The 57,840-nt window shown below is 34.8% G+C and overlaps 1 protein-coding gene across 1 annotated transcript; it reads right to left on the minus strand.

The window, feature by feature from the left end:
- Window positions 1-9,618: 9,618 nt before the first annotated feature.
- Window positions 9,619-51,298, minus strand: LOC142334716 (uncharacterized). Its single transcript, XM_075382966.1, has 9 exons — window positions 50,186-51,298; window positions 29,511-29,678; window positions 26,098-26,221; window positions 23,531-23,610; window positions 22,496-22,783; window positions 14,410-14,565; window positions 13,946-14,124; window positions 11,061-11,340; window positions 9,619-10,653 (listed from the first exon to the last, which is right to left on the minus strand). Exons 1-9 carry the CDS (start codon window positions 50,340-50,342, stop codon window positions 9,767-9,769), a joined length of 2,319 nt encoding a protein of 772 aa, XP_075239081.1. The 5' UTR covers window positions 50,343-51,298; the 3' UTR covers window positions 9,619-9,766.
- Between the last annotated feature and the right edge of the window lie 6,542 nt (window positions 51,299-57,840).

Here is a 57,840-nt window from a genome sequence, read left to right on the forward strand (position 1 = left end):
GAAATTTTGAGGAACAATGAATAATTTTAGGATATACAGATGGGCTAATCAATAGTTTTTAGTGACGACAATAATTTAGTGACGAGTTTTGATGTCTTCTCGTTAAAATTTATCGTTTTTTCAAGATGTGAAACTTTCAGTCCTCTTTCAATCTTTATGTTCCACTAAAGTTTTTTCTATGCTTGTGTTTGTGGGATTAAGGTTATTTTTGTAAACGAAATTTGATTTTAAGGACATTGGTTTGAGTACCTTTACCGAACTTTTTGCTATATTAGCTTTTATTGCAATCTTTTTGCTATTTACCAAGATTTTATTGATATTTTAAGTCATAGTATTAATTTGTACATGAAAAGGTCAAATGAAAATTGAAGCAATTGGCCCAAGAAAACTCTATTTTTACTGTTCTGCTTCCCAGGTTTTCAATTAGACCAATAGGCACCTTTTCCTTTAAACAATAGTTAGGCAATTGAGCGTTAAAGTTATTTCAAAGTGAGCTAAATCACGATTGATGACGAAAAATTATCATAATCTTATGTTCAAATTATGAAAAACAAGTCTTTAAGGGAGGTCTCCGAAAATCAGTCTCAAAATCCTTTTATCTTGTTATGTCTTCAACTGCTATAATTCAGTACTTAAAATAACCTCTAAATCTGACATAACAAGCAATTGATAAAGATTGTTATCTCTGTTTTGCCTTTTAAAAAATGAGTTTAATCATAGTTGTAGCCCTCTGATCATTGTTTGAACTTGTTTTTAAACATCCAAAGATATGTATTGTACCAGTTCGCGCTGTCCTTTTGGTTTTCATAAGTTTTTCTGATGACTCTTAGCGTTCAATGCAGATAAACAGGTGAAACATTGCCCAAATTAGGTTATAATAGACGCCCTCAATTGGATTCAGTAAACTTTGAGTTGCTTAATGTGTTGAAGCTAAGATAACCTCACTTTTCAAGTAAAAAAAAACTTTTGAATTGTCATACCACTAAGTTGTGATATCTTTTTTGATTTTGTCCAGTTTTTACGTTTTTGTAGAAAGAGTCTTCAAATGACATTGGTTGAAAATCGTACTCGTCTTGTGAAAGCTAGAAATTAATTTCACACCTCTTTTCTGAAAAATATTGTCTTACAAAAAATTGTACAGGCTTAGCCATTTTGAGCGCTTTCAAATGAAACTTTTTTTAGCACTTTCGGGTGAAATACTGGATAATTTAATCAACAACAAAAAAGTTTTGAATATACTAATATCAGCAATTGTAGCGGATTTCTATTCAAACATTTCTGTTTTTTTTCAGGTTTCCGTTAGAAATAATTTTAATACCTCTATTCTGAAAAATATTGTCTTACAACAGATTGTACTGGCTTAGCCAGTTTGAGCGCTTTCAACTGAACCTTTTTAGCGCTTTCGGGTGAAATACTGGATATTTTAAGCAACAACAAAAAAGTTTTGAATATACTAATATCAGCAATTGTAGCGGATTTCTATTCAAACATTTCTGTTTTTTTTCAGGTTTCCGTTAGAAATAATTTTATTACCTCTATTCTGAAAAAAATTGTCTTACAACAGATTGTACTGGCTTAGCCAGTTTGAGCGCTTTCAATTGAACCTTTTTAGCGCTTTCGGGTTTTAGCGCTTTTCAACTGAACCTTTTTAGCGCTTGAAGAGGTGTTATTGGATAAATTTTTAGCTACCAATAAATAGTTTTCTAGCATATCAGGATATTTAGCTAAATTTTAATTGATATTTGCTTCTTTTCAAATTTTCTAACTTTTGAAAAACTTTTTTTGGAACTTTTGGGTCAAGGAATTGTTCTTAGAACATTTAGGTGAGCTACTGGTTATTTTCAGCGACAAAGCATTTTCTTGAAGATAATATCAGGTGTGTTGGCAACTTTTAATTAAAAAATTCTGTAAAAGTTTTAACTTTAGAGGCCAATGAGGATTTTGCTGAGCTAATTTTACGTTTATATCATCAATTTGATTTTAAGGACCTTCGCTTCAATAACACGAGCAATATATTTTTTGTAACTTCGGCTTTAATAATTCTAAAATATTTCCGCTTTGCATCTATTTGTACCTCGCACGTACAAAAAAATTCTGCTGGCCTTCAAAATAGTTATTTTGTATACTCCAGCAAAAGAAAAATGATTCTGGTGACGTAAATATGAATAAGAGATAAGAGAGAACAAATAAGAGATAATTTTTTAAAGTTTTTCATGTTTTTGACTTTTTTGGTCAATTGCAAATTTCCTGAGCTCCAGTAGCGTTTTTTCTATTTTGATTCCGCCTTGTTTCGTAAATAGCAGTAGTAAGCAGTACAATTTTGATTTTAATGACATTGACATCAACAAGCTTCAGCGAATCTTTAAAATTTCCTGCTAGTTTCTTGTTTTTTATTTTCGGTTTTGCCTGCTTCTGCTTGTATATTATTATTATTGTCTGTAGATCGAGGAAGTTGTGTCTGCAACTCAAATTTCATACCTTACCTGCGATAAATGTTCATTGAAAATCATTACTTTCAACACATTTACTATGGAAGTGTTTAAACTTTGAAAGCCGTGATTGATTTCCTACGATATTGTGAAACTATGTTGGTCTTTTTGATCTGTAATAATCATTTGGCCTGCTTATCAGATAATAGATTTTTTTTGTTTTAATTCAGTTCTCTGGATTGTTTTCCAAGGATTAGTGAAAGTGGAAGTCGTTTTTGTTCACTTTTTCCGTCCTTTCTAGGTCATATACGTGCCGTGGACAACAAAAATAATCCAGATACATTGCAGGACAAGTCGTGAATTACAATTCGAATTGAATTGTCTAAGATTGCGTTTAAAAAAACAGTAATGCTTCTAACGTCCTTCAGAACATTTTTGCATTAAACTCAGTTTTAATATAAAATCTGATACTGCTACTTGGAATCATTCGGTTGGGGCCGTGTAGACCTTCTGATCATTCAGCCAGTGAAATGTGTTTCTATCATAATTTGTTGATAAATTATTGCTCCTTACATACTTGGAAACTGCTTTTTAGGGAAACTGAGAAAACTGGCATAATTCCTTGTGGATGGTGCTAGGAAAATTGGCCGATCGGGCGTTTAGCCGACAATGAAAAAATGAGAAATTTAGCCGACAGTTTTATCATAAATGGTAATGAAAGTCCATAATTGGTTCATAAATCAGTAGTTCGGTTGTGATAGATTCATATCAATTCCCACGGGCCGCTGAGGCATGGCCATGGCCCGCGAGTTATGGCCAGATGCGGTAAAATACGATCCAACCACGGATTAAAATGTCACTTTTTAAAATAAATTTATTTTCTGTGGTTAAAGTAATGAAACTTTAGTATGCACGAGTCACTCCGGTTTACTTCCGGAGTCCTACGGCTAATTTTTGTTAAGAACAAAAAATGAGTAACAGTTTCCGCTTGTTTTTATTTCATTCGAAAAAAATGGTTTTATTTGAAGGTTGACTTTTTTTACTAAAAAAAAATGCATTAATAATTAGGCTTGAAAAAATTTGCGTTTCGCAAGTAAATGATCTTGTTCAGGAGTGCCATTTTCAATAAAGTTTTTTTCGATGCGCTTATTTTGTCGCACTGAACTGGTTCTAGAGGCTGCAATTCAAGAGATCTACGGCTAAGAAGAAAAAGTATTTTTCTCAATTGAGAATTTGATATGTTTTGGGGCTCCGTTTTTTACGACTTGAAGAAGGCATTGGCTGAGCGTTTATTGGAAACAAAATGTTAATGTCCAGCTGCAGATCAAAAACAAAAATTACAGTGAATAATATTTGTTTCTGTGCATCTCTCGTTTCCGAAAGTTTCTTTTGTTGAGTTTCTTTTGTTGTGCAACTGGTTCCTTCCAGAGGCCTTCTAATACTTATATAATCTTTATTTTGGTTTGTAACTCTGATTTTGATGCGCTTTAAATCTTGACCTTTTTGTGAGACCAAAATAAATTGAGTGTCAAAAATTTTGATTTCTAATTGTATCCGCAGGGGTGGCCGCGTTATTGGCCTACCAGGCGTTTAGCCGACAACCAAAAAAATGAGAAATTTAACCGACAATTTAAGTAAAATGAGCAATAAAACTTATTCTGAAGCTGTGATTGGCCAATTTAAAACACTATTTCGTAAGCGGACAAATATACCGCAGTTTTTTCATCAACTAATGTAACGAAGATCTATCCGTGGTCGGACCGTATTTTACCGCATCTGGCCATGCCTCGCGGGCCATAACCATGCCTCAGCGGTCCGTGGGACTTGATATGAATCTATCACAACCAAAATACTGATTTATGGACCAATTATGGACTTTTATTAGCAACTCAAGTGAGAGAGTATAGAAGTATAGAGGTCATTTTCCTGAATTACGGACATCAACTAATCTTCATTGCTTTTAAGCGAAACGCTTGAACAAAAGAAACCTTGCTGGATATATAGGAGACATACACGGGAAAAAGTAAACAAACTGTTTAAAATTTTGAAAAAAATAGCAAAGTTTAGGGAAAATTCAGTTGACTCTATATGTAAGAAAAATGAAAAATGGCAAAAGAAAACTTTAACTTGGGAAAATTTCAAATTTTGAGAATTAATTGTACATTGTCCAAGTTAGCCTTGCCCATTCATATACCCCAAAACAGCAAAAAAATTTAACTATGACCAAAGTAAATTGAAGACCCGTATGAGTATTTTTGGCGAAACAAACGAAACATTGCACCATTCGTAGTTCAAAAACTTTGAAAGCAACCTTTTCAACTTTAATGTAGGCCACGCCAGCAACTCCAGCACAAAAAAAACATTTGAATGACTACTAGCATCAACTTAATATGTCTGTGTTTTAGCTATTTAATGCGAAGTTGAAAGTCGTCAAAATTAATGTGTTAATTATTCTTATAAAAATACAGTGCAAGAATACATGTAATAACTTTAGCAATGTAGAAAAATGACGGCAACAAAAGTGTTCGAGTTCTTTGGGTCTCTGGAAAAAATTGGGAAACAAAATCACCTATCAAATCACCAATCAGACTCAAAATCTTTTGTGGACTGATCCTAAAAAACACAGCTGTGAATTTACAAAACAAATCGATGTACAAAAGCTAAGCTTAAATGACATTGCTAACGACAAAATTTATCATCCGGTAAGAGTTGTTCCCAGTATATTTTTTTCTGAAATCCATCTTGATCATTCGTCTGAATTTCAGTACGCTAAAAATTTTTCGTTTGAATAAACAATCGTTAAAGGTTTTCGTATTTTTGCAAGCTTTTGAAGAAATTCGAATCTGCTGCAGGTTGTTTTTGGCCGAGAATAAAACAAAAGTTGAAATAAACATAGTTACCAAGTTCTACTACCGGATTCGGGTTTACAACGCACAAGTCAATCAATCTGCAAAAGAAGTGCAAAGGAACTACGAAGGCAACATGATTGAATAAGCCTGCAACTATTTGAAAAGAATCGAACCCTTCGCTCAATATTAATATTCTCGGCAAAACTACGGCAATAGCGGTGCTAATTTTGAATGATTCTTAAGAAAGTATTAAATATATGCCAAAAAACAGAGAAGGAAAAATTTTAAAGACAAGTCGAACAGATTCAATTATTTGGGTGTTTAAATCGGCCTTCAATTAATTTTTTTGCATCATAGACAGAAAGTTGTGATGAAATTATCAAAAAAAGCATCTCTTTTATTGCAACTTTGTCAATTGGCATAAAGAAACTTTCTGATTTGACATTATAACTTGTATGTGAAAACTATTAGTTCGTACGTTCTTCGAGTGTTCGGATGCACCTCAAAAACATAATGCCTGCTTTTAAATTTTCATATGCCAAAGAAGGTAATGAAAATCATCATTTTCAGTTTGAAAATTTTGCACACTAATGATTTAATTGGAGCAACCGGAACCTCAAATATATTTGAAATCTACATCACAGAATTACTGAAATTCTGTATACAATCTACTAGTAACGTTTCTCCAACAGCTAGTTTGACTTTGTTCTTTATTCTTTGTTCACTATTAAAGATACACCGTCAATGGGCACAAAAAGTTCATATTTGGGGCGCTTTGAGCTACCCTATGTTAAAACTATTATAACAAGACGCTCTGTACGGTGCCGTGGATCTAAAGTTTTATACTACCTTTTGCGTCTAAACCCGTCTCTCGTGTGCCCAAGTTTTCCTTCCAAACTGCAAGTAGACTCGAAGCATGTCAAAATATCAATTTAAAAGAAATTAAACTCGGTAATATTTGCTAGTAACTGTTTTTTTAACAAAACAAACAGTCCTGCTTCTAAAAAAGTTTAGGTTATAGTGATTTCACCTGTTCCCTCGTGAAAGAAAGGCCTTTACGTCGTGAGAGAGTCCCATATGATGCAAAGTGAGTTTTGTTCCGACCCCTCTTGAGGGGGGAGGAACTATATACTCAAATGGGTTTTTTTGTTCAGACAATATTCGTCGATCGATATATTAATCGTAGAGAGTTGAGACTGGTATCATTAGAAAGCTCGTCCAGCGTTGAATATGGAAGTAAAACGATTTTTTCAGTTTTCGTTTTTTAGAGGGAGTTACCGAGGTTTAAACTTCTGAGAAAAGTAGGGTGAATTCCGTTGCATTTATTCACACTTTCCGGAATTTTTGCCTAAAATTTCGCTAAATTTGAAAAAATTTGTAAACATTTTTTTGAATAGTGTTGATAATTTTGTTTTCAAAGACAAAAACATATTGTTGATTATTTTTGATTTAATTTTTTGTCAAAAATATGGGCTAAATATTTCAAAAATCAGCCTTTTTCATCAAAAACAGCACGTAATAAGCTTTTTAGTCCACTTTAATTAAATTTGCCGGAAGTGCACCACCGAATAACACTAATTCAATCTTTGTAAACTCATTCATGGGCTATTTCTACTTCAAATTCTGTTGAGAGCGCTCTGTAATTAGAACTTTGCCGTTTTTTCCTAACTTTACTCGTTGATTGTCAAAAACGCAGAGTTTATTTTTGAGTTTCTAACTAAAAAATTAACTATATCTATAACATTCACAAAACTAAGTGTTCCTAATGGACGATAAACATTAGCAGGGCTAGTATTGGACCAATCTTGGACTGTTACAATCCAAAAAGCATTCGGATTGTAATCAGTCCGTCTCTTTATTTTAAAAAAATGATTTTTTTATATTAAGTAAAGAACAGTTCGTATCAAATCAAATCTCAAAAGTGATAGGTCCAGTTAGCTTCCGCAGCAACTCCAAGTTAATGCATTTACTTGAAAGGCTATGGTTGTTTTGACTTTTAAGAATATCAGATTTTTTAAAAAAAAATAATGGCTTAATGAAATTTTGCTCGATTATTTTTCTTAATTTTGTCAACTAATAACTTTGTGTCAGCAAAAAAAAGAATGGCTACTGATTTAAAGTTTAATCATTATTGCGCTTTTTGAGCCTTGAGTTATTGTTTTCTGGCTTTGATTTTAATAGATTTTAGATTTTTTATAGTTTTAAGTTATTTGCCAGTTTTTCACGTTTTCCAGTTTTGTCACATTATTACATTATTGACAGTTCTCATATCACATTATTGGCGTTAAAAATAAAGCACGATTAAACATATTAATTTTAGATTGTGGTTTCATAGAACGGCTTCGACACTTCTTTCTCGAAGAGTAAAAAAGAAATTTTTAACTTTGTCTTCAGAGTCGTATGAAATTTCCTGTGAAATGAAAGTTTTCTTTGGCTTTCCAAGTGAGAATAGACGAGCCAATATTTTGGTATTAGTAAATAGCTCATGGCCTTCATGATTTTGAAAACAACTGTTCTCCAAGATTAAAAGAACTTTTTAACTTCGTCATTTTCTTCTTTTTAATTTGTTTTTGTTACCTAGTCTCGTTAACAAAAGGTCAAATTTTACAAAATTGGTGATAAAAGAAGGTGTCAAAATGGATTGCTGTCACAAATTCTAATGTTTTGAAAGAATTCGTTATTACATTACTGGCTTCGACACCAGTTTGTCACAAAAAAGTAATTTAATTTGATTTTTGTCATAATTGGCGTTCTTTTTGTAGACGCAAGACGTATTCTGGATAATTGCAGGTCTCAAGAGCTTCCTTTGGACAATTAAACGAATCTTTTTAGTTTTTTAATTTTGTAATTAAAGACTTTCATGACTTTGGAAATAATTTTGTTTCGAAAAAAATCAAAGGTATTACTTACTTTTGCCCTTTTTCTTTTTCGTACTTGTTACCTAGTCTCATTAATGAAAAGCCACATACTACATTATTGGTGTCCGAAGAAGTTGCAATCAAACATATTTTGAGGGCCAAAATATGGCTTTATGGCTTCGACAGCGTTTTCTCGCAAATTATAATTGAATTTTTGTTTGTGGTCTTCTTGTTGTTCTTTTTAGTCGCATTAAAAATTGAATAAGGACAGGTCTTAATGTCATTCTAAAAAGGCATTCGTAATTGTAAACCTGTGGTTTATTTTACTTGATTACTAATGTTTTTCATTACTCTGAAGTTGATTGTTTAAAAAGAATACGACAATTTTTTAACTTTACTGTTTTTATTGTTTTTCTCTAATTGTTACCAAACGTTTTTATAGACTGTCCCATATCTTTTCTGGCGATTTAAAGGTTTTTTTCGTTTAGTTGCAGTTTTATCTGACGGTATGTTGACTTTGTTTTTAAGTTTTGTTTTTTAAAAACGGACAAAGTTTTTGATGTAATTAATGTTTGTTGTTGTTTGATTTTGCTCTTCGTCTTCTCTCGCTTTCTTAATATTGGCATATCTCTTCAATCTAGTGCATCAGTTTTTACGCCGCTGCGTTATTTGATTTGGAGGCTATCTTTTCGTTCATACTATTTTTTTGAAAAATACTTGTGTTTTTTGGGGTGGGGGGGGGTTGGGATTCCCAAAAATAATTTTTGGTTTTTTCTATCTGTTCCTCATTTGGTAGACATTTATGCCGAAATTGTGGATGAGCGGGGTCGGAACCTTATGTGCAATCGCACATTACCGAGCCTCCTTGTTACTTTATCATCTTACTTGTATGAATTATCTCCATCAAAGAAATAGTTTCCTTCTTTCTTTATAGGAAAACATTGCTTGACTTTTTTCCAATCTTATTGTAAACGAAATTTTTTTTAACTTTTTACCTGAAAATCGCGTCCATCTGAATGCTAATGACTAATCTGGCTATTTTAGTTTCACGGTTCAGAAAAGGACTCTAAATGAACAGATTGAAACCAAAGATTATGAAACAACTCAAATTGTTTAAAATCTCTGCAAAAATACATACAAGAGGATTGGAAACCCCTCCCATCTCAGTATCTACAAATTTGTATTCATTTATCCTTCTCCAACGAAGAGTGCAACAACCAAACGTGCATCAATTCTTGAGAGAAATTAAGAATCATAATTGTCCTGGACTCTTTATTCTGTTGAGTCAAGATTTTCTCATTATATTGTGATAATTCCAGATACGGGCTTCATTACTTCATTTGTGAATTTTGGATTGCATGTGATTGCTGAAAACCCCAATAACCCAATTATGGTATTATGGTGATGATGCCAATTATGAGTTTTGCAGCATCAGGAAACCAGTTTTTTTTCATAAGCTCACTCTCGAGGAGGCAAAAGATATATAGAATAAGCTTAATTTTCAAAACAAAAAAACCAATGAGAGATTGTAGATAACAAAAAGTTTTTCTAATAATCTAGTGCTCTTTCTGAGCGATAGTTCAGTTTGCCCACAGAGTTCAAAACAATATCAAAAGTGAGGACCATTGTATCAAATGCGGATCTGCTCGTATTGATGCGTCTGCAGTTTCTGCTGCTGCTGTTCTCTCTGTTGCAATCTCAATTGCTCCTGTTGTTGTTTCCTCAAAAGTGCAAAAGCTCTTTGTGCTGTAGTCACCCTCTGATTGCTGCCTCCCCCATTGCTGCTGCCCCTTCCAGCACTCACTACGCTGCTTCCTCCATCGTCCGTCTCACTTTTGTAGCCCCGGCTCCCACCCATCACTGGACGTCCCCTGGTAGAGGCTAACGGGGCTCGATAGCTGTCGTTTTCTGAGTGGTAGCCCTGGCTGGAGCGGTAAGCAAAATTAGCGTGACCAGATCTTCCGTTCCTGCTGCGATAGTTGTTACCAGTTCTCAAATTTTGTGCTGACTGAAGTCTAACTTGATGTGGGATTCCGTGGGCTTCATTAATATCGAGGAAGTCTTGACTTCTGGATCTTCTGCTACTGTTACTTCCACCGCTATTTTGCTCCACAAAAGGATTCACGAGCTCCACGTAGTTTGGGTTCTGCATCACATTTTGGCATTGTCCTGGGTTGAAGTTTTGTTGACCTGGGATCTGACTGGGAACTTGACACATGCACGGTGCGTTAGATTGTGTGTTGGTAGTCATGGCTTGTTGGGTGTTAGGGTCGTACTGAATCTCCCATTCTCTCAAGGTTCCTGAGTTGGAATTGGTGTTTCGAGAAGGTCCTCGTTGTTGCTGTTGTTTGCTCTTGTTAGGACAATCCCGATGGTGTTTTCTGCGACATCCGTTCAGGTTGCTAGCCCCTCCCCGCTCACTGCCTGAGAAGACTGCTGAGTCGCTATCGTTTGAGTCGCTCATTGGACCACGATGGCTGTTCCTGGCATTGCTGCTGCCAGGTTGCTGTTGGTACCCTAAACAAGCACTCTGAGTTAAGACTAGTCAATATTAATCAGCGATAAGCTTAGCACGACATTCTAGAAGGAGAAAAAAGTACAACCAAAATTAAATTGTGAAAAAATATGCTTGGGATAGATCAGAATTGAAGCTGTGCTTGGTGTATGTAAGATTGGCTGAGGAATTACAGCTTTGAGGAACATAATGCGAATAGTGGTTACAAGAGATACCGACATCCGAAGCTTGCAAGTTCCGATTTCAGAACAGTCCACTTCGTATCACTTGCCCCTCTTTGGACTTCCCAAACACAACAAAGAAAAAAAAATGTTCCATGAGCTTATGAAATTCAACGTTTCTTATCTTTTAATTTGTCTTCCAGTACTGGCCTCACTTACCCACAATAAAGGAAGTGATTTGCACTCACCATTAGGAATCGGATGTCGTGAGGCAGGGGCAGATCTGCTGCTTTGGGGGGAGGATGAGGCCTTGGACGATGCCCCCGATTGTGACCTCCTGAAATTCCAGTTGGATGCCCCTCCCCCTCGTCCAGTATGGCTGCTGTGGCTGTGTGACATGCTGGTTGCCATCCCGGGTCCTGAGACAGAATGTGGTGCCAGGGGGTGGGCAGGATTGGGATTGCTGAAGTTACGAGACTGGGCCGAGATTTGGACAGCGGAGGTTGCGTCTATCATTACATCTGGCATCTAAATAAAGGCACAAGAACATTATAAACTCATCTTCGCCCCCCCCCCCTTTTAGGAAAAATGATTGTATGACTTAGTTATTCCAACTTTTAAAGTGCTCCATTACACTACAGAATTTAAAAAGCCCATTTCAAAGCGATTCCGCTGTGATCCTCTGTCTCAGATTAATTTTTTAAAAAATTTATTCTTTCCCTATTTTTAATCCTCTCCATAGAAAATTGCAGGGTATTTTTTCTCTTTCTCAAGACATCGCGTACGTTATCAAAAATTTTCTGGAGGTTTGAAGAGCATAAAAGCTCTTATTCATTCATTTTTACAAAGAACCGTTGTTCCTGAATGCCTATGCAAAAAAGATTCTGTGTCGTTCAGCAATTTTCTGAATCAAGTGAAGCATAATGCCTCGACGACTTTCCACGTTTAATAAATGAAAACAGATTTTGAATGCGGTCAAAAAATTTGGATTAAATAATTTAGGAACAGAAGTTCAGACACAAAAAAAACATTCAATTAAGGTTAAAAATCAGAATCAAAACCTTTAGTTTAGTTTTGAATTTTTCAAATTAAATCCTCTCCTACCAAAAAAGACAAAAACCAAAACCACCCAATAAGCTTGACAAGCAAAATTTTTAAATCATTTGCCGGCCTTGTCTGCCATATAAATGCGCAACAAATTTTGTTTGAACAAATTAGGAGGCAGTATCAAGTTCTTACCCCAATTATCAAGGTCTCTGGTTAAATTTGAATTGACGGTTTTAAAAGGGGAGACATTTCCTTTCATTTGAACAGAGAAAACAACTCCAGACCCAGAAAATTAAAGTTGATTGAAAATGTTCTCAACTTTAATCTTCAAAACTAGCAGCGTGTTTTTCCCAAAACGGGGTGTTCCATTTGCCCATTTCATGATTCACAGGTTATAAACAGCATTGGCAACTTCTGCTAATTACCCTTGGGGTGAATGGCCATATTTGAACTAGGAGTCAGTGCGCTAAAGTACGTGCACCGAATGTTGTGTTCATGCCACAAGCAGAACTTTTAGGCTGATAAATGACAAAGTTTTGTAAACAAGGCCTGTTCGGCCCGGGGATAATTGTTGTTGTTGTTATTTATTCCCCCGATTTCATTACCGGGTTCCAAACGCTAGTTTTGTGTTTTTTCACCAAACATTCAACTTCTCCAAATTACAGTTTAGATATTTCCTTAGTCTGATTGGAATTTATTCGAGTGTGTGATTGGTTTAATTCGGGGATTTAGTCAACACTGGTGATTCGAAAGGTGACAATTAAACCGGGAATATACTAACAAAACAGAGATTAAAAGTTGGGATTTCCAACAGAATTGATCAGCGTTCCTTTGAAATTCTTTCGTATTACAGTTTTACTATCAGATTATTTACAACATGCAAATGTTTCTTATTATCGATACTTATTTTTGTTGACATGTTATATGGTATTCATTTGGTCCAGTAAGCTTTCGATAGGCTATAGGAAACATAAATTTTGAATATAATATTAGGCGTCCAAAAGTTTTGCTAGTTTGATACAGAAAAATTGCAACTTAATTGCTGCAAATTGTTAGAGGAAATAAATGCTCAAAATCGAGATTATTGGAACAAATTTTAAAACTTTCTGAACATCTTGACAGCCATCAGATGATTTATTACAAAATCCTCGTTGCTGGTATAAATTTGAAAGAGTTGTGGTCGGTACGACCATATTTGATGCCCGTAAGACTAATATGAAATTGCTATAACCGAACATGAGATCAAATTAGCCGGGCATAATTTCTTTTTAAGTTCTTCAGCACAAAATGGTCAGATGAAACGTGCTTAGAAATTTTTGCCAAATCTAGATTCCAAATTAATTATATTTTTATACATAAATTATAAATGGGCTAAGCACAAAAATTAGCCTGTTAGGTATGATTAGTATGATGAACTACAATGTAATATCAACTGATATTTTACAATAGCTCTATTGAACCTAAAATCACAAAATCGATCATTTCCTTTTATCAGGCATTATTGCAGCGTGTATTTTGTCACCTTGAGTACTTTGGCTGTTTTCTTCTGTTTTCCTGTAAGATATTTAAAGAGCACACGATAAATTCATCGCTTTATCACTTCAAACTGATTTATCTTATCTACTTCGTACCATTAGCATTCAAAATTAGGGATATGTAGGGTTTGGAAAAGGATTTTTTGGTAAATGTTGGCGGTGTTAAACAATGCAGGTGTAAAACATAAATTGACTAACGTCGGATGAATTGATCTCGAACATAAGCGCGGGCAATTTTATTTAGAGGGGGTGTAGCTTAGAAATGTTTCATGGGTGCAAAAAACGACGGGTTCGAACCCCTGACCTCCATGTTGGCAGTCTGACATCTTGGTCTCACAATCGGTTTAACCAGCAAACATTATTTTAGAACGAGAGCTACTTAGAGCAATCAAAAATGAAGAACGATCAGTCAAGAAGTCAAAGAATGTTCTTCAACAAAACCGCAAAAACGGTCAAGAAAAAATTTTGCATAAAAAGACGAACACGTTTACAAATATCGGGTTAAAAAAGATTTTACGGATTCTTGTTTGAAAAGTATGAGAAGAGCTTACCCCGAAGTGAGTTGGGAACTTTTGCCCATTTGCATTGATCATGTCGTAAGGAGTGGCAGGTAGAAGAGAGTAGTCGGCGGGTGGCTTTGCCAGGTTGAGGGAGGACTGTGTGCCCATCTCTGAGTTGGGCACTGGAGGTAGTGGGTCATCGAAGTGTCTCTCCCGTTTCTGGATTGCTTCTAATCAAACCAAAACTGTCCCTTTGTTTTCAACTATTTTTAAACATTTTTAATACAATTGCTGGATATCGGCACTGTCAAAACTCAGGTAGGGAAATTAAAACTTGAACTAAATTAAAAAAACTGTCTCGCTCGATATCACTAAATATGTTTGTTAACAAAACGTAATTTGTGGACATGATTTAGGATATCTACTATTATTTGTATTCAAATTGGACTATTGATACGAAGGTAACAATTACCATGATTCAAAGATAGCAAGATTTCGAATTTGTTCATACATACCTATTCGTCGTTTGCGTCGTGAGCGGAGTATAGCCTGGTGTCTGATATAGTAGGACACTATGGCAAGACACGTCACTGTGAGAACTGCAGCCACAGACAACACTACATTCCAGTTCCTGCTCCAGAAAGTGCCCTCATCACCCACCACACCCACGCCTAAACAACGCAATGCGTTGATACATGACGTACAACTTATTGAAACGAGCCCGTAGGTAGAGTGTCGACAAAGTCCATAAAGTGTCGAAAATCAGTAGTCTGTGCATTTTTAAGCGGAAGTATTTTAAGTTGCCTTTTTAATAACTAATAACAAATGATAACTGATTAATAACTGTAACAAATAATATACACATGTCATAATTGACAGAGATAATCATGATCCCATTTTAAGGCATACAAAATTCAGGTATGCTTGCACATTGAAATCATTAAATTATAAATTGGAAACTTAAGCATTTTCCATGAAAAACTATGGGCTTAAAAAACGGTCCATAAACTATTGAATTATATCTGTTTTCCTACGTATATGGCAGCCATCTCAAATTTTCCGGTATGAAGAACTGCACAAAAAAGCGCTTCCTAAAATTACACCAGTATCTATCATTTCCCATATTGATATTATATTTTACTTCTTGCCAGCCTATGAAACTTGAAAAACGTTATAACTTCTCTCCTATACGAAAAATTTTGTTTTCTTTCTATTTATAATTGATAGGTTTAAAACCAGACCGCGAAAATCAGCAAATTCAGGGCTCAGTTTAACAATTGAACACTTGATTGGAGCTCTTCAGTGATAAAAGCAGTATCAATCACGAGCGCATTAGTGAACAAAAAAGGTGTGCTTTAAACCTAACGGCTCCTCTTGAATCGAGCACGCAGCATGCTTTTTTTCTCACAGGAAGAGAAGAGTTTTCACTTAGTTGTTGACTGTTTGTTCATTCCTGCCTTGATTAAAAGGAGGCTAGACTCTCTCTCACATCCTCCCCAATTTGACACTCATCCAGGTTGTTGAGTTATTTTGATTAAAGCTATGACTCATCCGAGTGAAAACTAATTTAAATATTCATGCGTCCATAACCTCGCTTTTCTCATTTTTGTGGAGAAAAGAGCAATCTCTGCTGTAATTTGGCTGTTTACAATTTTGATCGGCAACGTCGCTCAAATTCAACAACAAATAATATTTCAAATATTTCTGTTTAAAAACTAGAATGCCTGAACAAATTCATTTGCTTCCATTTTTGTATATTTAATTAAAAGAATGCTTTGGCATTTAAGATGAAAAGCGTTTCAGTTCTTTTCTTAATTCTGCTGTACTCTATTGACAAATGCGTCAGAGTGAAATCCCTCTCGCACAAACAATTCGCTCAAGCAAAAATGATAGACATATGGTCATTAGTCAATGGATAAATTAAATAGAAACGCTTTCCCTCAATGCCTTCTCCAGAATGTTGCAACGATAAAACAAAAAAAAACTACGGTTTTTTTCTATTAAAAAGGCGCCCAATTAGATATTCACTCACTTTAGCTTGAAAAAAAACAATTTTCTTTAATTTGTAGTCACTCTGTGAGAATATGTAACCACGGAATTTAAAAAATTGGTTCCCAAGGTCATTTTAATGTGACTGATAATTTTCAAAAACATCTTGGGCGGAAATAAAAAAACAGGCGACGGATCTGAAAAAATAACTTAATCATAGCGCTAATAGTTAATAGAAATACAATAGTTACTGGTACTATAGAAAATGAAATTTATAAAGGCTTCAAACTATCAATCAGAAAATGAAATTTCCAACCAAGGCTAGTGCAAAACAGCATTTATTTATATATAAAAGCCTTAAAAATTTGCTCACAGAGTCTGAGGACCTAGAAATCGATCTCACATTGTCTATTTTCAGCTGCATTTCGACATTATACATTCAGTTCATTCAATTATTTTTAACAATCCATTTTGACCTCGACACAAGTTTCTCGAATTCAAACGAGCGAGGCTGGACATATGCTCGGCCCAGATACCATAGCTACCTAAGTCAACATTTGATTTGTTCATTCCAAACACGGATCATGTCATTAACCCAAAGCTGAAATGATCGATGATCGTCTAAATTAAAGGTTTAAAATAAGAGCCAATCGGATTTATTTACAATTCATTGAGATAGATCCAAACTTTTTTTCAACCACCAACCGCATCGTACTAGTTATATTAGGGGAGTTTAACATGCCGACGAAAAAATTCCATGAAGAATCCACTTACAGGAGGAAATATGAAAAGAACATGAACAAAATTAAACCTTCAACATAATCCTACGAAATCTATATCTTGCAACGTGACTTAGGACTTTAAAGACCGAACAAAATACATGCAAATGTGAAAAATGAAAACTGATTATTAAATTAAAAACTCCCAGTTTAACAAATGAGAACAAAACAGTGAAGATTGGTGGGGTGCAGGGTTCCAAAGTCAAAACTGGTCATTAGTCATTGGTTGGCAGAAATGAACTTTTTCTCTGATTTCTAAAATTATGAATTGGCAGCATTAACATCTCATTTGCAATTATATACAATCAAAAAAGCATCGCACAATTAAATTCTTATATTTCACCACCAATGATCGGAGGAAAATTATTGGCAAACAAATCGACTGACTTTCGAAAAAAAAAACAAAAACCACTTTCGATTCCATAACCATCAATAAATTTTTAAAATAAAAGTTAAATCAATTTAGACAGTAGGTTTCTTGCCCAAACAGTTTCTTTGGCCCACATTTTTTTGAAGTTGCCGAAGATACCGACTTTAAACTGCTGACATATCTCTGAATCCACTTAAAAGAAGGCTAGACCTACTTCCGTTTCTTTTAAGAGTGTTCTGGAAAAAAAATTTGCCGGTTTTTCACTAATTTAAAACAATCATTATGCAAAACGAAGCTTTCAATTTTGATATATTGACACTTTGTTAAAAAAAATATCATTTGGGTAACAAATGGAATAATTAGCTGTTATTTCTGAACGCGTCGCATTGTCAAGCTTAGCTTTGTCTTTTAGTGTTCTTGACGATGAGAAAAACTGTAATGCCACATAGGCAATCTATTTTTAAAAACTAAATTAGCAAGTACAGAATTTTCAATCAAAATTCAACTAGTACCTACTCGTTGTCATTTCTGCAGTCTCATGGATGAGTATCAGTAAATATAGATTCAGTTGGCTTCCCTAAATGCTATACATGAACCTATACAGTGCTTTCAGTTGACATCTAATCCTCATGAATTTGAATATAATTGTCTTAAAAAAATGTTTTTTTTTTAAATTTTGCCACTCATTTCGCACGTCTGTCAACCTGTTATTAAGTTCAATAAACCCAAATTGCACTGTCCTTCCTGTGAGCGAAAGTTGGATCTTTTTAGCGGTTATTTTTCCAATTGTTGGATTCATTGCTTCAATATCACGGGTTCTAAATATTTTTTACTTTTGGACATTTGCCCAATTTGGAAGTGTTTTCGTTGCCTTGTCCCATTATCACTTAGAAAAAAGGTCACCTAAAGTTTGAAAGAAAACGCATTTGCACTTACATAGTCTTTTCAGTGAATAGCGTACAATTTTAACGTCTTCAAAACAGTTAACAGTTCCTTGCACAATATAATTGAATTTTTTATTTTGCTCGGACTTGCCTTTCTTTTTGCAGTGCTACCACAAATTTTTGACAAAAGCAAGTCTCAGTGGCTTCTCAAGACAAACAATTGTATGCATGGATTTCAATTAAATGCTAATGGTGCTAATGACTTCAAAATGTTTTGTTTTGAAATAATTGAATGACCTTTTGAACTCTGACTCTTACTGTTATCGTTTTTGACCACTAGAATCGCAGACTGATTATTGAAATCTCCCATCCACTTTTGCCGGAGCAAAGAACAGTTCTTTTATTAACTTTCTGTCGCAGCTGATGGTTTATGGCTATGACGCTATTAGTTCTCTGAGTTTTTTTTAACTCTTGAAACAGGTCATTGCTTGCGACCATTTCTTGTTGTCTTTTTGCATAGTCTCCTAGAGACGAGGGCTCATGGATGTTCAATTGTACTCCACTTAGACAGGCATAATCTGTTCATTTCTGTCTTTTTGTAACATTGTTTGTAGAATTTTAAGTTCTCTCTGTACTCGTGAATAATTTGTTGTTGTACGACTTAGTCTTCACTAATTTGCGGTGAAATTGACCTCCCGCAAATTCGCAAAATTTGTTGCTGACTTACTGTAGATTAAAACATTTTTTTAAAAAAAATTAAAATTATACTTTTAAAAAATTTTCAACTTCCACGATTTGAATTAAGACAAATTGCTACATGGATGTGTTTTTGTAAAATTGTTTGTGGAATTTAAAGTTCTATCTATAATTGTTGTTAAATTGTTGTCTTAAGACTTAGTCTCTTAAGACTTAGTTGTTTATCTTGTTTCCGAATCTCATCTATGGCAAAAAACATTGGTTTTCCACGATGGCATTTTTTATTTCATTTCTGACTAACAAATGCCCCCAACGGCTCCGATGGATCTACATAAGACTATCTAGTAATTGTAGTTGACAGTTGATGGTTGACTTTGCCTGTTTTTTATTCTTGTTCTTCTTGCCTCGTTACAAAGTCTCATTATGGAAAAACAACATCTGCTGTGAAGTAAAGTAAAAGTTGATTCTTTAGTATGCGTTCTAACTGATGTATTTTGACTTCGTTAGTGATTTTTTTAAAACAAATAGATTTTATGTTAGACGGGAACTGATGCTTTATTGCTTGTCTTATCTTGTTATTTTATTAATAGCAGGTATAACCAGCTCTCCAATGTGGCAGCAATTAATTCATTCATCGGTTTGCACTAAAAACAAATTACGCATTTACCAGTTATTTTCGAAGAATGTGTTTTTTTGAAAGTTTTTTTCTTTTCCTCATTTGATAGAACATTTAGCCAAAAATATGATGGGGGCCGGGACATTATGTGCAAACGCACATTACCGAGCCTCCTTATTTAATTAGCACCCAAAAATGCTTCCTTTTATAAAATCATTTACGTTGATTCAACTTGAGCAACCTGAAGCAGGAAAAAATAGTCTTTTGTAAAACTTTTGAAGGAAAAAAGTTGTTAGAAAAAGACAGTATTTTTTATATGCTTGAGATATCGTTTAAAAAGGAGATGGAAGGAGCTTAGATTCTATTGATGATTCAGAATTTACAAAGCATTTAACCCCTTTTAAGTTTATGATAAGAATGCAGCATTGTTCAAAACTGCAAGCCATCCTAAATATGACACATGACTTCAATAAGACTCCAAATTTACAAAAGCGGAAACATCAATGGATTGGAAAAGCTTTTAAACATTTCTTAACATCGAATTTACGAGGAAGATTGACGTCAGTTGCAGGACGCCGTCGTAATACAGCTGTTGTGAACATCAACTTAGAATTCAGATCAAAGTTTAAAATTAATGAAATTTAAAGCGTATCTTAGCTTAGAAGTAACTTCAAACAAGTGTGCAAATGTATTATTCACCTCTTCTCCAAACGTGAATGAAAAAATTCCTTTTTTAGTAAAGTTCTTTTCCTCGTTATATGATGTCGCAACAATATGTTTACCACAATCATAACTGGGGTATATGGTTGCCGATTTATTTATCTTTATGAAGAGGGGCCATAGAGAGGGCTCCCATTATAGCCCCATTATGGCGCTGATAGTCACATTCTCAGGAGAATTGGTATCGAAGACACGTCATTATTGCTGTTTCATCCTCCATTTAAATATAATCAGAACCTGGGAGACCTTTCCTTAACTCTCTTTTGATCTTTAATAACCCCCACCCCTTCCTTACTCATCTCTTACCCTTAATCCCGCCCCACTCCACCCTCGCTCACCCCCTCCCCCGAAAACACATACAACCAACTACCAGTCATTATTTTACAAGTTATTGAAAAGTAGGCGTTTCCACTGTTTACCAGAGACATAAGTGATGAATCATGCCTTACAGGTACTTGAAGAAATAAATTGCTGATTAAAATTCGATTTTAAGATGAAAGGCTTTGAATCTCTAAGTTTCAATTTAAGCAATAAAGCGATGTTCTAATTATAAGAAGTTCAAAAAGAATTTTTAATCGGGGATGAAAAACGAATTCCAATTAAAAGGTCACAACGCAGGTCATTGCACTTTTATTAGTCAGTTACTTAAACTTTAAACAAGTTGCGGCATAATTTTGTATGAAACTTCACAAAAAATCTATTGTTACGTGGGTGAGGAATAATAAAACACTTCTTTATAATTCATCAAAAACAGGTCGGCAATCTAAATTATTAACCGTTCGCCCACACAATTCTCTGTTTTGCAACAGAAGTGAGCCATGATTTAAAGAGTTCATACATTTATCTTAAAGTGTGAATTCATTTCAGTCGGGATTGAGTAAAGGAAGACATATTTCACGCTTTTAAATGCCTTTTGTCTTATCTCCTTTCTTGTCACGTGTCACCAAACATAAGTGACAGTTATCCCCTGTTCGCTCATCTATAAACGGATATAAAATATTGCTTTCTAAAATCATCGTCTTTCAATCTTGTGAGATTTCTGTAAAAGCTTTTAAAAGCAAAGCAAATCTACCACTTGTTCAAAAGCTTTTTCTGAAATACTTTTTGTTCACAAAAAGATTTGCAAAAAACTGGCTAATACTTTTTCAAACTATGCAAAAACCCACTAAAGCAAATTATTGACACTTTTTCTTATAGAAAAATGCACCTATGTCTGGGATAGCTTAGCCACAAAGCAGTTTTCCCTATGAGGAAAAGGGGGATAATCCAGGATTAGGTAATTAGAGAGAGTGATCTAGGAATTGAAAACGAGGGAATTACTGCTCTGACAAATTAGCAGGAAAAAGCGGGGATAAGTCACCGATTTCCTATTCAAATCCTTCTGTCATTTGCGTACACAAAAAGTGTCTTCATACATGAGTCATACACAAAGGTGGAGCAGACAACTGTTAGGGTACCCCACTCTATAAAAATGAAGAGACGAAAAAAACCGTTTGATCAGATTTCAGGCAAAATAAACTTTTTCATAGAGTAACCAGAAAGAGATTATTAGTACTCTAAAACCGCCAAAGAGTTAAAGCTGAAACTTAAAAAAAATCCGGATATTATTTCGTCTCGTCCTGTTAAAAATAGGACCATCTACAATTGATATTTTTTACACCTTTATAATAGTGTATATTTACGTTGTTACAGCTAGTCGCGTCTCTTAAAAGGCTACAAAGACCTTATCCAAGTAAAAACGCGCAGTAGTTTCTTCACACAGACTTATGAAAACAAAATTTTAGTTCATCGGACGGCCTACTTCAAAACTAATGGCGAATTTGCAAACATTTGCAAATTTTTGCTCAATAAAGCCAAATTTGTAAAAATTTGCAAATTATCTCTTCGCAAGGTCAAATTTGCAAAATTTTGCAAAATATTTTCAAGTTTGCAAAAATTTGCAAACGTTCGGCCGAGTTCGTTCCGGTCGAGCTCTGCTTAATTTAGCAATGTGGGTTATTTTCCTAACTATTTCTTGCAGATCGCTTAACTCAATTGAAAAATGTTTAAAGTACACCTTGTAAACGATGTGAGGTAAAATCACCCTACGAGGCCAACTAAAAATAGGGACAAAAATACTCAAGCCTGTTGGCAAATATTTGTAAAATTAATGCAATATTATACAAAATTTGCAATTTTTTTTGTAAATAATTGCAAATTTAATTGCATTTAATGGCATTAAGCTTGTACTAGGGGGGACATGGAGGGAAAATCCGAGTTTAAAAAGAAACTTTAAAAAATGAAAACTGAAGACGCGTTCAAATATATGTTTCAAAAACTTCCCGTAACAAAAAATTTGTTGTACACATCTACTTTTAGTAGCTGTGTTTATTCCGCAAGTCTAGAGAAAAGTTTCAATCGAAGCAATCGATTTAACACGATGACAACTTTTCGACGATCAATTCATAGATAGTAATAATAAAGAATTCTATTCGCTCTGCTGTATTAGACAACAAAAATAATGAGGTATTTTAAAAAAAAATGTGACCAAACAAAAAGTACACTCACATTTCTCGTCACTATCATCCATATTGCCATAGACATCGAATCCACAGTTAGCGTGACCATCACACAACAGCTCTCTAGACACGCACAGTTTGGATAGCTCACATCTGAACAGCCCGTTCTCAATGTCCTCCTCACTCCTCTCAGACACCGCCCTTTTGCCGCCTGACGGGTTGAGGGATACCACATTGGTCGATGTGGGGGACGAGGGTGATCTACGCTGTTTCTGTTTCTGCTTCTGCTTTCGGCTAAGTGCTACAGTTTGACTTGTATCTTGGGCTGCGCACTTCGCTGCAAACAAGAAATTTTGTCTCAAATCACAAATTCTAGCTAGAATTCACTGCGGTTATTAATTTGAGAGTTTTCGTAGAAACTTTCATGTTTTCAGAATTTTTTTGAAAGTTTCAGTGCCATCAAATTTGTTCACGAGGGCGAGTTAAAAATTTCCTCTTATACCAGCTCAAACGTGTTGTCTATTCAGTTGATATTTACTCATCCGTATTAAATTCAAATATTGTGAGTGAAAATTTATAACGTCTTTTCCTGCTAGTTTCTAAATGAAACAAATATTTTCTGAACACTTTTTGCTTGTCTCAAAAAAAGACAAGAGAAACATGGATTTATCAACCTTGTTGACAGCAAATCTAATAACGATACATGCGATCTTATCAATGAAGCAAACGCATTTTGAAAGCCCATTTAAGGCAAAAAGCAATTAGCAAAAACCAACATAGAGCCACCCATACAAATGGACAATGGGCGTTTTTAGTGATAAACAAACATTTGAACATCAAACAAATTGATTGCATTCCATTTATTGCCTTCGCTTCTCTTTCTGTTAGCAATAAAACACGACCTCAATTGATTAAAATAAACCACTAAATCAATATTTTATTCTCATGCAAACATTCAAAGGAACTTTTTATGAACAAATTTACGACTTGCTTTCCAACTTCTGTTTCCTGTTTTGTTTCAGTTCGCTCAGCCTCATGAACAACTTTTGCTAAAATGTCTAAAATGATTATTGTTCACACTCACATTGTGGTGAATAGGCGGTCCAAACTATTGTGAATTGTGTGTTCCGCTGCAGCTGAAAATCTGTAGTTTTCTCTACGTACCTGAAACAAACAAAAATACATCCGCAATTTTTTTCATAACAAATTGGTCATATGCATTTATACAGCGTTAAATATCGAAGAATATTACCCCCGCTCCTCAGAGGAACATGACCATATATGTTTGACATTTCACTTTTTATATATTTGGTGTATATAATTCGCAATGAATAGCTTTATTTCGTATTAGTCTATATAAAATTCATTATCAGTACAAAATAAAAAAAATTGTTCACGGGAAACAGGAAATATCCTGAAACATTACATGCAGGTAAATAAATAAGTAGTAATACATTTTCTTAATTCTAGAGACAGACATCTTCGAAAGCCCCTTCAGCTTAGTGACCATAAAATTGTTTTCAACAAACACGTACCCGTAAGCTCAAAAATTTTAATCGTCTTAAGTCTGAGCTAATCTGCGCCTTCCTCACTGCTTGGAAAAATTGCTGTTTGTAATCAGTGAAGCAGTGTTTTTCCTTCGTTTCAGTTAGCTATACACAAAACTGTGCTTCAAAACACTGTCCTATAAAAAATTATGACTCTAGGCTCTATTTAGAAGGTATTTCCTCTTTAATAAAAACTACCAATTACAATTTTTAATGATCAATTCTCAAATATCGCAAATTTGGACTGTAGACTTACGAGCATTTCTTGTCTTTGTCTAAAAATTTTTTGCGACAACTTTACGGCTTTTCAAAAGTGTTGAAGTTGTAATGTGACGTCTCTTCCTCTTACCAATGCGATATTTAGCCAACAGCAATCCTGTTCTAGTCGACAGGTTGATTTCAGATCATAAAAGCGAAATGCACTTTCACTTTTCTGCAACTTCAAACGGGAAAAATTTCGAGATTTTCTCTTTTGATTGGGAGGAACAAAGACATTTATGTCAAAAGCGGCTCTATTGAATTAGGGAGCATCTTACGGCTTTCATGTCAAGAACACTTTCCCCAAATTTATCATTTTCAAAGCAAATGTTTTGAGCAGTTTTAAGCACGTTTCCTTGTTAAGTAATTGAAATAAATCAGGCGAACCCACCATTATCAGCAGCTATTTCTCGCATGGCTGGTATCTTCACGCACAAATTATTCTGCTTGTAGCTATTCTAGCTAGAACATTTGGTTGGTACCAAGCATGAGCGACGACCCGTGTAATATTAATGGAGTGAGCGTGTGTAAGTTGTTGTGTAGTAAATTGAATTGGGCTTTGTCGTCGTAGTCATAAACTTGGTAGTAATGTAAACGGTTACAGTTATGACAGGTTATAAATAAGCGCTGGTGGCTAAGTGAAATGTTTCAGATTAAATCTTTTAATCATTCGTCTCTAATCTCGAGCAGAGGAGGCACACGTGAGCAGAGGGATAAGTTTTAAATTGCACTGGATATCTGTTTCGGCCCCTCTGGGATTTTAAACCAACTTAACTGACAACTTGCGTATTAAAAGAAATGAGCGAGAGAGAGAGAGAGAGGAGAGAGAAAAGCCTTTGTTCCTGAATATTACCAACCCCCGCCCCTCTCTGTCCCTCCGCCCCACTTCTACTATTTCGTGCCATTACCCTTTCTTCAATTTCAATCGCAGTCCCCCCTTACACCCTACCCCCCACCCCAGTCCGTGATCCTTTCAAATAGTGTCCTTTTTCACTTTTCTCCTAAAATTGAGGTTTGAATTGGCGCTCCCTAATTGACAGGCAAATACCTTCCGATATCCTCACTAGACGGCGGCTTCTCTCTAAAAGGATTGATTCCCTGCCAACTGGCCCTCTTTGCAGATTTAAATTAACCCGAAGGACAATTAAGTTGTATTCACATTGCAACATTTCGCACAAGATAAGTTAAAACACGCACGTGCAAGTTTTAAAATCCCAGAAGTCTGCAATGCCAGAAGTTCCTATATACATAGCCAGTAGTTGACTTTCACTAACTTTCGGCTTTTTCAAACTTGCAAGGTGCGTTACTGCGAAAAAGGTCATGTTCAAAGCAATTGACCCTGCAGAAGTCACTGAGAACTTCTGGCGCTTATCGAGAACCACGAAGCGGTTCGAGATATTAAGTCAAAATTTCGAAGTGACTTCTGCAGAGTCACTTAACGATGCCTAAAACACGAAACGCGCACGTTTTAAAATGACGAAGTCAACGGAATCAACTTCTGGCTAAGTAGCAACTTCTGGCATTTTGACTTCTGGCACTGCAGACTTTCGGCATTTTAAAATGTGCACGTGAGTGTTTTAACTTATACCTTCAGTACTGTTTAGAACCTGTTGCCATTTTGCATATCAGAGGCTACAGGCTGTTCACTGAAGTACTGCAATAGTTTCTTGAAAATGATCACTAAGCCCGGAGGTACGGGTTGGGGTTGGGGTGGGGGGGGGGGGGGGTTGGGCACAGTGAGGACGATTCAAGAAATGATAATACATGGCAAATGTACAAGATAATACACATTAAGGTTACTCTGGAACGGAGTTGAAAATACTGTGTGCTAGTCTGTTACACTTACTCGATGGCCACCACGTTAGTGGGCAGGAACTTGGGTGTCATGTTGTTGCCACAGGCACTTGGAACCACATTCGCATATCTCTGGTTCTTGTTGTAGAACCTCAGAGAGGCATCTTGGCAGTTTTCTTAAACAGATAAAAACTGCTGTCATGTCAAATCGCAAATTTCACTTATAATCAATAAAGTCACTTAGACAAAAATGAAATTTCAGTTTTTTATAGCCAGTTCATATTTTACCTAGAAAAACGTAGATCATGGTTGGGACAAAATTCGATAACAACAATCGGATCTTTTCCGTTTGTGCCCCCCCCCCCCCCAGTACGTTATGCTCCCCCCAGTGACAAAGCACGTGTCATTACATAGTAAATCATTATGTAAAAATATTGCACGTGCGTCTGGGGGTTGCAAATAATATGCACCCACTAAGCTGGGGGGCACAAACGGAAAAGATCCCAACAATCTTAGAAGTCGACATTAAACAAAACAAGCCCTATTTTTATGAACGGGTTCTTTAAGGAAATACCAATTCACGTTTTAAAGCATGTGCTTCTGACTTTGACTTTTTATTATCTGACGTGTTAAGAAAATCTAGTTCATCCTCGACATTCGGTGAATATTTTCATCCTTGATTAATTTCCACAGCCTCATTAAAATTTCACTTTTATGACGTCTGTCACTTCAACCGAGATTAAATCGACATTTACCACTAACTAGTAAATGATTTCTACCATATAGATTGTCTACTGCATATTATAGACTGAATGCAAATTTCATGACTCATTTTCCGGTGTCTACTTTCATGACTGTTGTCTTTAGAAATACTCGAGTTTACAAATCCAATTAAGATCTGAAAGAGCGTGGATAAAAGGTATTACTAGTCATTCTAATCTAGAGTAAGTTGAGCTAAGAAGGTATGTATATCCGTCTATCACCCTTTCTCTCAACCCGGGAATTACGTGAGATGTGAGTGTATTATATATGTATAAATGCATGTATGTATATGTTATGTAATAGGACGGCGACTTCCCTTCTTTTTATCATCATGGGAATAGTACATAAGGTATTGATTTATAAACAAAAAGCTTTTCAGCTCTCAAGAATGCTGGCGGCTCAGTTCTATGTGAGTACTAATACCTCCGAGATAAAACAGCTCAACTACTGTGGAAGAAGTTAAATTGTGCTTCTTGCTAGCTTTTATGGACATAAGGAAAAAGGACACAATTCAAATTTGTTCAGCTCATTTACAAAAAAGGGGAACAAAATATGAGAAATAAATTAGAAGGATATCATTTTTGAGAGCATTCAACTCTCCTCATTAAAATGTTATATCTACACTCATGTTACACGCGATAGCAGATAGCAGGCGGCGACTGTTGAATCAATTTCTCAATGTTGCCCCTTCCTGCTGATAAATGTGTGCTCGATTTGCTCACTAATTTCCCACACAAGAAGGATATGATTAAGTCACTCCCATTTGATGAGCAATTGAGCATACATAACAATCACTTTGGGAAACAGTATTCTCCCATTATTTTATCCCCGTTCTCATGGAATAAGATTTCCTAATTGATCACTGCTTCGCGTATGTATGTTTGTGTGATCCACTTGAGGAATTTAACACTTGCTTTTCTCCCTATCAAGATGAGGCTTTATATTTACGTACATTCTATTTCATGTTTATGGACTTTTTCATTTTCCTAAATGTATGTACTTAACTATCTAATAAATTGATTCCAAAAGCAAAGTACAGCAAAAATTGAACAGCCTTTAAATTTTTTGAGACCTATCTTCCCTCGCCCCTCCTTGAAAGAGAACTACGAAAACAAAATTTCACAATAAAAACCGCAAAAATGTGTTCAGTTCAATTTTTTGGATAGTATTAAACGCCCAAAACTACCTTTTAAGTACATCGAATTTAGATAATTTAGCAAGGAATTTAAACACCCTAACAAAATTATCTGAAATTAAGATATGCATAACTGCATGACCGCGTGATTGTTGTTTACATGCTATTGCGAAGTGTGACACAAAAAAGGTTATGCTTAAAGTTTTCTGTTAATTAGCCTAAGTACTATAAGTGCCTGCTTATTCCCGATTGCATTGTCACCAATCACAGCTCTAAATATAACCCCCCCCCCCCCCCCCCCCCCCGATTAAATTTAACTTAACTATTATATTGATTACAATATCTCAACAATGGGAAAGAATAGGGAACAGAGGGAATTGGTTGGTCCTAGCTATTTCTCGCTAGTAAAGTTCGCTTACGGGCTGAGTTATAGATATAGCTTTAGGGCAGTTAGCTAGCTAGTTAGTAGTGAGTTATAATAACGAGTAGATTTTGGCTGATTGGATAGGAAGGCAATTACAGAGTGTGTTGCTGCTTCTCACTTCCAAATGACAGGTTGTTGACAACGTCAATCAAATTTAGACACCAATCCAACCAACCAACCAAACAACTCTCCTTCAATTAACACCTCACTCTTTTCTCCTTGGAGCTCGAACATGCACATACACTCGATCCCCTCCACCCCAGCCCTTTAAATCTCAAATGAAACACTACAACATGTTAACACATGAACAGGGCCGTAGAAATGAAGACCAACCAAGGAAATAAAGAATTAACAAGCAAATAATGAAAAGAAAACAACTTCCTTTGAACGTTCATGGTCATTATAACTGTGAATGAGTCACGCCGCAAAGGAAATGAATGCTGTAAACGAACAGTACCGTTCTGTAGTAAAATTTAATTTTTCGTTTACGCAACCCTGTCATGCTGTTTCTCATGGCTGTAACAACGGTCAATTTTTACAGGTATAGGCAGCATTCTACTACATTTTGTCAATGCAGTTTGAGACTATGACTGTTTTTAAGGCAAATATTAAGGGAAAATATCTAATTATTAGGATTGACTGATCAGAATAAGCCGCTATTTCATATCCGTGAAGCGCCAAATTCCTATCTTTTAACGCGCAGATTTTTTTGACAGTGGAAAACGAAAAGTCATCGGACAAAATATTCACACATCAAAACAAGTGTTGAGAAATGCCGGATCTTATGAGGGGAAAGAGGTAAAAGGTAAACTGGTTCTTTTCCGCTATCCTCCTTTTTGGAGCTACAGCAAATTGCAGAGGTTCTACCATTTGATTTTTTTGAAAAAAAAAATTCAAATTATTGTGCCAGCCGTGTAGTGTGACGAGAACAAATAGGCTTTTCAGAAGGGAGCTGATTAGATTAGATTAGATTTAAATGCAGATGGTAGACGATACAGAGAATTTTATACAGAATATTAAGTTTAATCAATTACCACCTTGGACACCAGCTGGGCATTATTTTTTGGCTAGTTCTCAAGTTGTAGTTATATTTTACAGGAGGAGGAAGAGGTTCGAGTGGAAGAAGAAGATGGTGTAAAGTTACCTGAGAATCTCTCTTTGGGTATGTTGAAGTGTTCAGCGTGGAACAGGATGTAATGGTCCTTGGGTGCCTTGATGATCCAGGTGCAGTGCACCTGTGAACTCTGGGTGCTGGTCAGCCCATAGGGGAACTCAATCACACCTCCCACACCAGTCAAGGTGCCACCACATGCTGTGAAAATAAAACGTGTTTAAGCTCTTCAGCCTAAAGTCTTGCATACAAAGACAACTTTTCAACAATATTTGTATTTCTGAGAGTCGCACTCATGATAGAAAATCAAGATCTATAAGGTTTTGGGGGACGGAAAAGTATAAAGGAACTTGGTTCCTTTACAAAGCTAATTCAACATAGTTTAATAATATATACTCCATTTTTTGTGCCAGCCTTAAAAATTTGTAAATTGAGTTACGTTCAATAGAGACTATTAAGGCAATGACATTTTCCCCAGTGCCAAAATACTCAAGTCATATGACCCAATACTAAGAAAACAGTTCTGTCTAATACTAACAAAACATAATCCAAACAAGCAAAACAAACTGATTTTTTTTTATATTAAAGAAATATGGAGTCAATTTTGAATATTTCTGCAAATTGGGCAATTTTTCCTGGCACGACTATTACTCGCAATTGTGATCAATTGATTCAGATCAATTGAATCACAATCTTGACATACTAATGTCCATCGCGTATTCAAAAGAACCAAAAGGAGTAATTTTTAAATAGTGTAAATTAAAAAATCGTAAAACTGCTCCCAACATGCGACAGGATGACTATCTTGCAAGATTCTAGCATAATCTTACAATATAACTAATCAAAGTCGACTAGGAAAATGTAAACTCGACGAAAAAACAGGATTAACCATGCATTTAGTACGTATCATGTCCTCTAAATCATTTTACGATACTTGTATGGCTGTGAAACATGACTTTGAAAAGATACACGGGTTCTCGTTCAATTACATTACAGAAAAAAAATGTTCAAATATCCATCCTCAACAACTGATGGTTTTACTTCATGATATTACGTAGATTCTTAAGAAGCTGCAACAAATTTAAACCAATCAAAGCGAACTTCAAACGTGATAAGGAAATGGAAAGAGAGGAAATGAGACATCAAACATCTGATGTCTACTTCGATAGGCTTTCAAAATGTTTTTTTCCCACAAATTCCATGAAAGAACTGCTTGTTCACTAGCCATAAATAATAAACATAAACCTTCTTTATGCTAAATTCAAATCAAATTTCTTCTATCAGAACATCAGAGCAAAATGAAAAGTCATGAATGGCAATATCGTTTTAAGTAACATTCAAAATTATAACCCCTGATTTCAAAAAAAAATCCTGAAAAATAAATGCATTACTTTCATTCACAAAATGGCCATTAGGTCTTTTTCATTAGCCCATTTTCCTTCATTTTTATCTTATTTTTTCCCAGTCAAATTCCTATCTTGAACAAATGGAATTCAATTAGCATTTTCCTTTGCTATTATACACCAGACACACTCAAAACCCTCTCACACATAATAACGCTCAAAATGAGGAATTTATAGGGTTGGCTGGGGCGAAATAAAATCAGCCATGCTTTTTCTTTGTCTTGAATGTGAACTAAAACTTTCAATTTCTGTTCACGACGCATTATTCTTGTGCGTCATTGGTGGGAGCAATTTACTCACATTTTGTTCGTGTTAGAAGATGAAGAAGAAAAGAAAAGCGGCTGGTCTAATTGGCAATTTCAGCGGAAGCCAAGTTCAATTAAGGCGCACAGTTCACGCTTCAAGTTTCCCCTTGTGCTCCATTGGGAATTCCTTGAAAATGGAGAAGAGAAAGAGGGGGGATTACCCAGGGTTGAATTTCAGCAATTTCACATCAATAGCAGGGCCCAGTGCAGTCGATATAAACGGATGAGCAAGTCGCGTTAAATCTAGAGGGCGGTCCCCAAATCAGTGGGCCCGGTTAAATCAGAAGCAAAATGGGAGTTATTAATTGAATGGTAAGCATTAAGACCCACCCTTTAATTAGGCAAGCCTCAAAATTGCCCGGTTGCAGCCCAATTTTTATGGCAATTTTTGCTCTCGTGGGGTTGGGCTTAACACTAACTTCTCAGCTCCGGAAAGCAATAAAAGCCGTCCGAAATTAGAAATTCCTGGGAATAATTGGTGTAATAAATTATATTTTTTCCTTTTCCCTTTGATCAGGTCAAGTCCTCTGGATTCACATATTAGGAGAGCATTAAACCTTTTAGCATCATTTAACACCGAACAATCGAAATGATGCTTCAAGTTTAACTCAAAAATCAAAAATATTAAGTTTCCTATTCACTAAGTCAATGTTTATCAGTTCGTCATTGTCCTAGTCTGGAATGGATATGGTTATCTTGTAATAATATGGCAGATTCTGGCCGAATGCCTCTTGTGGCGGCGATTTCTACAGGATAGCCATTTTTCTGATAGATTCGGTCAGATAATTATTTTCTGGCGGAAATTTGCAAGATTAATATTTTGCAGCCACAATTTGGAAGTTAAGCATGTTTCGGCCAAAATCTGGCAAATTCGACCAGTAAAATTTGCATAAAAAAGACCAACACGTTTACAATAATTGCTACGAACTTCGTTCGAGAGCAATTAAAAATATTAAGTTTCCTATTCACTAAGTTGAAACTCCAATTGCAGCTTTTCCCCGCTAGGAGGGAGAAATTATCAAACGGGATTGCTTGTCAACAGTGATACAATGACAGAAAAAAAACTGTTCACAACAGGATGCAATTAAAATTGAAAGCAACAATCGACAAAATCTGAAAATGCAATTAGTTTCAAAAATTGTGAACACAGTTAGGGGGAATTGACGTGACTCATTTTGTAATTGAAAAGTGATCTCATATTTAATGGACAGGGAAACCCAATTAAAGTCCACAGAACAGGGTCAGCTTGTGTTTAATTAGAGGAGACATAATTCTCAGCATAAAGATGAAGTTTTGATAAATAGTTATATTTCGGCCAGAAAGGAGGAGTGGTCGACATTCAATAAGGACTTAACCTAATATCTACATAAAATATGTGCCAAATAGCGCTACAAAAACTTAAACGTTCGATCATAAAGACTACACAGATTCCGCGCATGTTCAAACTCCGATCGGAACCAAAAGCAGGCCCTGCAATATAACCTTTATTTCACGCACGAATCATTCGAATTAAACATTTGACTAATATCCAGATTGCTCAATAAATTCTTTATTAGTCATACCAGGCCACAGTTGATCATTACTTATCATACTATAAGCATGCGAAAAAAACTCCAACGATTCTGTAAGAAGGCTGAGAGAACAACCTAGTGTAAATTTTGTATAAGAAAAGCGTGAAAAGAAGCAATACTTGTTCAACGTATACTAGGCGAGAGAACTGAAGCCTTAAGGAACCAAAAAGAACTTGAGAACCGTTTATAAGAGGTGCCCAAGCTGAACAGCTTAAGACCAGTTGGTGTAAATGGATAGAACACACGGCCTGCAAGTAAGAGATGCTGGTTCGAATCCAGCACTGGTCCATTTTCACAGTAGTTGCACCTGCTTAGACCACAAACAACTCAAAAATTTATATTTTTATGGAGAAAAGATTCAAACTAACAAAAAGTTTGGAATAGATGAAAAAAAAGTTTCGCAAAAGAAACTTTCTTCTCATCGTAATTACTCGGCATCAGAAATGCAAATGGCCTCATAGAGCTAAAAATATTAACGCATGGTAAAAGATACTATCCACAACGCATTTTGCAAATACGTCGACGAGAACAAAAATTGATTTGAAAAAAAACTCCCACGGACGTAAATATAGGTCGTCAAGCGCCTAAAAAGAAGCCAAATCAACGCTCGCGCTTTCTATTATCAATAAGCAAACACCTCATCATAGTGAGGTTTCTAAAACTCCGTTCTCACAATTGAGAAACCAATTAGAACTGTGTTACGAGATAAACCGCTGTTGTTTGAGCTTGAAACATTTGGTTTCTTTTGCAAGATCTTGCACAATAACTTTCTTTTAAAAAAAATTTGAGACATAACTAGTTTTCTTCTGAAATAATAGGACATTCAAAGAATGTTTTCGCCAATCAATTCAGTTCGTCGAGAGTTTCATTGAAACGACTTTCAGTTCTCGACGTAAAAGAGATCAGCTGGCCACAGACGTCTTATCATAAAAAGTTTCCGAGCACAAAATTTCTCAGCCCCCCCCCCCCCCCCCCCAAACTAAAAACGGTTGGAACAATATTTTTTTTCGAAGCGCAAGCAACTCGCTGCAAAAATTCTCTTATTAGTAACTAAAATAAGGAGTATCGAATTTCTGCTCAGCCATATCTATTGGATACAAATTAAATACAAATGGCAGAAAAAAAATCACGTAATCATGATAGCCTTTTCAAAATTTTAAAAATAAAGTCCTCCACAGAAACTCACTAAACAGTTTTGCCCGTATGAGTAGTTCAGTTACAGAGGTGAAAAACCAGGTACACTATAATAAGATCACTGCTATGAGATAAATTTAAAACATAACATTTCAAGCGAAAGAGAACTAGCAAACTAATTTTTGAGTTAGTTTTATGAAAAAAAGGTTAAAAATGGGAGAACGGGAAACAGTGATCTGATTTTTTTTCAACAAAAAAACTTAAAAACTGTCAAACAGGGAATACCTGCTGATTAACTCCAGACTTTTTTGCAAAATTGGCACAAGCAGCTCAACAGCCACACTTATCTATCTAAAATTAAGTGGATAATTAGTCGAATCACCTGATCTAGACAACAAATTTCAGTCAACAAGACGACGTCACTTTCAACCTGCGCATTGAACTAGAAACAAGTTGAAGTCTCTGAAACCTTTATAGGAGGAAGAATTTCCGAAAACGACCATTTGCATTCAGCAGTTAAGATTTTTCCTCCATTTCCAATTATCAAAACATGGTTGATTAAAATTTATTCGTCCGTTCTCTTATTGTTGTGATCCGAAAAAAACTGGCGTTTGTAAAAGGCTTTCGTGCAAAACAAAAATTTTATCCAAATTTGAAGCTTATTAAGCTTATTTAACGGCGCAAACGCACGGAAAGCAAAAGTTTGAACTTAAACTCAATAAATTATTTCTCGAAAAAAAGTTCTTAAGGACAGGTAACGATTTCATGGCAATCAGCAATCATTGAATCCGAATTTCTTGATCTAAAGCTCATCGAAAGCATTGCGAACATACATTTAGAGAACATCTTAAACGACAGGTCAAACGACAATGAACTCTGCGGGAAAACATTGATACGGAGATAGTCAGTGAGAGGTTGAACAAAGAGGGAAAAGGAACTGGAACGAGAGGTTGGAGCGGATAGAATTGAACAAGATTTCCATTAAAGTGAAATTAAATTTCGCCCTACTGGGCAACCGGATTGTCTTCCTGTCACATTTCTCTACCTGACATCTGATGTCACTTCAGCCTCGCCTGTTCGCATCGCCGATCATTCACAAAGTCGAATAATTGGAGTTGTTCCCCCTTAGGTAAAATATGGCCACATGTAATGGCTATTCATACACATTCGTAATTTTGCAATGGTATGCATAAACTGTGATGGCTAGTCCCCACCTCACAACAAGCTGTACTAATTATCATCAAAGAAAACCACGGACTTTTAAAAGTAAAAAATAATAGTAATTTAAAATTTGGTGACCTACCTGCCCCCCCCCCCCCCAATATAATTTGTCGGCGGCATAAAAAACACTGGCGGACCGAGACAGAATAGATCCAAAAACTCTTCACAGCAGGGTTGTGGGGTGGAGGTTCGACTGGTAAATTCAAAAATGCAGCGAAGCACCGCGGTTTCGTTCTACCCAGTTATGCTAAGTGAACTTTCTACAATCTGCCCGAAGGAATGAATCAGAGAACTGATTATGCATTAAATATACCACAGTTTAGCAACGCAGCAGTACTGTTTAAGTACATTACATCAGGTAAAATGTAATTTCTTGATACCGCAATCAACTGTCAGTTAACGATTTGAAGAGCTGCAAGCAGCAATTTGTGAAAATGTGTCAATTTTCACTAAATTTAATCGCCATTAAAAACAGACCACTTGCACTGTTTACCCTCAATGCATTAGTTTTATAAGATGCATTTGTATTAATAAACAAATTATTACAAAAATTCACGGATCAATTCTAACACCTCACCCAAAGAAAGAAAGAAAGAAAGAAAATAAATTTCTCCTTTTTATGATAAAATAAATCAATTTAAATCAACAATTTAATTACTTAGATTATTATCAACATTATTATATATCATAATAACAAAAGATATCTCGGAGAGGACAGATAGACAGATAGACCCAATCTTAGTGGGAATAAAGCATTCACAAATATAGGGTATGCAATAGACCCTAAATACGTTCAGAGAGCTAACATGTTTAAAATTACGCCCTGCAATACATCGCTCCCCACCCCCACCCAAGCACCCACACACCTCCCCCCCCCCCCCCCGCCACCCGTTTTTTATGCTCATTTGTAAATCATGTTTATATGGCACGTTACTATGTAAAAATCAGCACGTGCGCCTGGGCGGAGAGGGGAGGGTATGACAGAACAGATCCTACAAATCAGCATTCAATTCTATATTTGTTCAGACAAGAAGAGGATAGAGTGAAAGTTTTTGCAGTTGCTGTCTTTTTATGGCACGTGTCTCATTTAGCCAGGGACTTTAATTTGTTACATACAATGTAGATAGGAAGGAAGCTATAGGTGGAAATAGCTGCAGAGGTGCAGGGCAACCTTGCATGCATATTTCAAACAACACTGAAACAATAAACAGAGGGAAAAGGAAAAAGATGGAATTTTTTGCTTCTCTTTCAATGGAATTTAGCCCCGAGGACATTTCTCTTTTTAATATACTCATCTAGCCTCCTTTTGACCGCCTCGCTTCCCTATGTAGTCTGTTTTGCACGTGATAAATACGGTCCTTTTATGCTAAATTCTCCGTCAAGGTCCAAAATACGGAAGCAATTATTCACACAGAAAACAACGTCACTTACTTTGCTGAAAATCAAAAATATTCTCATTTTATTAAAAAAAATTGTGGAGAAAATAGTTTGAAAATAGGGCATTCTCGGGTATGTTTACGCCATTTAAACGGTGGGGCTGAAATTAAGCGTGGAAACAAACGTGCCAAGCGTCAAATTGAAGGGGTATGGCGAAAGTGACATAGAAAGATAAGAAGACATTGATCGATTGTGTACCATTTCTGTTTCAATAAATAGTTCACCTCCACAAAGTAATCACCAATTTATCACCTAGTTACACTTAATGCAAATGTTATTTGATTGCCTAGTAACTACTAGCTGCACATTTCAATCAGTATAGCTGATGATGTAATAGCACATGAAACAATGTGATCGTCAGAGTAACGTAACCTGATTCTGATTGGTTAGTTCCTAAGCTTACATCAAGGGTCACTTCTGATGATTACAGAAACAATAGTGATTAATTGATAAATTTGGTGCAGCTACTCGACATTGGCCTATATTTTGTTATCGAAAAGGAGGACAGGAATTTGACGTGACCAAAGTACAGCACGCTCTACTAAACTTTATGCAAGTCAGAAGAGGAAACAGAATAGATCCCCATAAATGATTCTATCAAAAGCTCAACAGAGAATTTAGTAGAAGAGTTTAAGAACAACCCCCCCCCATCTTAGTGGGTGCGCATTATTTGCACCCCCAGACGCATGTGTCATATTTTTACATAATGATTTTCTGTGTTATGACACCACGTAATCTGTAACTGGGAGGTGCATAACGTACTGGGGGGGGGGGGGGGCAAATATCCGCGTTACCTTAGCTGATGCCTCAAATTTTATAAAAAAAAGAGCGTGGGTAGGAGCAAGATACAAATTGAAAACAATTAAAGAGTTAAGGAACATAGCCCAGCTAAATTTTGAACCAATTTCTACTCAATGGTCGTCATGAACTCTTCTTGTGAGAAGCCACAATAAATCTGAGATTTGTCTTCATATAATTCTTATTTTGCTATTAATTGGTGGCATGGGGTTTCTAATTCCTGGAATTCAGTACAAAAAAATGATATTTAGCAAGGTGACAATTTATTTTTTAGAAAATCCAGATTTTTGAGTTTGTCCGCTTATCTAAGAGTTTCTGCCACGGTCATTTAACGCCACAGTTAATTATCGTCGGCAAGAGTTTTTTAACTGGTCTAACCTGACCCACTTTAGATTTTAGTGGAGGAGGAACTATATGCTCAACTTTTGTTGTTCAGTCAATTTTGGCCGATCGAAAGTTGTGAGTGGTATCATCAAAAAGAAAATGCTAAAGCTTATTGTATCAATGACCTTGAAAAAAATTGAAAAAAAAAATGATCAACTTGTTGAACTTTGCCCCTTTTTATTCTTCAATTTGACAACTTGTAACTTAGTCTCATTAATTCCGTGGCCCATCCACTCTGATGAAGCAAACATTGACCCCTTTATTGTTTTTATGCTGTTGATGACAGTTTTACGGCTTTGACTTAAATGATGGTTTCATAATGTTTTTGAATTTTTGAAACAGGTCATTGATTGTAGTTTTTAGTTGCCTTTGTCATATTCCCTGTAATATGAGGGCCCATTGATGTTCAAAACCCAATTAAATACTCATAGCCTTTTCAATGGATAAATTAAGGTTTTAATGGCGTCAAAAGTGTGTTTTCGAAAAAAAAATGTTGACGAGTTTGACTTCTGCCTCTATTCGTTTTTAATTTTTAGTCTTTAGACTTATTAGACTAATTGTAGTCTTTAGATTCAAATAGTGGTACAACCGGCTTCTAATGAGGTTATCGATCCAGTTTAAGCTAGTTTAGTTTTTCTATCTATCTAGTTTTTCTGATCCATCTAGCTGATTTATCAAGTTTGGCTGAAAACTTATGGTTGCCATTAATTTCATAATTAATTTGTTTGAAATAATCAGTGAATTTTCGAGCTTTGCCGCTTTTTTCAATCTTATTAGAGTTAACTTGTAGCATAGTATCAGTAAGCACTGGTTGCAACATCTTTGTAGAAAAAAAACTAAAATATAAATTAGTTGTATTTTATTTTTAATTGATGGTTTTGTGGCACTGCTATTTCGAGTTTTCATAAAAATTTTAAGAATATTGGATGTAAGACCAATTTTGAATTTATTTCTCTTCTTGTCATGACATAAGGTCAATGGTAGTCCCAATTGGCTTTGAATATTAGCGCAATCGGACTTGTATAATGGATTTAATGACTAGCTCATGGTTTTAACTGCTTCGACAAAAATTCCCTCCTGAATTTATCTGAAATTCTGATTTCTGGAAGTTTTTGTCGTTTTCTGTAGTCATATGACATTTGTTCTGGATATTAACTGGTCTAAATGGCCTCCTACGGAAGTATAAAAGATTAGAAATTCCAGTTGATAGTTCATGGTTTTGTTGACTTTGAATTTAATTGTTTTTTTAAAAAAATATTAACTTAGTTTTGAATCCTTGTCTGTTCTTTTCTTGATTAATTGTCACCTAGTCTCATCAAGTCCCAAAGGTTTTCTGGAGAAGCATAAGTTTTATTCTGCTGCTAATTACACTTTTATCTGATGCTTTATCTTATTCTAATCCGATTTATGTCTGGTTTTTTGTCTTTTTGATTTTTTATTTAGTGTTTGTAAAAAATAAACGTTGATTTTTGGTCATAATTGACGTTTTTAGTTAAAAGTTTTTGTTTTTTATCTTGTCTCCTAGTCTAGTCAAAGTCAAGTCTCACCAGTTGTCCAAGGTGGCATCATTTATTTAATCAATCGTCTCACCGGTCCCAATGGCTCCGATGAAGTTATATAAGAATCTATATAGTATTTTCAGTTGAAAGCTCGTGGTTGTTATGACTTTGCTCCCTTTCTATTCCTTTGTTTCTGGAATTGTTATCAATTGTCATTAAGGACAAGCTCCATCTGCTCTTCAATGAAGTACAAGTTATTTGTTTAGTTCGGCTTTTATTTGATACTATTTTGTATTTGTGAATCATTTAAATCATAGATTTTAAATTTGACTGTAAGTTATATTTCTTGTTTGACTTGTCGCAGGTCTTATTAATGGCAGGTTTAATCGACTCTCCAATACGGCATTATCAACTTCATTTAGCGATTTGCGTTTAAAACCATTTTTTTCTCATTGACCAATTAATTTACGACAGCATGTGTAATTTTGAAAGTTTTCTTCCTCATTTTTTAGACAACTAAGTCCAAAATGCAAATGAGCGGGTTCGCAACATTATGTGCAAACGCAAATTGCCGAGCCTACGTGTTGAAGCATAAGTTCGCTAAATGATTCAGCATGCAGCTTTTGGTTTTAATGACTTCGACTACACTAAATGTCTGAGTTGCTTTTTGAGTTTGGCTTTAACTTTTTACTGCTTTATTACTCTATCAGGTATTGTCGTCATTTAAAAGCAAAATGGACAATGTTGTTTTTCTGAATTCGCATACTTTTAATAGCTTCAATGTTTCAACAAGCAGCTATTGGTTTTAATGACTTGGCCAGTTCTTGTTAAAGATTACTAGTAAGGATAGTAACTAAATTTGGCAGCGTAAAACCCACTGATTTGATTAAACTAATTTTCATAAATTTGAAATTATTCAGATCTTTGCCACCTCCCCCCGCCGCCCGCCCCATTTGCCCCTTTATTTATCAGTTGATGCAATAGCTTTGTCTGATACTCAAATGGTTGAATTTCAAAATCTTGAACTGTATTTCAGGTCTCTTCTTGCTAGTTTTGGTATATTATTTCTACTTTTTTATTGTAATTGGACTGCAATGAGAAATTTGACGCAAAAATTAAAAGCATGCAGCACAAACACTGAGAAAAACCGTGAAACGTTAAATTTAAATGTTTTTTTTGCATGTTGAGATTAATATTAAAGTCGACACACTTCGATTTTGCTGTCACACGTGAAACCTTTTCCTAATTTTATTCGCCATAAAAATTAATAATTGCATCAATCAGAAATACTGTTGAAGTATATCCAGACAACTGAACATTCTGAGTTTTTTAATTGAAAAAGCGCAGAGGTTAAATGAACAAAAAATAATAAAACAGTTTTGCATCATCAAAACAGTTAATCAACACAAAAAGCAACAATACTATTGATTGTTAGACTGCTTCTATACCGCTTTGTTTTATATTGCAAATTGTATAAATCGTAATGGTTAACATTAATTTATTCCATATTTTGTTAAAATTTTATAGAACAGTTGTAAATTTCTATGTTAGTTTTACCATCAAACTCGTGTCGCCTTCAATTATAAAATGTTCGCTGCTTTTATAGATATTTTATGTACACATACTCACAAAAGGAGGATGGAAAAGTTGAATAAAAGCTTAGCATGCATTCTGCTTTTCTATATGGGTTATTATGTCGACTTCCGCTTTTTGCAGATGGTTCAAACTTGTGTCGCATGTTAAAATATTGTAAGTGTAGATGTTACGCAAAATAAAGAGATGATATAAAATCGAGTACATCAAAATTTTAAAAAAGTCTGAGGTAAACTCTTAGCTGTCATGGGGGTAAAATGGTTCAGCACGTGATTGCAGCATTTTACATTGTACTAGCGTTTGGAATCTCTCCATCTAATCCGATTACAAACGTCATAAAATTGGTGAGGACCAATAAAACAACCACCACAAAAAATAAGAAAAAATAATGAAAAAAGAACAAAACGACCAAAAAAGAACAAAACGAACAAAAAGAATCATAATAAAAACAGAAAAACATAGCCGGAAGAATTCCGGAAACGACTCGAAGTAGAAATCTGACTATTCTCACTAATCAGATGCATCACCAGCATTTTATCAATCGACAGACAGTGTAACCAATTCACAAAAAAAAGACTGGAGTACTGGAAACTTGACAAAGGACCAAATCAAAAAATAATATTCTCTAAAAATCCAAACAACATTCTCTACAAAAAGATAACATGCGGCTTCCCATCCATAACTCATAGAAATCAATTAGTTATATATTTGGCTAGATCAATCGCCCACCTAGTACTTGCAGAGAAACGTTAAACAACAAACTAAAAGAAAGACTAAGAAAAACTCTTTAACGAATTAGAGATTTGTATAATTTGTTTAGATGAAAACTGTCCTGCTAAGCCTTCAAGTGCAAATTCAGAGTATCGACACCTACAAAAATGCTCTTTATTGAGAAAAAGTTACCAACAAAAAACATTAAATTGGAAGAAATAGGCAATAAACTTAGAAAAAAGACAAAAAGTGGCCAAAATTTGCTCTGATTTACTCGATTTTCTTTAACAAAAACAACTCGAAACTAATATCAATCAGAATGAGAGACATCCAAAAGAGCTACAACATTTGACTTCCACTAGAAAACTCCCCAAATGCTATCAAAGGTTGAGAAAGAACAGAAACGAGATTTAAAACCAAATTGAACAAATAAAAAAAAGAGAAAAAGTAAGGTGTTTTTTTAAATTTTACAAGAAAAAATAAAGCCAAATAAAGTTACTTTGAGCAAATAGAGCAATGAAATGCTCGCAAAAAAATGGGCAAGTCATAACAAGCTAAAGAAATTGTCTACCATTGAAAAAAAAACGAAAAAAAGCCAAAAATTCAAAAAAGTGGTTAAAAGATTCCTAATTTTTCTGCCATTTTTCTTCAGAAAAAATGTTTTATAACAACAAAATTGTAATCAATTTTTATCCGTGATGATCCTTGAGTAACGAGCTTCTATGCAAATTGCACTTAAAGCAGTAAAACAAAACAAAAGACCAAAAATCATTAAATTTCGTCGAAAAATCAGCAAAACTGATCAAAAACCTCCAAATTTGCATAAAACTCAAATTAACTACTTGAAACCTTCAATTCCAGTCAGAACGAGCCCAAATCTAATACAATATCATTATCAAACCTCATAAACAAGAAAAATTGCAAAAAAACTGCTTTTAAAAGCCGCACGTGAACAAAAAAAATTTCGCTCGCTCAGAGAAAATTTTTTCACACATCAATTTCTCGCTCTCTCAAAAACAGCTGTATGAACAAAAAACCACTCACTTTTCGCTCCGCTCTCCACTTTTGTTCAGCAACCAAATCACTCCAAATTTTTTCACGCGTTTCATTTCCCTCTTCAAAAATTACTCCAATAAAATTGATTAAAAAAAAGGACTTCTCCAATACTCCTCTTCGAGTCGTAAAAAACGTAGGAAACATGTGAACACTTTTAACGTTCCAAAAGATAAACGTGTTTCATTATTTCGACTGAATCGGTGCAGAAAGAGAAAAAATCAGAAGTGCACAGCAGTCAATTAGTGATGTCTTATTCACGTAAAGAGCATTACCATAAACTTTTTAAGTAATGAAATTTTGGGCAAAAACCCGTGAAAACCAACACTTATATGTTTAAAATACCTAACATCGAGAAAGCCGGTAGAGCAATTTGAAGTTCTGTATGAAAAACCAAATTTCCGGATAATCGAATTAAACGTGAAAAAATTGTCAAGTTTTTACATAAAAATATTTCTGCAGCAGCGTGGATCTGCAGCAAATCTGTAGTACCGTAGTACATCCGAATGACCCTCACATGTACTGTCGCTGCGAATGTTAACTTAGTTCAAATCATGATTTCAGTGTAATTTTTTGTCTTCAACGATATCAGCTATTCCCGCTGTCCAAAATTACAGTTCAATTCGGTTTCATGATCAAATTCGTAACTTTCAATCCACAATTCGCAATTCAGCTGCCTTTCAATAACTTCTTGTTTGAGAACGCTTTAAAAACTACACGTTGACAAAAGTAAACGCACAAAATTCAATTTTACATAGTAAACTGCTTGTTTTTGGCAGCCATTTATAGTCAACGTAATATTGGTTTCTTTTGATTTTTATACTTATCGACGCATATTCATCAGAGGTTTAGTAGATCTCAATTCACAAAAACTGACAAGCCTTTTTACAGGAAAAAATGCAGACATAAGTTGGTCAGTTTTCTGTCTGTAGCAGCGAGTTGAGTTCCACGTGAAATCTGTTCAACGTGATCATTAAGTTGTTCATTTCACAATGCACAGATTTCAAAGTGAACAGATTTCACGTGGAACTCAACTCGCTGCTGCTTGTAGAAAACTGGCCAACTTCTATCTGAATTTCTTCTCTAAGTAGGCTTGTCAATTTCTGTGATTTGAGATCTACTAAATTTCCGAATAACATGCGTCGATTATCATAAAAAAAACCAATATTACATTGACTAAGCTTGGCTGCAGAAACAAGCAGTTCACCATGTAAAATTGCATTTTGCGCGTTTACTTTTAATAACGGGTGTAGTTAGTTCGGGTTTCTCCCGCTTAGCAGAACTCTTCACATCTATAAAGCAAAAACGCCGAGTGATTCCATTTCAAGTATGTACATATTGCATTTGAAACGCAACTGTCATCGATTTAAGGTAGTTAGCGAGTACATTATTGCGCGGCTAGAAAACTAAGACATTGTGAGATCAGATCAATTGAGTGTTGAGCTTTATGGGACACAACGAACCCTTAAACCTTCACTTTGAAGGCAAAAACGGAGAAAACACATGAAAATGGTTGAAACGAACAACGTGAAACGGACCATTGAAGACCGGATGAGAAAAAAAGGTAAAAGGAATTGTGGTGAGCAGAAAATGATACGATACCTTCGTAAAACACAGGAATATTACTTTTGGAAGATAAATAATCCTAACTCGGAAGCAATTAAAGGGCCAACAAATTGAAAAATCTAAAGTAAAAAAAATAATTCTCGGAATTCAGATTAAGATGAAAAGGAAGATACAACCCCGAGGGCGAATTCAATTAAAACTTTTACAATTTTCCAGTGCTAGCGCAGCAATTTTACACCTAGCTGAAAGCCGATTAATTGCGCATATTATGGATGAAATTGGATAGCAGATCATCGAAAGTCATGCCTAGCACAAAAAAATGAAACCATTGTGAAACTGTTAAACACATCTCTGGTGTATACCATAAACAAAAATTTAAAAATTCCACAAAACCTCAACTTCGGTTAAATGTGGAAAATGATTACCTATAAACATATGATACAAATGATCAAGTGAACCAAATCTTATGAAATGAACATTTTATTCGCTTGATCATTTGTAAAAAAAAACGCCGAGCAACCCCAGTAATAAAAATAAAAAAAGAAATATTGGCTTTGACCGCAATTGTCATCAATTTAAAATTAACGATTACAAATGACTGCAATGATTCTGAACTAATCTGATCCAGATTGAATAAAATAACATGCAGTTTTCTGAAACAAAGAAAATTTATGCGCGAAATGTGAAAAAAATCATGGAATTCAATTAAGTGAGGCCTTAAAATTAACAGTTTCAAACCTTGGTCCGGAATTTTGCAATGTAATAATTTCAAACGTCATTATGACAAGGCATTATTGCAAATCCAATCAAATTTTTCGTTCTAAATTTTTTCATAAAAAGTTTTTAGTATGACGCAACTGGACAGGGTGCAAAATCCGTATGGAAATACCGTGATTAAATACTGATTTTAACAGGGAGTCTACTCTGAGTACTTTTAGTATTTCTAAATTTACATCGATTCTCTAAGATTCGAATCGAAATTATTTTGCTTTAAAATTCATTCATTTGTCTTTGAGTAAAGACGGGGTAAAAAGCCAAGTTCAGCTCTATTCTCAATTCCGTAGCAAGTTGATATGACTAAATTAAGGAAATCAGAATTGTCAAGTTTAAATGATGTCACATTTCACTATTTTCTTGCGTATTAGTTTGAGTCGTATTCTGACTTAAAAACTCGGATCAAACTAAAAATAGAAAATTTTCGAAAATGTAGATGTCGTCAAGCCTTAGTGAATAATTAAAGTTGTACAGAATTACAATCCCAGCAACTCGATTGTAGTTCTAGTATAGTTCACTTCCGTAGACAGGAAAACACGTCAATTATGCTGTGTGCATGTGTATGTGTATTTGAAAACACGTGTGTGCTTGTGAATAGATCTTGAGCATAAAGGAACAACCGGAAATAACGAGTCAGGAATAATAGCAAACACACTGTTCATACACATTTCATTATACCAGTTCACTAATCGTGATCAAGTTCCCCCCAAAATTTTAAGACGCTAACAACACAAATTGGGAAGTTCTCGACCTTCACGTTTACAAAAATGGATATAGCCGAATTAAGGAAGCAAAAAAAAATCCTTAATTTTACAAAATAAAATTGCGATCTATTCTGTTAGCCCCCCCCCCCCCCCTCAATTTGTTGCGCATAAATTTACACCCTCACCTCTGTAAAGTTACATGTGATATGCTATCCCTTGAAAAGCATTGCACTTTTGGAGAGTCTGTTCCAAAAAAACAAACTTTGTAAATGAACCAAATTTTGTTATATTTCAATCCAGATGAAATAAACCCAGCAAGCATCAGTAACCAACGCCTTAATTCGACCCTACATTGTTTCACACCAATTTCAAAAGTTGATTTTTGTGAAATACAGTTGACATGCTTGTGTGATCAAATTCTCCACCCCGTACGCTCCCTCTAACCCTCCCACCCCCGCACACGTCATGGGGCTATCAGACACGTCCGAGAGATTTATCAATCTCTGCTGTTCGTAGAACTCTGATCCGTACTGATAGTAACTAAGAAAGCAAGCGAAGGGAAAGACAGTACCGCCAATTCGATCACCAAATGCTCAATTTGTTCAACTCCAAATCCACCACGCAGTCTTAACACGTGCTGAGAGCCAAATGAAGGATTAGCTTAAGCACACTCAAACTCAACCAAGACTCAAACCCATAATCACGGCTTTGATTTGTTTATGCGTCCATACTTTTGGCACCAAAAAGAGTGACCCAATTCCTCCTTTTGCCACATATTTACAATTAGGTCGAAGGAAAAGTCTTGAACTTACAACCGTGGCTCTGATTATTAGCTCGCTTTGTCCTAACCTGTTTCTAATTAGAGGTTTCCATTTTCAATTATCCAAAATATCCGGCTTTTCCCCCGGCTTTCAAACTCTAGTTTGGAGCACGTGATTATCTCTGTACAATGAAAGCATGCTATTGTAGCACCCCCTAAATCACCAAAACAGACGCCACAATTTCTGCCCAAATGTTTGCCTGCATTTTATGATCACATAAACTTGATAAGAAACAGACTGATCTGCGTGCATTCGAAATTGTAATGTTTTATTGTTTAGAAGTGTGTTAAATATTAGAACAATACCCGGCGGGTTTTTCACGTTTGCGCCCAAATAATCAAGCATAAACATTTACACCTTCAAAAGATTGTTTGTTTTCTTATTTTCAAGTCTGGGCGCCTCGCGGGCAAAGCTGTTCACGTCAAAGCTCTCTGATTTGTTTTGAGTTTCGCTTTCAGTTTAGGTTAATGAGTTCGTTATCAAACATCAAAAGATTCAGTATTAAAACAGTTCAATGACATCAATTTTGGAATTTTATACTGCACTTGAAGGCAACGCAGAAAATACAAGCTATTCTATGGCAAAGTTTGCCACGATCACAGCAATTAACATGTATGTAAAATTCTACTCAGGCCAATGAAAGGTAGAAAAAGGTACAACTGATTTAAAAATAATTGATTCCCGGAGAAACCGAGATAGGAAATTCGGCAAAAATAAGATTAAAACATTTAATAAGAGACCTAGCGCAAAATTGTACCCCAGATTACAGTGATGACGTTTGAATTTACGGAATTTTTCGAGCAATTATGAGTCTAATTTATTGAACGACGTCGAAGAAAATGCTCGCATACGTCACAGACAAGCACATCAACATTAACAATTCATTTCATTCCTATTTAAAAATATATATTGAAAATTTCATTGGGCGAGCATTTGATGTTTATCAATTCAAAATTTAAAAAATATATAGCTATTTTGTAAAAAAAATTATGTCACACTTAAATCAAAAATTAAACTTCAAGAATTGCGCGCAGCAGTTGAACACTTCAAAACTACACCTTCGGCCTGCTAAACCTGAACAATTTGGAAACAAAAAAACAAGCAAAACAAAATTTAGCTCAAAATTCTGATCACAATTTTGCTTCGAAACACATTTCCCATTTCGCACTGACTGCACCTGAAAATTTACTTTTTAGTCTCAAATATAAAAACCTTGAAGCTGCTACTAGAAAATCTAGTTTACGAGGAAACACACAAAATCTATTTCCCTAAAACTCCATATTTATCAAGTTGCCCATAACAAACAATTTTTGAAGCCCCAAAAAATTATCTCGTTAAGCACCCAAAACTTTTCTAATAAACTTAGACGGTTATTAACGTGAAAAAACTAGTATTAACAGCATCCAGAAGGAATTTAATATTTGCAATATGAAAAATAAATTGTGTATAACCATTTTTAAACCTAATTTCAGACATTTTAGTTTAATTATTGAAAAACTATCGAATAGTCACTCCATGACAGATCTCATGAATGACTTACAACTTTGGAAGCCAATGTTAATATTCATTCCTTCTATGGGTACCAGGTATCTAAGAAAAAAAATCAAACTTATATAAACTCTGTAGAGAAATAAATACCTCTAGAAAAAGATTGCATAAAACAAATTTTTATTAAACAAATTATCAGCAGAAGATTTTAGGGAACGCCCAAAGTTCCTATGAAAAAAGGATTTGCAAATCTCTTTTACAGTTAACTCGATTAGAGGATATAAAAACCTGTTCACGGGGAAACATTACTTTTCCTACATTTGTTCTTTTCGTCACTAGCACATATTAACAGGAAAATAAATTGACCCTTCTACATTTCGGACAGTTCACTTCAGGAGCTGTTACAGTAGCAGTGAGTTTGTCGCTATGTAAGGCAGAGTGAGAGCGTAATAAATCAGATGAGTCTTTTTCTTAACCTTAGTATTGTCGGAAACTGAAAAACATTGACAGAATTTTTGAGTTAACAAGATGAGCAAGTTTGATCAGAACCAGGTCAGAGTAAAAATCCAGAACTGGTCAAACATTATTCAGAGATGTTTTACTCTGATGGAGAAAGAATCGCAGGTGGCTAGCACTTTTTCTGTCTCCTAATTACGCTACTTAAACTCGATACTATTACTACATTGTGGTCAGAATTGGTCTTCCATTAATTGGGGGCACGACTTAATAAGATAACTTCACACAATATGAGATCGGTCTTTTTCAAAAAATGGATATCTCAAACTAAACTCTCGAATGGCAGGTGGGGCAATTTAATTCAAGGGTTGTAGTCTAGATAAATTTTTGTTTATGTGTGCAAAAACATCCGACCAGCGTGGGATTCAAAGAAAGCTCTAAAACAGTAGTGGAAAAAATGTCAACAGAAAATTTTACAAAAAATATTATCACGTTCAGAATAATTGCTCAACACTTCGTTCAAGAGCAATTAAAAACTTTGATTATCTAGAGAGCGCATGTTATTTTACCTTCTCTTAATTATACTGCGGTTGTGCTAGTTGGAAAAAGCAAGCACAGAACACTTATTGAAGTCAATGGCAAATTCTAAAATACGTAAATCGTGCTTAAAACTAGATCGCGCAGATCCAAGCACAAATCTGGTTGCCACAAATTAATTTGTAGGTAAAAATTGTAACAAACATAACCGACTAATGTTGGGCGAATTCCTCTAACAACTGGCGAGCGGTTGTCTTTGTCAGTAGCTAAGTGCAGCCCAGGGAAGCTAGCTTCAGCTTCATTGAGGGAGGTAGGTGAGCGTGCGGGGTTACGGGGGTTGGAGTGGGGGTAGTGAATTGGTGAGGTGGGTGTGTGTGCGTGGGGGAGGGTGGTTAGGTGCGAAGGGTTAGGACTTTTTAAAAGCGTCGTTCACACCATACATATATGTCTCTTAAATAGTTTCGGTAAATCATATATTTAGAAACTAGTGCTCCTTACGACTCAAAGAGAACTTAGTCCTCAAAAAGAGCGTTGTAAAATTAATTTTAACGCCATCGCTATAATTAAAAGCCAATGAGACGAATAATTTATGACGACACTAAGACAATCGGAAATGTTTTATACTTCGATAAAGTATAATTTATCTAGAACCATCTTTTAGAATCAGTGGCACTGTATCCTATCAAAAAAATTTGACAAAGAAGAAAAAATGTCAACTCAAATTCCTGTCCACGGCGTTTAAAGTGAATTTTGAAAGAAATTCAAAAAAGAATATAAAAAGAGCATAAAATTATGTTTAAAATACTTCTTCTTTAGTACTGCTGTACCAACATGCGGGATATAGTAGTGCGCGTTAGGTAAGAGCTTTATTGTAGCTAGAAATAAAAGACCAGCCAAAGACTCCCATGATATCTTAGTTGTCGTACAATATATAGAAAAACGTTCAAACAAATTTTAACGCGCAAAACCTTCTTCGTCTCTTGTATATAGTTATCTAAGATCTCCTACAATTCATTCAAACTTTAAAAGATCAGACGTCGAAAGGCATTAAAAAAGCATCCATCCGCGCCGGTCCAAAAGTTGTGATCATAAAACTTTCCTAATATGTCGTCGCCTAATAGAAGTCAACAGAACAGCTTATCATAATTTTTTGTGATCACAACCTTTTTCACATATGAAAGTACTATGATAACAAATTTGATACAGACATATTTAACGAGGTCGCAACCCGTAAATTTTTGTCGCATACAAACCTGTTGTTGAAGTAGACCGTTTTTTGACAGCCGAGGGGTTGCAGAGAGCTTCGTGCCTGCTCAAAAGCACCATTATCACCACCACCATTCCTGTCAAAAATGACACCCGCCCGCTTTTGGAACCTGCTCCCAAGTTTTCCCGTAATAATAAAGCCATTTTAATCAACAAAATTGCAATGAAACGATATGTTACAGGCGCGAAATTTTGTGAAATCTTGTTATTTCAATCCAGGCAGTTTGTAAACTCCACTTTAAAGCAAAGATAACTCACGTTTTTTCATAAACGTTGAACAAAACGCATAATTCGCCTGCGAAAAGAGCACCAAAATTAAGTTTTGTTCAAGATTTTCTAGTTTTGATTGACTTTGATTGGCAGTTTTGACAGCTGATTTTTGATCAGCTCGTGATAATGATAACAGGTGTGCAAACTGAATGGCGTATGTGTAAGTTATAATTACTAATTAGATAATTAGCCACAAAACAAATTAGAAGTTATGCATCAAACTGTGAATCATAAACGAAGAAAAACAAGTAAAATAACAAAAATTGAATTAGTTTAGAATCCAGAAAGTGAATATAATAAACAATGACGTTTCAGGTGCTCCGAAAATAACAAAAATCTTGAAAATAAAACTAATCGTGCTCACAAAAATAGTGAATCATTTTTGTAATATTTTAAAAACAAAAGCTTGTGTATAAATGGGGAGTTTCTAATTTTGATTAAACAAATATCGAAGCGTAATCAAACCGCACGAATTATGGCAATTGAAAGACAACAACGTCTCATTGAATCAGGTTATTGTTTCAAATTAAACATCTGTCTAAAAGACTAATTGTTACGGAATCTTTAAGTGCTCTGCGTTTTAGTAACAATAAAATTTAAAAAAGTTCATTAATAATAATATGGCTCCATATCAGATAATAACTATAAATTAAACGGACGCCGCAAAATAAATCATTCAGATTATTCTTCTAAAGAGAATTGTTCTGATTTTTTCCCTTATTGAATTTTCCCAGGTTAGCCTTGCCTGTTGACGCTTGTCATGTTAGCAAAAATTCTTGTTCATGTCTTTAAATGCAAATTTATTATGAATACAAATTTATCCAATATGCGTTGCATGCAATGTGTTGTCATTCTGCAATCTGATTGGCTAGAAATTTACGCACATTTATGCCATTTTAAAGCGAATTATTTTTTCGGCCGAAAGAATTAGAATCTCTATCGTAAATGTTCCATAAAGTGAAAAAGGAACGAAATCGCAGAAAGTTTTTTTCACGCCCGATAATTGTTGCCTATATAGTCTATCTCCACATTAATTCCGCCTAAATTGTGACTTAAAATGATGTTTACGAAGATGAATTAATATGTAATTAATATTTGTTGATATAATTTTTTACGGCAACTTTAAAATAATTTCATGTCCGTTTTCAATTGTTCAATAGCGGAACAATGAATATTGACCAACAGCGGGGTTAGCCAACTAGCAGAACATGAAAAATTTAGCCCACCGGCTAATTCTGATGGGCGGACAAATCTGAGTGGTCAAAATGTCACGAGTTTGTAAAGCCTATGCAATTGGTGTGAGGTCGGATTGTCGACTCAACTTCCCATTTTCTTATTGAGAGCTAAGCCCCCTTTCGGCCAATTCTCCGATATCCTTCAATAGCATGTTCCCACCAAGTGAAGTTGGAGAAGACTTTGTTCATAGCTTCTATTGTTTGGAACACTAATTTGAGTCGGTATGAGCATTGAGGGTAATGTGGCCTTTCAGCAGTGTTCTATGACCTAGAGTTTTTTCCAGGCAATGGGAAGGGCACTTGGATAGTGTTCAATGTTTTTGAAATGGGGGACTCAAACCCTAGTAACATGTGACAGGTCCATTGACCTATTTGATGTTCTCCCCAAATACATATAGCTTCTTGATTGTCAATTAATTGTGTGATCATTGAGTGAATTACTCGATATGTATTTGGAAAAATTCATTATTCATTATTATAAAACAACGCTACTAATTCGTCACTTATCGATAGTAAAATTTGTGTCAGCATTGCTTGACAGAAATCCAAGGGTTTGAAAGCAAGCACGTTGCTTTTTTGTTTTGGTTGGGGGGGGGGGGGGGGGGGTATTTCTGGATATGGTCTATTTTATTTCTCTTTAATATTTGATTACATTGTAAATCTTCACGCTGTACCAAGAAAATTGTGCATAAAATTTTAAGTTCCCTTTTACTAATGTCAGGTCAAGTTCTTGAAAAAAATAATTTAAGGTTTTTTTTAATTATAAATAAAGATATTTTCTGTACATTGTCTGTTTACCATTTGCAATTTATTCTTATAAAAATTAGAGCAAACTAAATTTAACTAAACACATGCATAACCATCAGTATATGATTTTCAAAATTAAAACCATATTATATTTTTTTGAAATATAAAAAAAGCTTTTAAATACCCCAAAAAAATGTTCTTAAAGTTTCTTATTACTAGTTTGCAAGGTTTTGTTTAGTTGTAGATGGCCCGCAAATTTGCTTGGAAAAATGGACATGCTGACACACTCATTATAAACGTGCTACATCAGTCATCACAAATTTTTAAGCTTGAATTAGAGAGCAGAGATTGCGAAGAAATAGTTTAGAGGACACTGAAGTAGCCCTGGCGTATAAATTTGTCGTTACACCAGAGTACACCGATACTTTTTTCAATATCGATTTTGGAGACAGTGATAAGGAAGCAGCTCAAACTAAATAGATAATTCTTGCCGCTCAAAACTAAATAACTGCTGTCGTTTTTCTTTGGTCCCACTTCGATCGATTCCTTGATGGAGCAAGGAAACCAAAATATTATGTTTTCGCCCAGGAGATTTCCAGAATTATGTATATATATATATATATATATATATACGGAATGTAAATATATATATATATATATATATATATATATATATATGTATGTATATATATATATATATATATATATATATATAAATATATATATATATATATATATATATATATATATATATATATATACGTACAGAAATATGTAATTTCGAAACTCTTCCGGGCGAAAAGATAAAATTTTGGTTTCTTTGCTCCATCAAGAAACGGAGCGAAGCGGGAGCAAAGAAAAAAGAGAGTCATTATGTAGAGGTCATCGACAAATTGGCCCAATTTTATCTTTTTTGTTTGTACAATTTTGACGAAAAAATTTCCAATATATCAGGTTTAGGAAAGTGGCAGGACACCAACTATTGAATTGAAAATATTTGGATGCTTTTTTACGAAAAGCCGCGACGATTGTATTGAAGAGTTTTTTGACAAAATACTCTACTTTGCAAATAAAGCGTTGTCGGTTGGTTATAGTTTTTGGGATTTCATAACTGCAGCCCGCTCCGATTGTTGTTACTCAAATCGACCTTGATTTTTGTGTTGTTTAAATGATTAAATCGGCCATCTTGATTGAAGAGGAAAAATTGAACTTGTTAGTCTGTTATCTGTAGAATTTCCCAGCCGTTAAGAAAATTGAAGTCTTTATAGAAGTCTTTTCTATAGCAAAAATATCTATTTAGGTTTGGGAGCTTCGGCTTACTTATCTCTGTCTCCAAATCTAATTTCAATTACATTCTAAATTGTCAAGCTGTACCTGTAAAATTGTGCATGAAAAGTTAAGCTCCCTTTTAATGATGTTAGTTCAACTTCCTGAAACTACAAATTCAATGTTTTTTTAGATTTTCTTCATTGATACGTCATTAACTGTGTATTGTTTCCATACCATTTGCAATCTGTTCTTATTTGTATTAGAGTAAACAATGTTTGACTAAACACATATCCATCACAATCAGTATACAATTTTTATTGAAAAAGCCGCATTGCTTTTTTTGAAAAATACAAATCGTTCGTATACCCAAAAAATGTTCTTCAAAATTCTTTTCACTAGATGTGAAGTTTTGTTAAGATTAAAATGCAACAGAGAAGAATTGCTCCAGAACAACCATTCGAAACGATTTTGCATAGTGTTGGATGGCTTTGCAAAATGGTCATGTCGATCCACTCATTATAAATCTACTAAATCAAGTCATCCGAGAACTTTGAGCTTGAATTGCAGATAAGAGATTGAGGAGAAGTAGTTTAGAGGATATTGATGAAGCCTTGGCTTTTAAATTTGTCGTGGTTGTTTAACAATCCAGAATAGATCAAAAAATCTTTCGATATTGGTTTTGGACACAGAGATAAGGAAGCCACCCAAGCCAAATAGATAATTCTAGCCGCTCAAAACTGTTGACAAACAAGTTTCTAATTTATTAGGTTTAGGAATGTGGCGGGACACCGGCTTTTGAATTGACAATATTTGGATTTTTTAACGAAAAGCCGCGACGATTGTATTGAAGAGTGTTTTGACAAAAAACTCTAATTTGCTAATAAAACGTTGTCGATTGGTGGCAGTTTTAGGAAATTACAACTGCCGCCCGCATCAATTGTTGTTACTCCAATCGGCCTTGATTTTTGTGTTGTTCAAATGATTAATTTGGTCAACCTGATTAAACAAAAAAATATTAATTTTCGAGTCTTTTGTAATTTGCAAGCCGTTCCGAAATTTGAAGTCTATTCAGCAAATAAGTTTTCTGTAGAAGAACTCTCTATTTAGTTTTAAGCGGCTTCCTTATCTCTGTCTCCAAAACTACTTAAAAACAATTTTGGTGCACTCTGGATTGTAGAATAATAGAAGGTCACTTGAAAAGTGTTCAAGGTTGTTGAAATGTGGACGCGAACCCAAGTTCTATAGTTGAACGTTGTTAATTGGTCACATACCAATAATAGAATGTTTGCCAGCATTGGTTGACAGAAATTCAAGTTTTTGTTTGAAAGCAAGCAAATTGTTTTTCTGTTTTGGTTGGCTGTATTTCTGGATATGGTCTATTTCAATTTTAATTTCTTAATGTTTTTGAGTTCATTCTAAATCTTCACGCTGTACCCATAAAATTGTGCATAAAAAGCTAAGCTTCTTTTTAATAATGTTAGTTCAATTTCCTGAAACTACTAATTCAATGTTGTTCTTAAAAACTTATTTATTGATATGTCTTGACAACTGTGTATTGTCTCCATACCGTTTGCATTCTGTTCTTTTTAGTAATAGAGTAAACTATGTTTGACTAAACACATATGCATCACAATCATTATACAGTTTTCATTAAAAAGACCAGATTAATTTTTTTTTGAAAAATATAAATCGTTGGAAAACCCAAAAAATGTTCTTCAAATTTTTTTTACTAATTTGAAATTTTGTTAAGATTAAAATGCAACAGAAAAGAATTGCTCCAGAAGGATCCTCCGAAACAATTTTGCATAGTGTTAGATGGCTTGGCAAAACGGACATGGTGATCTACTCATTATAAACCTGCTACATCAAGTTATCTCAAAATTTTGATCTTGAATTGGGGCTTAGAGATTGAGGAGAAGTAGTTTAGAGGACATTGATGGAGCCCTGGCTTTTAAATTTGTCCGTGGCTGTTTAACAATCCAGAATAGATCGAAAAATCTTTCGATATTGGTTTTGGACAAAGAGATAAGGAAGCCACCCAAGCTAAATAGATAATTCTAGCAGCTCAAAACTGAATACCAGCTGCCGTTTTTCCTTGGTCCCGCCTTGCTCGGCTCTGTGACGGAGCAGAGAAACCAAATTTTTATCTTTTTGCCCAGGAGATTTTCAAAATTATTTATTTGTATATATATATATATATATATATATATATATATACACTTTTATATATATATATATATATATCTATGAATGTATATATATATATATATATATATATATATATATATATATATATATACATATATATATATCTATATATATATATATATATATATGTATATATAAAAATATATATACATAAATATATAATTTTGAAATTCTCCTGGGCGAAAAATTAAACTTTTGGTTTCCATGCTCCTTCAAGGAGCCAAGCAAAGCGGGAGCAAAGAAAAAAGAGAGTCATTATTCAAAGGTCACTGATAAATTGGCCCAATTTTATCTTTTTGTTAGCACAATTTCGACAAACAAGTTTCTAATTTATTAGGTTTAGGAATGTGGCAGGACACCAGCTTTTGAATTGACAATATTTGGATTTTTTAAGGAAAAGCCGCGACGATTGTTTTGAAGAGTGTTTTGACAAAATACTCTAATTTGCTAATAAAACGTTGTCGATTGGTGGCAGTTTTAGGGAATTTACAACTTCCGCCCGCATCAATTGTTGTTACTCCAATCGGCCTTGATTTTTGTGTTGTTCAAATGATTAATTTGGCCAACCTGATTAAACAAAAAAATATTAATTTTTGAGTCTTTTATAATTTGCAAGCCGTTCCGAAATTTGAAGTCTATTCAGCAAATAAGTTTTCTGTAGAAGAACTCACTATTTAGTTTTAGGCGGCTTCCTTATCTCTGTCTCCAAAACTACTTAAAAACATTTTCGGTGCACTCTGGATTGTAGAAAAATAGAAGGTCACTTGAAAAGTGTTCAAGGTTGTTGAAATGTGGACGCGAACCCAAGTTCTATAGTTGAACGTTGTTAATTGGTCACATACCAATAATAGAATGTTTGCCAGCATTGATTGACAGAAATTCAAGTTTTTGTTTGAAAGCAAGCAAATTGTTTTTCTGTTTTGGTTGGCTGTATTTCTGGATATGGTCTATTTCAATTTTAATTCCTTATTACTTTCTGAGTTCATTCTAAATCTTCACGCTGTACACAGAAAATTGTGCATAAAAAGTTAAGCTCCTTTTTTATAATGTTACTTCAATTTCCTGAAACTACTAATTCGAGGTTGGTTTTAATAATTTACTTATTGATATGTCTTTAGCTGTGTATTGTCTCCATACCATTTGCATTCTGTTTTTTAGCATTAGAGTAAATAAAGTTTGCCTTAACACATATGCATCACAAGCGGTATACAATTTTCATTGAAAAACCATTTGGTTTTTTTCGGAAACAAAAAATGTTCGTTCCCAAAAATCCCCAAATTTCATTTCACTAGATTTGAAATTTTGTTAAGATTAAAATGCAACAGAGAAGAATTGCTCCAGAAGTATCTTCCGAAACGATTTTGCATAGCTTTAAATGACTCCCACATTTCTTGGCAAAATGGAAATGCCGATCCACTCATTATAAACCTGCTACTTCGAGTCATCACCAAAAATTTGAGCTGGAATCGCAGATTAGAGATTGAGGAGAAAAAGTTTGGAAGACATTGAAGGAGCCCTGACCTTTAAATTTGTCGTTGTTGTTTTACTTTCCAGAGTACACCGAAAAGTCGTTCGATGTTAATTTCGGACAAAAAGATAAGGAAGCCGCTCAAAACTAAATAGATTTTTTTCAGCAGAAAATGTTTTTGCTGAAAAGACTTCAAATTTTTCAACTTGGAAATCCTAATCACCATCAAAATTTTGCTTTTAAAATCAAGATGGCCAATTTTTTCAATTGAACAAAAAAACAAGATAGATTTGAGTTATTAAAAATGGGGCTTGCTGCAGTTATAACCTTCTTAAAACTACCACCAACCAACGGCGATCTATAAGAAAAGTATAATAATCTGTCAAAACACTCTTCGATTCATTGACCAAAATTTTTCACAAAAAAAACAACCAAATAATGTCAA

This window comes from Convolutriloba macropyga, chromosome 2 (assembly GCF_964194025.1).
Source record: "Convolutriloba macropyga chromosome 2, txConMacr16.3, whole genome shotgun sequence".
NCBI classification, from domain to species: domain Eukaryota; kingdom Metazoa; phylum Xenacoelomorpha; order Acoela; family Convolutidae; genus Convolutriloba; species Convolutriloba macropyga.

Excerpts from the sequence above, each read along its gene's own strand:
- LOC142334716 (XM_075382966.1), bottom strand. The coding sequence starts at position 50,342 with ATGGCTTTATTATTACGGGAAAACTTGGGAGCAGGTTCCAAAAGCGGG. Across the intron at positions 14,566-22,495 it reads GGATGATAGTGACGAGAAAT|GCGTGGGTGTGGTGGGTGAT; the intron begins GTGAGTGTACTT and ends TGCGTTGTTTAG. Across the intron at positions 10,654-11,060 it reads ACGACATCCGATTCCTAATG|GGTACCAACAGCAACCTGGC; the intron begins GTGAGTGCAAAT and ends GTGCTTGTTTAG.